General features: G+C 45.4%; 1 protein-coding gene across 1 annotated transcript; it reads right to left on the reverse strand.

The window, feature by feature from the left end:
• Positions 1 to 16,852: 16,852 nt before the first annotated feature.
• GGH (gamma-glutamyl hydrolase) lies at positions 16,853 to 59,604 on the reverse strand. The gene is made up of 10 exons (XM_068238377.1): positions 59,599 to 59,604; positions 58,423 to 58,434; positions 51,611 to 51,777; positions 44,024 to 44,074; positions 41,737 to 41,821; positions 37,226 to 37,367; positions 34,809 to 34,915; positions 24,183 to 24,273; positions 20,785 to 20,922; positions 16,853 to 17,325 (listed from the first exon to the last, which is right to left on the reverse strand). The coding sequence occupies exons 1-10, from the start codon at positions 59,602 to 59,604 to the stop codon at positions 17,207 to 17,209; spliced, it is 918 nt and encodes a 305-aa protein (XP_068094478.1). The 3' UTR covers positions 16,853 to 17,206.
• Between the last annotated feature and the right edge of the window lie 12,445 nt (positions 59,605 to 72,049).

A 72,049-nucleotide genomic window follows, 5' to 3' on the forward strand; every position in this document is an offset into this window, starting at 1 on the left:
TTTGGCATGCAAACGGACCGGATCGTATCAGGACCTGATCCGGATTGGAACCGTACGGTTCCGATCCGGATCCGGTCCGTTTGCATCAGGACTGCTTCAGGCTAGTGTTGGGCGAACAGTGTTCGCCACTGTTCGGGTTCTGCAGAACATCACCCTGTTCGGGTGATGTTCGCGTTCGGCCGAACACCTGATGGTGTTCGGCCTTTTAAGTTCGGGTTCGCCCCGAACTTCTAATGGCCGCCGAACAGGGCCGAACAGGGCCCCTGTTCGGCCGAACAGGGCCCTGTTCGGCCGAATACTGCCCCCCTATGGGGTCGCAGGCATAAGGGGGGAGCATGCCCCGATCGCGGGGGGGGTCGGAAATTCCCCCCACCCCCTCCGCTAGCGCTCCCCCCTCTGCCCGCTTCCCCATTCAAAAGTTTAAGCAAAGTACCTGTAGTGGATGGCCTGGCAGTGGGCGGCACTGTGGAGTGAGGAGGAGGAGTCCGGAGAGTGACGAGTTGAGGGAGGCCGGGCAGCGGGCGTGAGGTCAGAGAAAGGGCGGAAGTACCACAAGGGTACTTCCGCTGAACCGCCCGCTGCCCGGCCTCCCTCAACTCGTCACTCTCCGGACTCCTCCTCCTCACTCCACAGTGCCGCCCACTGCCAGGCCATCCACTACAGGTACTTTGCTTAAACTTTTGAATGGGGAAGCAGGCAGAGGGGGGAGCGCTAGCGGAGGGGGTGGGGGGAATTTCCGACCCCCCCCCCGCGATCGGGGCATGCTCCCCCCTTATGCCTGCGACCCCATATGGCCCCCAAAAGCTGGATGTTCGGAAAGTTCGGGGTTCGGCCCGAACATGCCGAACATCTCGGTCATGTTCGGCGAACTTTCCCGAACCCGAACATCCAGGTGTTCGCCCATCACTACTTCAGGCTGCCATCCGGATCCGTGGGGGAAAAAAACAAAACAAAAAAAAAATACCTTAAAATTTGTTGGGGTCTGCAGAAGGTGCACCCAATCAGGTCCTCCGCTGTAGGCCTCACCTCTACCTCCGACATACTGCCAAAACAGCTCCAGCACGTGTGTCACTGCTGCTCCACTCCAGATATGCTGGGCCCATTTGTCCCCATCCGAAATGGCCGCTATGATACGCATAGGAAGTGGGGTAGAACGTCCGGTGTTGTCTCCAGTGTGTTCTGTGCTTCCGTTTCCCATTGGTTTTCTATATCCGGATGGTGCAGTCAGGCTCCGGTCCGGGCGCGTGGGCCGGATGAGCCGGACCAAAAAATAGCGGATGTTGGAAAAGTGTCCGGAGTCCGGCTCCGTACTGTACGGAACGTACGTATGTGAATGTCCGCATAGCCTTTGCATTGCTATGCGGAACGTACGTTCCGTTTGTACAGTATATGGTCCGGATCCGATCAGGCGGATCCGGACAGGGAACGCTAATGTGAACTGGGCCTAACTGATATAGTTCAGTTCTGACAAAATTTTGTCAGAACTGGAAGGGATCATTGTCAGAAGAGAATGGTGAGCTTCTGAGAGGAACTGATTCCAAGGTAACTATGTAATGTTCATTTGAAGTTACCTCATGTGTTTATTTTAAATAATTTTACTCAGTTCAGGTTCCCTTTAAGGGCTCATTGCCATGGGTAGTTGAACTGTGTGCTCAGCAAGAAGTTACCAGGCAGCAGTGAGCAGTTACCAGGCAGCAGTGTGCAGTTGTGAGAGTTTGGAAGGCTTTTCACTGCCTTCAACTGTCCGTGGAAGAGAGGCCTACATAATTTCCAGCTTCAGCAACTCAATGAAGAGTTGCAGAGGCTGGAACTTATTTACTATCTACATAGTGCTGGTAGAGCATGGATACATCTAGGGACGGTTGATGTATGTAAGAAGGGCCTCCAGGGCTTGCTCCGGTGGTGGGGCCAAACACGATCAATTTACACTGGCGCTATTAGACCCTTCAAATGTAAAATCCTTCTGCATATTGGTGGCATCCAAAACAACAGAGAAACTTCCCTCGCAAGACACTGCAGAAAAATACACGGAAATGCTGAACACATACAAATTCTGGGGAATACAAAAAAAGGGACACAGGCTGCAGAAGGGGTAACTCAGACAAACCACTCCCGAGTGCTGCGGCAAAATGGATATACAGACTGGGTACGGGGAACCAGGAGGCCTAAATGAGGGCTTCACTTTTGCCCCATTTTTTATTAAAATAAGTGTCCCCATTTCTGTTTATTGTATTCCTTGCATAGTCTTCTCTTTCTCTTACATTTGTGTAATACATCTTGTCCTATTTTTACACACATATGGTAGAAAACGTATGTATGAAACCAGGTGCTTTATATAATCAGGGATCTCCTGCATGGTGTAGTTATAAATAACCACTATCCATCTACCTTGGTAGATACAGAGGCCTACTCTACTGAGGTAAGTAACTTTTTTGGGGGGGGATTGTGATGTAAGAACCCCGCCTCGGGTTCTCTTTAAGTGTATCCTGGGAATAACCAGCTTCATCTTGTTGGCAGAGCGGAGGGTGCGTGGATGGGCATAAAGTTCCAGCGAGACACTCCGCATCACGTGGTCCCGCCGGCCAAGCAGCTGCCGCCAGTGCAGTGAATATTAAGTAGCCATGTGCGCGGCTACTGTAGCTGGCTCTCCCCGCCTCCTCTCTGCCCCCCACTGAGCATGTGCAAACAGTCTAACACGGTTATAGCCGCTCTAACGCCGTAGCATGCTGCACTTTCGGGAGAACGTGCAGCGTTACATGTAACGCAACGTGGGCTGTGTGAACAGCCCACTTGTGTTACATTGCTGTGCGTTGGGGGAGCGTTACAGTAACGTCCCTGTGTGTAAGCAGCTTAAAAGGAAATAAATATGGTAGCCCCATATACCTCTAGCTAAAATTGTCCTTTAAGTGCACATTTCATTTGCCTGGGCATTAGGTAGAGGTGGAGTTTAAGTTTGGAATGACAATCCCGTGTAGTATTGGTCAGGGTGCTGGACCTACATCCACCCTCCTCTCCAGTTTAAAACCCCACTCCCCTTTCATGGCACTAACTAGAACCAGGACACTGCTATACCCATTCCAGAGTGAATGGACAAAGACAAGGTAACCATCCCCTCCGAGTACTACTAATATAGATATGCATAGGTGGATCCTGACGCTCCCCAGTGCAGTAACCCATGCTGTGCACACTATATTTAAAGCTAAGCCAAACATGGCAATTCAGCTCTGACTTTTTTTTGCTAGGGGGCATTTTGATGCGATTTGGTGGGGGATGTTGTTCATGTAAATATTGTAAATAGCACTGCACCTGTGTACAGCACTCCTGCCGAAGCCCTTCGGGGTGAAACATGTTGAACATTAGGGTGAATGTGACGCTATATATATATATATATATATATATATATATATATATATATATAGCCCCTCCTTAAGTTATTCAGATCACGTTGGCCACTCCAGCTCGATTGACACACATCTTGCTGACCGTGAGAGCACATATCAGCAGCACAAGTGCAGCCTATGACTGACTGTATTTCTGACACTACACTCCTGGGCTCTCATTACTTTGACTACCAGCTTGAGTGTGGCACAATAGTGTGTTGTGGTGCTTGGGCCTGGTGGGATAGTTACACCCCACACTGCACAGTGGTGCAGTAGTGGCGGGGGATGAACATGGACCACCTCTGGACCCCACCTACCTACAATAATCCACTCACACTATTGCTAACTTTTGCATAGAGCCACAGCCCACACCGCTTGCCTCTATCAAACTTGTATATTTTAATAATAAGTTACCATCTCTTTTATGTATGTATAGGGCTTTGTCCAGTAGTACCTTTTACATCCATTTTTTGTATCCCTAGTACACACATTTGGATAATTTGCAGTTTACTGCTAATATAACAAATAGAAGGTTAACCCTCTGGGCGATACAATTATATCGCCCAAGAGGTGGCGCAGCACTATTTTTTAATTTTTTTTATTTTTTAAATCATGTAGCGAGCCCAGGGCTCGCTACATGATAGCCGCAGCGCAGCGGCATCCCCCCACCCACTCCGATCGCCTTCGGCGATCAGAGTAAGCAGGAAATCCCGTTCAGAACGGGATTTCCTGCTGGGCTTCCCTGGTCGCCATGGCGACGGGGCGGGATGACGTCACCGACGTCATGGACGTCGTGACGTCATAGGGAGTTCCGATCCACCCCTCAGCGCTGCCTGGCACTGATTGGCCAGGCTGCGCAAGGGGTTGGGGAGGGGGGGGGCTGCGCGGAACGGCGGGTAGCGGCGGATCGGCGGCGAGCGGCGGTGATCGGAAGTTACACGCAGCTAGCAAAGTGCTAGCTGCGTGTAACAAAAAAAAAATTATGCAAATCGGCCCAGCGGGGCCTGAGAAATCCTCCTGCGCGACATACCCCGAGCTCAGCTCGGGATTATCGCTCAGGAGGTTAATATGCTGCAGATGGAATTGGCATATGAGGTAAGGGCAGCACGGTGGCGTAGTGGTTAGCTCTCTCGCCTTGCAGAGCTTGGTCCCCGGTTCGAATCCCAGCCAGGGCACTATCTGCAAAGAGTTTGTATGTTCTCCCCGTGTCTGCGTGGGTTTCCTCCAGGCACTCCGGTTTCCTCCCACATTCCAAAAACATACAGACAAGTTAATTGGCTCCCCCTAAAATTGGCCCTAGACTACAGTACTTACACTACATAATATAGACATATGGTAATGGTAGGGATTAGATTATGAGCTCCTTTGAGGGACAGTTAGTGACAAGATCAATCAAAGCAATGCAACCGCCAGAGCCCCGAATTACATCAACGACAACTCGAGGGGGGGGGGGAAATAGTACTAAACTCTGTATGAGTTTAGCGGCAGCAGGCAGAGCAGCCATTTGACTCTCCCCGAACTGAGTGGTGCCCACGCAATAAGTACTACCCTAAGGAAATTGTTTTAATAGTGAAAGTGTGTGCACAGCACTGTGGGGTACTGTTTAGTGGATTTCCACTGACCATCTAACTACACTATTTTGGGGTGGTCAATTCAATTTGCTGATTACGGTTATATGGCACCTGCGCGGTTGATGGGCCATGTCATTATAGCAGTCATGTTTTTCTGGAGATTTAAAATGAAGACTAAATGCGCGGCACCAACGTGATTAGATGCGTGTGTGCTGAGCTCCGCACCTGATCGGGGGAAAAACGGTGCCCATCGGCTAATTAAGCTACGCAAACGTACCTCTAAAGCCAGCTACTGCTCCTGGGACATGTCCACCCGCAGACGGACTAAAAAGAACAAAGATACAGCTAGCTTAAGCGGTTCCCTGCCGGACTTATTCTCACGGAGCCAAAAGAAGAAGGCCTCAAAGATGGCGGATGCGGCCTCCACCTCCTCCTCGCAACCACCGAGCCCCTCTCCGGGGAGCTCGCCACAGAGTGCCCAGGCTTCTCCGCCTCCACTAACTAAACAAGATCACTCTGCACTCCTGAACTCCATTCACAAGATCCTAAAAAAGGAACTGGACTCGGCTGTCACAAGCATCAATACACAGATCCGAGACATAGGAGACAGAGTACACGCGGTGGAGGCAAGGCTGGACAACTATGCTGACGCTCTAAAGGAGGATAAGAGACGGCTGGACGCTCATGACACGAGAATGGATCAAATGGAAGCAAGGCAGGAGGATCAGGAAAATAGAGCCCGCCGCTCAAACATCCGAATGAGAGGGCTACCGGAGTCATTCACAGACCTGAAGGCCGTCGCGACTAACCTGTTCGCGGCCCTGATCCCGCAAAATGACCATTCTCTACTACGTATGGACAGAATCCATCGAGCGCTTGGTAAGCCCCGCAACCCTGATTTACCGAGGGACGTGGTTCTCAAACTCCACTATCATGAAACCAAAGAGCAAATCATGACGGCAGCTCGCAACCTCTCCCCGCTACCCGGAGTCCCTTCCTCAGTTCAACTGTATGCGGACCTCTCTCCATTGACTCTGCAGAAGAGGCGACTCCTGAAACCGATAGCACAAGCCCTAACAACAAACGATATCAGGTATAAGTGGGGCTTTCCGTGTTCCTTACAATTCACCCTACAAGGCAACATATGCAAGGTCACCTCCTTGGAAGAAGGTAAAAGGACCCTGGAGGCGGCGGGCATACAAATCAACACTGCTGCACCACCATCAACGCTCACCCCTGAACCGCAACGGCCGGAGAGAGAGTGGCAACCAGTCGGTAGAAGATCAGCATCCACTCCTTCATCCTCCCCTAGATAAGTACTATCTTAAAATATTGCCAAACTGTCCTCTTTTTCTTCTTGCTCTATCGCCACATTAATAAGCTTGTGACGCCCTCGTGGACCTACGTTGCTCATGATGGAGATACCCTAACTTGTTACGCATAAGTTCTACCTCTGTGAAGCTGCCTGTTTCCATTGCTTAAATCCGTCTTTCTGTGGGGAGGCAGGGTATGCCACAAAAACAAGGCGAACTGAACTCTTCCTTAATTTCATGGCATACGCGCTCCCTTTCCGCACTCTGCATACGGAAAAACCTGGCTGCGCACTTATTACAGGCATTTTACTGCTTCATTCCTTTTCTACAGCACGACACAAGTATATGCTTTGGGCCTTAACCAATGATTCAAAAACGCTCTGGTTATGAACTCTAAGCATAACACGAAACTGTATAACATTGCATAAAGGGCTGCGCCCTGTGCAGTCAATCAACTTCGCTTGAATCAGAACCCACCATGTGCTGGAGGGCACCAATTTCAAGCTTCATTTGAAAACCTAAGATTAACTCTAGCATAGAAGGTGGCGCCTTATGCTCTCCACCGGCGCAATCCTAACTATAAATGAGTAATTACTACCAAGTTCTGTATTCCATGCTGTATTGTTGTACTTATGTGCTTTCTTAACAGGGTTGCGCACGCATGACCATATAACCACTCTGTCTGTTTAGTCAGCTCCGGGCAAGTCTTGTTTCTGAGTACCTAGTTGCCCTATACTGTACCTATAGAAATGTGAATCACGCTCCGGCTTCCAGCAGATCCTCCTTAACCTGCCTACCTCGCTTCCTGGACCCCCCCAGGAGGAAAGGTCCTGTAGTTGAATACAGTGGTAGACCCCTATCTCTACTCTTTAGACTAACGTAACAAAGCCCACGCTATAATACCCACAAGCTAAGATCTCATTCATGTGGCTACATGTCCTCTAGCTAGTTTGCTACAAACATGTAAACCGTTCCCCCGAGCGGGCCTGCAATGCTGTCCCCCGCAGATAGCAGTCTTGGAGGGAGGCATTTTAATCCCTTCCACCCACATTGCTATAGTCCTCAAGGACACGAATGGTTGTTACTTTTTAGTTGTTAAGTTACGGTTAATCTACTGTGAATATGTTTATTTTGTTTTCTACACCCGTGCCATGTATGAACCGATGAGTGTGTCCCTACAACGTTTAGTTAACCACTTTCTATGGAATCCTTAAAATTGATCTCACTTAACATAAGAGGCCTCAACTCACCTATTAAGAGGAGGAAAACCTTCGTAGCCCTGCTTCGACATCAGCCTGATATCATCTGTCTTCAGGAGACCCATTTTACTGCTAATTCATGCCCTAAATATTTTCATAAGCTATATAATACGATCTATCACGCTCATGCTTCCAAAAAACATAGAGGAGTCATGATCCTAATTAAAAATACCCTACCCCTGACGGTCAATCAGGTTGATGCCGACCCAGATGGCTGTTATCTTGTCCTGAAGGGTTTACTTGGGGACAAGACCCTGCACTTAATAAACTGCTATGCTCCTCCAGACAGAGCTTTTCAGACTTTTAGTGACATCCAAGAAACCCTCGATATCGGTCCAAATACTATGTTTGTGTGGTGTGGTGACTTCAACTTGACCTTAAATGATGCACTAGATAAATCTAAGCCCACTCCAGACAAACTCACTAAGTCACAGAGGGAATCTCTTCAGGTGATGTTAGAAAACAATTTTTTGATAGATGTTTGGAGAGAGCTTTATGGAAATAAGAAAGGATACACTCACTTTTCTGATGTACATCATACATATGCGAAAATAGATCATGTCCTGGTCACCTCCTCTGTGGTCCCTAGTGTCCAATATCTGAGACATATCCCTACTCCATTATCTGACCATGACATATTGCTGCTGACTCTAAGCCTTAACACTAGCAGGACCTCTCGATCATGGTGGCGTCTAAACGAATCTTTAGTTATTAACCAAACAACCAGAACTGCAATTGCTGAGCATTTAACAGAATACTTCAACATAAATGACGTAAACGAAATATCTCCTGTAACTTTATGGATGGCTCACAAGGCAGTAGTACGTGGTTTCTTAATCAAAACAGCCTCACAAAACAAAAAACGCTCACTGGAAAAATTAGATAGCTTGCAAACCAATCTTACCAGCCTGAGACGCATGCACCAGCAGGCCCCCTCCCTATATCTACTTAAACAAATACGCGACACACGTCAGCAACTAGACATTATACTAGCAAAATCAACCGAACGTATGCTTAGATTCACTAAAGCAAGCTATTCTAGGTTCGCCAACAAACCAGACTCCTGGCTGGCCGCAAGGCTTCGACAGCAACAAAAACTAAATTCTATCAGCCGAATCAGAACACCCAAAGGCCCTATCTCTGTTGACCCAGACGTGATCTATACCCAATTCCATGAATATTATACTAAACTCTACACTAGCCAAGAACACCAGAGACCAATGGACATCCCCGATTTCCTGGCCTCTCTCAATCTCCCGTCTCACTTCCACTGCGGTTAAGGAGATCAATCTACCTTTTACTGAAGAGGAAGTAGAGGATGTCATCAAAAAACTAAAATTGCATAAAGCACCCGGTCCGGATGGCCTAAGTTCCATCTACTATAAAAAATTTGCTCCGATTCTAACTCCATATTTAACCAGATGCTATAACTATATAAGATCTAAACCCCTTGTAAATTCAGGATTCCTGGATGCCCACATCACGGTCTGCCCAAAACCTGAAAGAGACCTTCTCAACACAAAGAACTACAGGCCCATTGCCCTTCTCAATCAGGACTATAAAATCTTAACTAGCATTTTGGCTAAGCGTATAAATAAAGTCCTCCCCTATCTAGTGGATAAGGACCAAGTAGGCTTTGTGCCCTTCCGGCAGGCACCGGACAATGTCCGCAAAACAATAGGGATACTCCAGCATGCAAGCCACTCGGGCCAACAGGTAGTGTCACTGGCCTTGGACATTGAAAAGGCCTTTGACACTATCTCCTGGGCATATATGACAAACGTCTTGAACCGAGTGGGCCTTCATGGACCCTTTATTCATATCATTAAACAATTATATTCAACCCCTAAAGCATACCTTAAACTGCCAAGCTCTAAGATGAACCCAATTTTGGTTCGAAGAGGGACTCGCCAGGGTTGCCCCCTCTCACCGGCAATCTTTGCGCTTGTAATGGAACTATTGGCAGCTGCAATCAGGGCAAACCCTAACATCCAAGGATATAAAATAGGTGAGAGGGATTATAAACTAAGTATGTTTGCGGATGATGTCCTCCTGACACTTACAAACCCTGTGATCTCTATTCCAAATCTCTTATTGGAGCTTAAAAAATTTGAAAAGCTGTCAGGCCTCAAACTAAACCTAGACAAATCGGAAGCCATGTTCACTAATTTTCCACAAGGGATGGGAGCATACATATCTAACATCTTTCAACTCAAACACCAGCCACATTATCTAAAATATCTGGGGATAAACATAACTAATGACCCCTCCCAACTCTATCATTGGAACTATAGGCCACTGTTTAAAACACTGCACTCTCTTATATTATCTTGGATGAACTATCCTATATCCTGGGCGGGTCGCATTACGGCTATAAAGATGACCCTCCTCCCTAAATTGCTATACTATTTCCGCACCCTTCCAGTGTTCGTGTCTAAAAAAGCATTGGAACCCCTTCAAAAATTGATTTTCGCCTTCATCTGGTCCCAAAAGAAACCCAGAATCCAGCGCAGAATTATGCTACTACATAAAGCTGAGGGTGGGCTATCAGTACCCAATCTGCACAAATACTATCTTGCTGCCCAACTGGCCTTCATTCCTATGCTCTACGCAGACATCCACACCCCTAGATGGGTAACTTTAGAGAATAGTTTACTTCATCCCTTAAACTGGAAAGGTATTTTATGGGCACAATCACAACACTGTGGTGCAATTAAATTTTCATCTCCACTCACTTACCATTCGCTCCTCCTATGGAGAAAAACACGCTACAAATATAAATTGCAGTCACAACCGTCAAAGCTAGTGGAGTTATTGGGTAATCCTGATTTCCGGGCAGGTCTGGACCTTAAGGCCTTCAAGTGGTGGTCCCTGAACAATTACACAGGCCTCAGGCACCTCCTCCATCAAGGAAAGCTATGCACAAAACAAACTATGATAGAACACCTTGACATACCAGTTCATGGAGCTTTAGGCTGCACCAAATACAGCACTATATACTGTCTATGGCCAAAATAGGCCAAGAACTTAGAAGCACCTCTCTCGAGACCCTCTGCCTAATTGATCCACTACGCAAAGGTACACTGTCCTTACTATACTCCGTGTTGAATGCTGGCCCATCAGACACGAAACTTCAATACCAGCTTAGCTGGGAAGATGACCTGAATACCAGCTTAGACAATAGCCAATGGTTGCAGTGCTTCGATACACTCTCTAGAGGAAGCTTATGTGTGGTGCACATGGAGACCTCGTTACGTGTTCTACACAGATCCTATTTGGTACCTGAACGGCTTCACCAGATATATCAAAATAAATCAAAGTTATGTTTTAGAGGCTGTTTGGTGTCAGGTTCAATGTGTCACACTTGGTGGTCCTGTCCAGTGGTGGCTGCACTATGGAATAAAGTTATACACAAAATTAACTCAACCCTCTCCACTCAGCTAGCATTAGACCCTGCTATTTGCCTCCTGGGAATGCATCCTGATGAAATTCCGTATGCTCAGCATAAGCTTATCCAACACATTATGAACACTGTTAAAACCTACATTGCATCCCAATGGCAGCAAAATACCTTGAACTTCAGCTGCGTTCTTAGTCGCATCCATACTACAATGATAAACGAAAAAATTAAAGCCAACTTGCTGGACAGGACCCACCAGTTTGATAAGGTCTGGACACCCTGGATTCAGGCTACTTCCTCTGCTGATGCCCTTGACTTATTAGATTCCTTTTAGAAGCGGGTGAAAAAGCGGGCCTCTTTCTTATGGTACCTACAATACTATACTATTCTCTAAAATTTAGCTATCTTTGGGGCACACTCCTCGGTTCGGCATGGGTGTTTTGTTTGTTTGTTTGTTTGTTTAATTTTTAGTTTTCTAGTTCATAATATGCGAAATATGTTCTAGCAATACCACAGCCTATTCCTAGCTTGATTTTGTTAAGAAATGGTTTGATAAATTGATAACTTACCACCCTGTAACCTTGTACCAGCGATTAATATGTAATCAAGAACCAGTTACAAATATCACTGTATGATACCTAATCCTGACTGCTGTATGGACTTGAATATGCTGTATTGAAATACTCACCTTCTTTATATTTTCTATGAACAAAAACCTCTTTAAATAAAAACTATTGAAACTAAAATGAAGACTAAGAGTTATGTTTTAGTTATGCCTGCGGGGGATCTGTGCTTTTACCATACTGGCAACTCTGTCAGCAGTTTTATGTGCTATGTGTGTACACACCCTAATCCTAAAGAGCCTTTTACCACTACACAGCTGAATGGCAATCGCTTTCTGGAGCGATTTTTAGAGTGATAATGCAATGCAAATGAAAAATCCCAATCGCATAACAGAATTAATGAAAAAAAAATCACAATCGCTGGCATTTGTGATTGCTAGTGGAAAAGGGCCCTTACACTGTAAGCTCTCAAGGGCAGGGTACTCTCCATTTTGTTAAATCACTATACAAATGTCACTGTAAAGGTAGCCATACATCAGGCAACTTCAGATATCGACCATCCAATTTGATTATTATAAGCGGATGAAAATCGGGCCGAAATTGGTCGCGTTAATCAGACAAGATGTAGGGCCGACTTGCTTGATCGGGTGTGCGGCGGTAACGGCAAGTGATGTTGAGACGATAGACGAACCCCGGCGCTGTCCACCCTAATGTTTAATGTCCCTACTGGTGCCCAGTGCAAGCTATACATTACCTGCCTGCGGCCTCCGCTTGCTCCAGGCTCCCACAGCTATCCATACACGCGCACCACATAGTTGCCTAGTAACATGCCCTTACCAGGGAATCACCTAGGGCGTGTGTGTATGAACCATGGAGAGAGCCCGGAGCAAGCAGAGGCCACTGACAGGTAATGTATAGCTTGCACTTGCCACCAGGGGGAGGGGACATTAAACATTAGGGCCGACAGCGTCAGGTTGGCGAGGCGGTCAGATGTGGCGTTACAAGGCCAATTCCTGATAAATTGCAGCATAAAATGGATTGGGAATCGGCCTGTGGTGTATAGGCAGCCGACAGACCTCTCTCTAATCAGATTCCATCAGAGAGAAATTTGTCTCTTGGTTGAATCTGCCCATCATTGCTAGGTGTATGGGTGACTTAACTTACGTACATCATTGTCTGTATTTGCATGTAACCATGGTTGTTTACACTCTGTACAGCGCCATGGAAGATGATGGCACTAAATAAACAATAATAATAATAATAATAATAATAATAATAAAGAAGAGATCCGGGCAATTTAGCCTGGTTTCCCAGAGCCCAGTGTGAATGAGCCTTGAAGGACAACTGTAACGAGAGTAATATGGAGGCTACCATATTTATTGTCTTTTAGACAATACCAGTTGCCTGGCTATCCTACTGATCCTCTGCCTCTAATACTTTTAGGCCCCATTCACACTAGAGGGTTTTGCCGCAATTGACAAAACGCTCAAACACTAGAGCTTTTTAAAGGGGAACTGAAGTAAGAGGTATACGGAGGCTGCCATATTTATTTCCTTTTAATCAATACCAGTTGCCTGGCAGCCCTGCTGGTCTATTTCTCTGCAGTATTATCTGAATAACACCAGAAACAAGCATGCAGCTAGTCTTGTCAGATCTGACTTTAAAGTCTGAACCACCTGATCTGCTGCATGCTTGTTCAGGGGCTATGGCTAATAGTATTAGAGGAAGAGGATCAGCAGGGCTGCCAGGCAACGGGTATTGCTTAAAAGGAAATAAACATGGCAGCCTCCATATCCCTCTCTCTTCAGTTCCCCTTTAAAAGCGCTAGCGTAATGAAACCCTATGGGCCCGTTCTTACTTGAGCGATTTGTGCTAATCGCTGCAAATCGCCCAAAAATGCCAAACGCAATTGCGTCGCCTACACCATTTTCAGGCGATTTCCCGGCGATCCTGTTTCAGTGCTATAGAAGCGCTTAACACGATCACAGTAAAAATCGCCGCAGTGTTCAGGGATTTTTCCACGTGAAATTGCAGAAAAATCACTCCTGCAAAATGCCGGCAAAAATCGCCGGCGTTTTGTAAGTGTGAATGGGGCCTCAGCCATAGACCCTGAACAAGCATGCAGCAGATTGGGTGTTTCTGACATTGTCAGATCTGACCAGATTAGCTGCATGCTTGTTTCTGGTGTTATTCAGACACTACTGCAGCCAAATAGATCAGAAAACTGCCGGGCAACTAGTATTGTTAAAACGGAAATACATATGGCAGCCTCCATATTCTTTTTACTTCAGTTGTCCTTTAAAGCAAACCTGAACTGTAAATAAAAGTCAAAAACAAACATACACGTTTTACCTCCCGCGTAGTCTGCTCATCAATCTATTTCTCTCCTGCATCTGGTTTCCGGGGTCAGCACTATATTATCGCCCACTTGAGCCATTGGGAAACATTAACATTACCTTGCACATCAGTTGTCCTTTCAGTTATAATTGAAAACTACTGATGTAGTGAAAAAAATGACCTAAGGCTTTCAGTTCTTAAGAGACAACTTCTTACAAGAACTGCCGGCGAGGTAAGTATGTAATATTCGTTAAGGGCTGGTTCACACTTGAGCACATTTCTGATTGCCAGCAAATCAGCAAAGTGCAGCTGCTAATGTATCCCTATAGGATCATTCTCACTGCAGCATTTGCGATTTGTATAAATCGCAAACGTGCTGCATGCAGCGCTTTGGGAGTGATTACTCTGCGATTCTTGTTCTGTTGAACAGGAGTAAAAACGCAGCAAAATCGTGACACAAAATGTGAACCGGCCCTCACCTTTAATAATTTTACTCGGTTCAGGTTCTCGTCAAAACTTCCGCATTTGAAAGAGGAAGAAGCATGTGAGCAACACGGAACATGAGTGAACTGCATCGGCTATAGGTGGCGACACAGGTAAGTTAAAGGATAACAGAAGTGAGAGGTATATGGAGGCTGCCATATTTATTTCCTTTTAAACAATACCAGTTGCCTGCCAGCTCTGCTGGTCTAGTCCTTCCTGTTAGTCCATGTGTGCATGGAATAGTCATTGAATACGCTTTCTCTACTGAGTGCAGATTGCGGCTGTATTTACCTTTCATCTACAGCTGATGTTTGTATGTTTTTGTGTTTGTTTGTATGTTTTTTGATGTTTGTGCCTCTGAGGAAGCGGCCTTTGGCCGTGAAACACGTGTCAGGCAGTCTTTTATGTGAATTGGAACTTTGAATGTGTATCCATATGTTTTGTCCACAACTTTGAAGGAACTCTGATTGAAAAATAAATAGAGAAACTGTTCATATAAAACCCCACTTTCTTCTGTTGGCATTTGTCTTGTGTAGCATTCAGTGCAATGTCAGGTTTTGGATAGGCACACCTTGCTGTGTTTCTGTAGTCGGGTGCTCAGCCTTGATGCAGAAGTGGCATCAGTCCAATACAAGCAATTCAAGGTCGGCTGGCACACCAGTTCAATGTTCCAAGCAGTTTTATTGTATGCACAACACAGGCATGTCTGCACTTTATCGGATGAAGGGGACCCTCCGTGGCCCCGAAACAATGGTCATGTTGTGCATACAATAAAACTGCTTGGAACTTTGAACTGGTGTGCCAGCCGACCTTGAATTGCTTGTGTAGCATTCAGGGGTGGAACAAAAGTAACTACTTTTATTGTGTCTTTAGAGAGCTCTGCTGGTCTATTTGGCAGCAGTGGTGTCTGAATAACACCAGAAACAAGCATGCAGCTATTCTTGTCAGATACGACAAAGTCAGAAACACCTGATCTGCTGCATGTTTGTTCAGGGACTATGGCTAAAAGTATTAGAGGCAAGACAGCCAGGCAACTTGTATTGTTTAAAAGGAAATATGGCAGTTTCCATATCCCTCTCGCTTCAGTTGTCCTTTAACCACCCCCTCCCCTCTGCCATGGCCAGCAAGTCCTACTTATTAAATCTACACAAAACAATTACAGCGCTAAGCCTTATGTATGATGATGCTTACACAGGGATTTTCTATGCAAAATCGCACACAGGAAACCCTGTGAAAAAAACCCACAAAAATCACCTATAAGGAAAAAATTAACATAATAGATACTATTATCAAAACACTTGTATATCAATATGATCAGATCGTCCAATCAATATGATCCAGTGTACACCGTTCACAACATAATCCCAGCGTCTTAAACAATACAGTCTATAACAGGTGCGCTTCTGTCAAAGAATGAGCAGTTTCTTCAAGATAAGATATGTTCAACATCAGATCAGCGCTCCTTGTAATTGCCTATCGATCCACTACACCTCCACCAGTGTCACCCTGTGAGATCCACACTCACCAACAGTAGAGGGCCTGGATTACATAGGCCTCAGACGCTTTGGGGGCATTAGTGGGCTCCCCTCGCCTGCGATGCTCCTTAGTCTCCTTCACAGCAACCACTCTTCAATAGTACCACTGGGTCAATGCTTCATACAGTTTTCCTCAATAAACAATAATAAAAGCTCATTGCGCAGCTTGCTAAAAACAAAGTAACTTTATTGGGCTATTGCACTCACGTTTAGGAGTAAAGGTGCCCATACACTCGTCAGATTGGCAGCAGATAGATAAGAAATGCATCTGATGATCTATCTGATGCGTTTTTAGAACATTTTTTTTACCAGGATAGAATTCCAATGGATTTCAGTTTGAAATCTATTGAAATTCGATCTGATGGCATTTTTTTGCCATCAGATTTCCATTAAGGCCAATGCAAACTGATAAGCAATCTCATCAGATCGACCTAAATTTTCCACCCTGCCAGTTCGATGGAAATCCATCAAAATCGATCGAAATCGGCCATCGATCGGGCCATTGGCCAACCGATTTGCGATCGATCGATAGGGAAAATCGGCTGAGTGTATGGGCCCCTTAAGGTAGAAAGCATGTGGAGTACATGAATGGGCTCCCCCCCGTGTGACCTCCCAGGCTGGCCGCCGCTTAGTTGTTGGTAAGGTCCCGAGCCGGCTCCTCCGCTACCCCTCACTCCTCACGCGTGCCCTCACTTCCGCATGTGGCTCCTCCCGATAGATTTCGTCACCACGTGACTCATTCAGGGGATGGAGCCACCATGCGGGTTGTGCCTACAAATACTATCCGAGCGCTCCTCCCAGTGCGTGGCTGAACCGACGTCATGCGCTCTACGTCAGTGCGCAGCCGCCCTACTCCTACTCATTATTTTGATTACGTGCAGCGGAGCTGCCCATAGCTAACCTCTGCTTAGAACTAGTGGCTTTGTCAAACATGTTTTGCTAATCTCTGTTCAGGAGTAAAAATGTCAACCTCCCGACAGGTTCCCTTTAAAAAGATGCTCAAATTACAACTGTTGTTTCAACATTTTATTTGAAGGAACAATTCTGTATAGGAGTGAAAAAGCAAGACACTGAAGTCTCTTCAAAGTGCATATATTAAATACAAGTTTACATTCAGTGTTACCATCATTTACATGGCAATTCTAGTAACACAAATAAATTAACCTTTTAACAGTTGGCATTTCGAACGGTTCAAATTTAAAATAAAATGGGCCTGACTAAATTGATGGCTTCAGATGGCAAAAAGTCAGGTCTGTAAGAAAGAGGACTCCTCTCCTCGCGACATTGCTCTGGCTGTATGAGAAACAAAGTGCAGAAATACGTTCTGGCCACAGGCTGCAGCAAATAAAAGCACTTTCTAAAACTTCAGAAGAAATACATTTGCTCAAAGACAGAAATATTTCCAGTGTAGGTTGGACAGTAAGTATAGATTAATGGCTGTGTTGCTGCGGTGTCTTCGGTGTACTCGTGCTGACTTTTTCTGGCTGTAGGATGGAAAATAATTCACAGATTAGCACATCTCTACCTATATACCGTATTCAATAAACATATCATTAAAGGGACACCACCTGTGCTTATAGCAGCATAGAGGGTGCTATTGTGGCCGGGAATGCGAAGAATCACTCCCGTTCCCAGCCTGTCGGCTCCTGTCGCCGAAACCAGAAGTGGCTGCCGACGGGGCCAGAAGCATCTGATGGAATCGGCGTGGGCACGGTACAGCTGCAGGGGGCTGCTGGAAGCCTCAGGTGAGTAAAACTCATTTTTTTTAAGAGACTTAAGTGACCCTTTAAAGCAAACCTGAACTGAAATTTAACTGAAAAGATAATTAATTGTAAATTCATTGTATGTGTAGGAGCATATGATGTGTCATATTCTTATAATCAGTTGAAGGAGCTACATTTTGAATGTGAAATGTCCATAGCAGCCATGTCAGTGTGACCTGATTCATTCAGCTCCTAACAAAAAAGAAAGAAACTCCCCCTTATCCGACACAGGCAGGGATTGCTTGATACTTGATAAGCATACTTGCTAGTTGCTTGAGAGTTTATTAATATGTATAGCTGCGGGCAGCAATCTTCCCCCTCCCCCCTTAGCAAAGAGTGCCAAGTCATCCCCCCACACCACCAGCACGTTTGACAGCCAGTTTGTCGCCTCTCCCTTTTCCCTACCTCCCTTATCAAACACGTGACACCCCTCCTTTTCAGAAAAAAACCCTCTCCAGCTATGCAGAGAATTGTGGGATTATTCTAAGCACCATCATCTCCTCTTCTCAAACTTACCACTGCAGGTCACTTGACACGTATCAGGAGCCCTACAAAGGATGCAGCAGCACAGGTGGTGGCTGTAAAGGTGGCCACACACCATACAATTTTTAAAATATCTTTTCAATTCAAGAATTTCAATAATTTTTCTGACTGATTGTAACATTTAAAAAATCTGACCAATGTACCACACACGATCAATTTTTACCTAATTATGAACAAAAATTATTGTAAACTCGATAGACTTTTCTAATAAAAACAGGAAATCTGATCAGATTTTTTTGCTCAAATAAAAGAAAAAAACTTGATTCTTTGGAAAATCCGACTTCTTTTTATCCAATTGCCGTAAAATCGGATCATTTTATTGTATCGTGTGTGGCCACCTTAAAAGGAGTTATCAGGCAATCTTATGAAAATAAGTGCTACTTACCTGGGGCTTCCTCCAGACCCAAGCTCCCAGCATGTCCCTTGCCGCAGCTCTCCCTTCAGCCGTTCGCCGCAGACAGAGCTGCAGCGAACGGCTGACGGCAGAGCTGCGGCGAGGGACATGCTGGGAGCTTGGGGCTGGAGGAAGCCCCGGGTAAGTAGAACTTATTTTCATAAGATTGCCTGATAACTCCTCTAAGAAGAGGAGAGAGGACAGTGACCAGTGCTGGCATCCAACCAGTTGACAGATTCAGTTGCTTGGGTTCTGAGATTCGCTGTAATTAGCTTTGAAGCTTTAGCACACTCTTATTATCTGGATTGCTTGGACACCTAGATAAGTGTTTTGCTTCTATGTTCTTTTCAGGAGAGCTGAAGTCAATGTGCAGCTGTCAGATTTGCATAGATAAAAGCACTTTTTGATGCTTGCAATGCACAAAAATAGAAAAGAACCTCTCAAATCAAAATGTCTTAGTAAGACTAGTACTATATGTACCCATGTTTATCTCATGTCACATGTTATTTCAGGTATGCTTTAAGACCTGATCACAGGCATGTAATAAAGTGGCACAGACAAGCAAGAGCGCCTGAGACATGGCCATACCGCTCCATCGGTGTGGGCATAAATAGAAGCATTCAGTTCTGTGTTTTTATGTTGTGGGGTAGGCCATGCACAGCCACTAGCAGAGCTTGTTAGGGATGAATGGACATTATTTTGTAACTTCTGAGTAAAGAAAGTCACTCAGAAGTTACAGCACCATAATACGTTCTGTTAGACACCCTCTCAACAGATGCACCTATTGTCTCCACCCCCACCCTTTAGATTGTAAGCCTCTGGCAGGGCCCTCCTCCCTAGTGTTTCCAGCTGGATTATGCAATCTTACTGTCAATCACCCCTCTTGTGGACTAGACCTATGACTGTATTATCAAATCATTTGCATAATCTTGTTTTGTTGTGAGTTTCCTGTATGTCCTACCTTGTATGTTCATCCATTTATCTATTGTGCAGGGCTGCGTAATATGTTGGCGCTTTATAAATACAATAAATATTATTATTATTATTAAGATGCTTTTCATTTTGAGGTGATGCAAATTAATGTTATGCAAATAGATGTATCTTGATTTTGAACCATTCAAAACTGCCAGCTATTGCATCTGATTAATCCAATTCCAAGCTGCATTAAAAAAATTAACATTTGCATCAACACATGCATGTTTTTTTTACTATGAGTGTTACTCTATGTACCCATGTTTATCTTACCATGTTATGTGTCAGTTCAGGACTGCTTCAAGGACACTGCAGCCAGTCATCAAGAAAATTGTTAGGGGAACAGACACCCAATGACCGTGTAATACAACCTCACTGGGAAAGCTGCCAATACTTATGGCCTTTAACCTCCCTGGCAGTAAGCCCGAGCTGAGCTCGGGCTATGCCGCGCAGGAGGATTTCTCAGGGTCTGTTGGGGCGATTCGCCCCATTCAAAGTGCTGTGCGCGCAGCCAGCACATTGCTAGCCGCGCGCACAGCTCGATCGCCGACGCTCTGCGGCGATCGCCCGCACGCAGCGGCGGAAGAGGCCCCCCCCCGCCAGAGCCCTACGCTGCCTGGACCAATGAGTTCCGGGCAGCGCTATGGGCTGGATCGAGTGCGCCTGACGTCAGGTCGTCGGCTGACGTCCATGACGATCGTCGGTATGGCGACAGGAGAAGCCAAACAGGGGAACGCGTTATATACGCGTTCCCCTGTTTGCTATTGATGCCGGCGACGATCGCACTAGAGGGCCACATGCGCCCTCTAGTGGTGTTTCATGTAGCTACCACTCTGGTAGCTTTACATGAAACAAAATTTTTTTTTTTTTTTTTAAAACAATTTTTGCCCATTTGTCAAAATAAATTAACCGCCAGGGAGGTTAACAACTAATTATTCCACATACAAGACAAACGTAATTCCTGCTCTATAAACCAGGGCTGTGGAGTCGGAGTCGAAGCAATTTTGGGTACCTGGAGTCAAAGATTTCATAAACTGAGGAGTCGGACTCAGGAGACGGACAATTTTGTACAAAATCCACAGCCCTGGTAAGTCGAGGAGGCGGAGCCATTTTGGGTACCCCGAGTCGGAGTTGGAGTCAGAGGTTTCATAAACTGAGGAGTCGGAAGATTTTTGTACCAACTCCACAGCCCTGCTACAAACTACACAATCCTGCATAATATGACTGATCTTCTACAGGCTCTGAGCTAGCATGACAACTTTTTAACTCACCTTCATTAACAAAGAAGTCAGCCATGTAAAAAGTCATGTATATGGCTTCAGCAGCGTGGGATATGTGTGTGGTCTTTCTCCACTCAAACGGGTTCTTTTCGGGGTGCCACTGGACTCCATAAATCGGATATTCATATGCTAAAAATATACAAACAACAGACAGTCAAAGCAAGAAAAAGAAAAGAAAGAAACAACGTAAAGCTGATACCCACAAACTGACCCACTGGGCTAATGGTAACTGTACATGAAAGGAGGAGGGAGTAGGTGGAACGCAACCAGCAAACAGGGGCAACAACAAGGGTGAGAATACCACCCCTGCCGCGGTCCACTTTAGTTGACATTCAGGCTCGGTACTGTATCTGTACCTGAATCATTCAGAACAGCATATCTGAACACTCATCCCTAAATACAGTACATGCAAGGAAAAAAAAAGGCACACAGATGGGAAGGCTTGGCACACACCAGGGGATGATGATGGATATTGGGGTAGCGCTTACCATGTGACAGTGCCAGAAGATGGCTCTGTACAGTTACAGCTAACAGGCCAAGTAAGCTGTCAGCAATGGCAATATCTGAAATCTCTGCTTGTGGATAAAGTGTCAGGGAGCACAGCATGGTCATCACTGGATTCACAGCCCCAATCAAGGAGAATGCGCAGGTAGAGATGCACATGAACATTACAAAGCACAGCTAAGCCCAAAATCAAAGTAGTTAAAGTGAACCTAAACTGAGAGGGATATAGAGAGCAGCAAATTAATAATTAGCCTGATTACCTGAGCTAATTTTCTGGGTGTTATAATATTAATGGAGAGCGAGGAACGCTTAATGTAGAAGGAGAAGCCATTCGCCAGTTTGAATATTTCATAGCTCTCGGCATTTATGGAACGTGGCAAATGTAAGGTAAAATCTTATCACTAATTCATTGGAAACAATCTCACAATATACTAAAAATAGTCTAGATTAGTTTACATTCTTAGGGCTAGTCCACACTAGGTCCGGAAACATTTCCGTGGCTGCGTTTTTCAGCCCAGAAGAAAAAACGGAGTCCCGGATACTAATGTTAAAAATAGCAGCCGTCCTCACCCAAGAAAAAAACGGATCCCTCTGCTTTTGCAGGGACCTGTTTTCAAAACCTGAACGGAAGGTCCGGAATTGCTGCATTTTTACGGACCACGGATGGGTAGTGAAAAGCAATGGGAAACCACAACTCCATCTCCACAGGCAAAGTAGCACCAAAAACTGATGAAAAAACGGATAGCCTGAACTTTATTATTGGCCCAAAAAATCCTCCCACTACCTTCCTAATGATAGAAACGTTTTCTGTCCGTTTTTTGGGGTAAAAAGCTGAACGGAAACTGATGCAAAACTGCACTTTTTATGAAAACTGATCATTTTGCGGTCTGGTGGTACTTCCCCTGATCCCGGACTGCAGCGTCTGTCCTGCAACCGTGCCTAGTGTGGACCTAGCCTTATTGTGCAATATAAAGGACAGCTGTAACAAGAGGGATATGGAGGCTGCCATATTTATTTCCTTTTAATCAATACCAGTTGCTTGGCAGTCCTGCTGATCTCTTTTGCTGCAGTAGTGGCTGAATCACACACCTGAAACAAGCATGTAGCTAATCCAGTCTGACTTCAGTCAGAGCACCTGATCCGCATGCTTGTTCAGGGGCATAGGATAAGCAGGAGAGTCAGACGACGGGTATTATTTTAAAGGGAAAAATCCATGTCCTTCTCAGTATAGGTTCCCTTGAAATTCACAAATTGCATAGAGTAAATTAGAAGTATTACTTTTGCCAATGCATTTTCAGATTTAAAAAAATCTAGCTGTTCTTGCCTGCTACTCTATATACAGATGCACGACTTAAGGCCCATTTCCACAGGGATAGTGATGCGATTGCAGCTAGCATCACTTCCGCTGGCACCCGCGTCACTTCCGCATCTCCCGAGGCGGAAGTCAATTGAAGAGATGGGACGCGGGTGTGGGCAGATGCGGCAGTGCGAGAATCTGCAGCATGCTGCAGATTCTCGGATCGCTCCGCACAACATGCATACAATGGAAACCGCTCCATTGCCATGCATGTGTTTCAGCACCCCCGCCGTGCGATGCGGCTATGTAGCCGCATCGCCCCGTTTCTAGTGGAAACGAGCCCTTATGGTTTGCTGGCTTCCTGTTCAGAATGTGTGGTCTTGACATACCACTTCCTGTCTTCAAGTCTTCAGCAGGCATGTGGCAGCACATTGGCTGAATATAGAGAAGGTGGGCTGCAAGATATTTCCATGCTCCACCCTTGTCACCATCTGTGCCTTCACACTTTACTAATACCTTCAGCCACATGCTTTCTATTGTAATGTCATTTCCTCTCTATTTTCCTTCATACTGTGGGAGCCACATGGTCACTCTTGATTAACCATGCTAGCAGCTAAATCTGCCTTTGAGGCCTGGTGCACACCAAAAACCGCTAGCAGATCCGCAAAATGCTAGCAGATTTTGAAACGCTTTTTCTTCTTTTTCTGAAGCGTTTCAGCTAGCGTTTTTCGGTTTTGTGTAGCGGTTTTGGTGTAGTAGATTTCATATATTGTTACAGTAATGCTGTTACTGAACAGCTTCTGTAACAAAAAGGCCGGCAAAACCGCTCTGAACAGGCGTTTTTCAGAGCGGTTTGCGTTTTTCCTATACTTAACATTGAGGCAGAAACGCATCCGAAATCCAAAAAATGCCTCACCCCGGGAGCATTCGTTTCTGCAAAACGCCTCCCGCTCTGGTGTGAACCACCCCATTGAGATACATTGACCAAGCGTATCCGCAGCCGCAAGCGGCTGCAGAAACGCTGAAAAAGCCGTTCGGTGTGCACCAGCCCTGACTCATGAAAAATTATTTCCTGCCCTACTTTGCTTCTGTACACTGTTTATGTTTAATTATCAACCTGACTGCTATTAGCATTTGCCTAACCCTTTCACCTCCAAGGGTTTTTATAAGGATTAACATGTATTTCATATTTCTATGGGAAAGTGTATAATAAGGTATTTGGATGTGGTTTTACTTTTTGGCCACAAGATGGAGATATAGAGTCAGTGTGTTCTAAAAATAGAAACAGAACCATCTGTTTATATTTGTTTGTATTTGTGTACATACAGGGACATAGATACTCGTGCTGGGGGAGGCGAAAAGGTTTGGATTTCACTGGGCTTTAAAAAAAATTTAAAAAAAAATTAATAATATAAAAAAAAAAAAATATAGTCAAAAGGACATAAAAGATAATTCCATATAACTCCAGCACAAAATTTTACAAGCAAATAAACACTATGCAAACTACTGCAGACAGAGAAACATCATGTACAAGCAAGCAACAAAAATATCCTTTTATGTAAAACAGCAAACAAAGTCTAAACCGCACCTTCCATAGTAGAGATGAATTCCAATTCACCATCAGAGTTTGTTGTCAAAACGTTATAAAACTTTCTCAGCTTCTCATTCTGTGTAAAATTCTGCAATACACAAAACATAGTGTGAACATACAAATCCATGCATTATAGCTGTCAGTTCTGATAGTGTTCCAAATAACTCAAGTAGGAAAGCTTGTTTTCACAACACTAATGAACAGAGATCCAAATCCATCCTCTGTCTTCCATTAACTACAGACCCTTCGTATAGTGTTCACCAGTTCTCACATCTCAGTCTGGTGCAGTGATCTGCAAACTTCGCTCTCCAGCTGTTAAGGAACTACAAGTCCCACAATGCATTGCAGGAGTCTGACAGCCAAAGTCATGATTCATAAAGGCAAATGCATTGTGGGACTTGTATTTCCTTAACAGCTGGAAGGCCAAGTTTGCAGATCACTGGTCTGGTGGAATAGTTTATTCCGATTACAGAATATGCCATGGCTCTTACCTCCTCTACTTTCGAAAACTGTACCAAGGAAATACAGGGCTGTTGTATATATAAAATTATAAAAGGTGTCGGCTATAATGCTCTAGCTTGCATTTTGCAAAAGTTTGCTGAAGGTAACAGCATTCCCAAAAAATGGATACTTAAGTGGCACTGCATATAAATCTACAGGGTGAAGTCAAGTGAAGGCAGCCTGATCCTGAAAAGGAACTTGCAGCCTTACTGAGCCCTAATACTTGCCGTAGTAATTCATCTTCATTATTTTCCCATTTTATTTAAAGGACAACTGAAGTGAGAGGGATATGGAAGCTGCCATATTTATTTCCTTTTAAGCAATACCAGTTGCTTGGCTATACTCATGATCCTCTGCCTCTAATACTTTTAGCCATATACCCTGAACAAGCATGCAGCAGATCAGGTGTTTCTGACATTATTATCAGATCTGACAAGATTAGCTGCATGCTTGTTTCTGGTGTTTTTCAGACACTACTGTAGCCTGTAGACCAGCAGGGCTGCTAGGCAACTGGTATTGTTCAAAGGGAATAAATATGTCAGCCTCCATATCTCTTTTGTTATAGTTGTCCTTTAAATATTTGACTGGCACATAAATTGGCATTTAAACATAAAAAAAAAACAAAAAAACCCCAGAAAATCTAAAAAAAACACTGTATTGTATTAAAGTACAGTATAAGAATCTGCCTTACGAACATTTTTTTTAATTCAGTGTAAAAAATCATTTAAACATTTTGAACTGGTCATTTCTTGCATTTGCTGGCAATAGAGTAAGAAGCTGTTTTCTTTTCTATTTTCTTTTTTTAAAATAATCTTTTTATTGTTTTAACCACTTGCCGACCGCCCACTGTAGATTGGCGGCGGCAAAGTGGCAGCCCCAGGACCACGTAACGCAGAATGGCGTCGGGTCCTGGGGGAGGGGATTGCGGGCGATCGCGCGTGCAGGTTGCGCGCGCATCGCCGGCATTAGGCTCCGCCCACATGTGACGTCAACCCGCCAGCCAATCAGCAGCGCCGGCGGGTTGCAACTTTTTAAAATAGCCAATTGAAAGTGTATAATACGCTTTGTAAACAAAGAGTATTATACACGCTGCCACCTCCCTGGTGGTCACAGTGCTCGATCGACCACCAGAGAGGAAGGCAGCACTGTGAGTCCAAACGCCAGCACACTGATCCTGCCCCCCCTGCACACTGATCGCCCACAGCACCCATCAGACCCCCCCCCCTGCACACTATCTGTCAACGCCATCTCTTAGATCAGGTCCTAAACTGCCCCCTGGGGGCGCCTGATCACCCCCCCACACCCTCAGATCCTCCCCAGACCCCCCCCCCCCCCCGTGTACTGTATGCAGCTATTCTCCCCTGTAATCACCTGTCAATCACCCGTCAATCACCCATCGATCACCCCCTGTCACTGCCACCCATCAGATTAGACCCTAACCTGCCCCTTGCGGGCATCTGATCACCCACCCACACGCTCCGATCGCCCACAGACCCACCCTCAGAACACCTCCCAAGTGCATTGTTTACATCTGTTCTCTCCTCTAAACACCTACTGATCACCCATCAATCACCCCCTGTCACTACTACCCATCAGATCAGTCCCTAATCTGCCCCTTTTGGGCACCCAATCACCCGCCCACCCCCTCAGATTGCCCTGAGCCCCCCTCTGATCAACTTGCCAGTGCATTGCTTGCATATATTCTACCCTGTAATTACCTTCTGATCACCTATCAATCACCCCGTCACCCCCTGTCACTGCTACCCATCAGATTAGACCCTAATCTGGCCCTTGCGGGCACCCAATCACCCACCCGAACCCTCAGATCGCCCACAGACCCCCCTCCCCCCCCCCCGCCAGTGCATTGCTTGCGTATATTCTCCCCTGTAATTACCTACTCATCACCTATCAATCACCCCGTCACCACCTGTCACTGCGGGCTCCTGATCACCCCCCCCCCCCTGCCCTTAGATCTCCCTCTGATCACTCCACCCTGCCCTAGATCACCCCCCTGCCATTGTGTACATCTAATCTCCTGTCTGTAACGCTTGATTGGCTCCAATTGTCTCAATTGCCCTGTGACTGACTTAGATTGTCCCTCGATTGTTTTTTTGATTGTCCTGTGATTGGCTTCGATTGTCCCGTGATTGGCTTCCATTGTCCCGTGATTGGCTTCGATTGTCCCGTGATTGGCTTCGATTGTCCCGTGATTGGCTTCGATTGTCCCGTGATTGGCTTCGAATGTCCCGTGATTGGCTTCGAATGTCCCGTGATTGGCTTCGAATGTCCCGTGATTGGCTTCGATTGCCCTGTGATTGGCTTCGATTGCCCTGTGATTGGCTTCGATTGCCCTGTGATTGGCTTCGATTGCCCTGTGATTGGCTTCGATTGTCCCGTGATCGGCTTCGATTGTCCCGTGATTGGCTTCGATTGTCCCGTGATTGGGCTTCGATTGTCCCGTGATTGGGCTTCGATTGTCCCGTGATTGGGCTTCGATTGTCCCGTGATTGGGCTTCGATTGTCCCGTGATTGGGCTTCGATTGTCCCGTGATTGGTTTTTGATTGTCCCGTGATTGGTTTTTGATTGTCCCGTGATTGGTTTTCGATTCTCCCGTGATTGGTTTTCGATTGTCCCGTGATTGGCTTTGATTGCGCTGATTGGCTGTGATTGCCCTCTAATCACTCTTATTGGCTCTAATTGTGTTGTAATTGCCTTGATTGCCCTCTGATTGTCTGTGATTGTTCCTGATCGCCCGCCAACCCCCCCCCCCCCCCCCCCGGGTCACTATTCTAGTGATCTAAAAGCAGTGTTTTTAGTATCACTAGTGTTAACAGTTAGGCCAGTTAGCTAGGCCCCTGTGTTAGTGCCAGTTAGCGCTCAGCCCACCGCACCACAGTCACTAATTAGTCGCTGATTAGCGTCATCACTGATCGCACACAGATCTATATTGGGGTCACTAGGATCCACTGAAAACGCAGTGTTTGCCGATCAGGCCTGATCGTTCGCCTGCACTTGCGTTTAGCCCGCCCCACCGCAGTGACTTTTTTTTTCTGATCACTGCAAAAAACACTGTACAATAGCTGTGGCACTGTAAAGATCAGTTTTGATTTTTTTATCAAAACTCAGTGACCACAGCTTTCTGCTCCGCAAGTACTCCCTTTTGCTAGGTAGGTGCTCTTTTTCCTGGGTAGTCTCAGAGGAATACCCCCTAAATTTAGCAGCCCATCATGGCAAGAAAGGGGTAATCCGATGAGGAGGTGTACAGGTACATGGCCCAGTTGGATGAGGACAATTGGGACTTCTCATTCGACGAATCTTCTGGGTCAGAGTACAAACCTGTGGACAGCAGTGGCTCGCTGACCGATAGCGATAACGAGGTTGAGGTCCCGGCTAGAGCCAGGCGTACCACACCCCATGTCACTGGACCGCAGGTGGCACAGGATCTGCCTCAAGGGCAGCAGAGTGGTGCTAGCGCTGGTCTGAGGTTTCATGGTGAGGCATACACCAGCAGCGCAGCATCTCTTGGACCTAGCACCAGTACTTCCGTAGACCCTGGTGAAGTGGTGAGCACCAGAATGGAAGTTGAAACTGGTTCAGTGGCACGTGCATTAAGACCCGAGTCGCAGCCACCAAGAAAACGGGCCCGTACTACCCATAGTCTTCCAGAGGTGCTGGCAAATCCCAATTGGCAATCCCCTGGTTCCGCCGCACCCGTACTGCCCCCTTTCACCGCCCAGTCTGGAGTCCAGGTGGAGACAGATAATCTAGGAACGGCCCTAGACTTTTTTCATCTGTTCTTCACCGAGGATCTCTACGACTTAATTGTGGCTGAGATCAACCGTTATGCCACACAATACATCACCGACAACCCGGATAAGTACTATGCCCAGGCTTACCGGTGGAAACCACTCCAAGTTTCCGAACTTAAAACTTTTTTGGGCCTTCTCCTTAACATGGGTCTAGTCAAATTGAATGTATTGCGGTCTTATTGGTCTACGCGCCCAATATATCACCTGCCCATGTTCTCTGCCGTCATGTCCAGGACACGATTTGAGATTATCCTGCGCTTCCTGCACTTCAATGACAACACAACCTGTCATCGAAGTGACCACCCTGCTTATGACCGGCTCCACAAAATTCGGCCCCTCATAGACCACATGTCATCAAAATTTGCAGATGCTTATACCCCTGAACAGCACATCTGTGTAGAGGAGTCCCTCATACATTTTACCGGGCGCCTTGGCATCAAACAGTACATCCCAAGCAAGCGCGCCCGGTATGGGGTGAAACTGTATAGGCTCTGTGAAAGGGCCACAGGCTATACTTATGGTTTTAGGGTCTATGAGGGAAAAGACTCAAAATTGGAGCCGGTCGGATGCCCTGACTACCTGGGGAGCAGTGGCAAGATTGTGTGGGACTTGGTGTCACCTTTGTTCCAGGAGGGGTACCATCTTTATGTGGACAACTTCTACACAAGTGTGGCCCTCTATCAGCATTTAAAGATAGAAGGGATCCGCTGCTGTGGCACCGTGCGGCCTAGTCGCCGGGGCTTCCCCCAACGGCTCGTTAGTACCCGGCTTGCACGGGGGGAGTGGGCTGCCTTGTGTACAGATGACCTGCTCGCGGTGAAATGGAAGAACAAGAGGGACGTTTACCTTCTGTCCACCATTCACACAGACACGACAGTCCAAATTTAACGGGCAACTGAGGTCACTGAAAAACACCTCGCCATCCACGACTATAATGCTTACATGGGAGGGGTGGGCTTCAATGACCAGATGTTAGGGCCCTATTTAGTTTCCCGCAAAACCAGACGCTGGTATAAAAAAGTGTCTGTTTATCTAATTCAATTGGGTATTTACAACAGCTTTGTTCTCTACAGTAAGGCTGGGAGAACTGGAGCGTTCCTTAAAGAGAGTCTGAAGCGAGAATAAATCCTGCTTCAGACCTCATAAATAGCAGGGGCACGTGTGCCCCTGCTAAAACGCCGCTATAGCGCGGCTTAACGGGGGTCCCTTCACCCCCAAATCCCCCTCGATACACCCGGGGAGCGCTTCCTGGTTGGGGCAGGGCTAACCGCCGCAGCCCTGCCCCACGCGCGTCTGTCAGCGCGTATCTCCGCCTCTCCCCCGCCCTCTCAGTCTTCCTTCACTGAGAGGGGCGGGGGAGAGGCGGCGATGCGCCGCTGACAGACGCGACTGGAGGCAGGGCTGCAGCCGTTAGCCCTGCCTCCAGGAAGCAATAAATCACGACCAAATCTGCGACCAAGTGTCGCAGTGGTCGTTTTGGGGGTGAAGGGACCCCCGTTAAGCCGCACTATAGCGGCGGTTTAGCAGGGGCACACGTGCCCCTGCTATTTATGAGCTCTGAAGCGAGATTTATTCTCGCTTCAGAGTCTCTTTAAATTCCAGGAAGACATCGTTATGGAACTCCTGTATCCAGGAGGTGCCGAGGCCCGACCCCAAAATACCAGTTAGCCGGCTGCATGAAAGGCACTACGCCTTTCCCATTCTGAGTGCCCCAAATCAACGCACCCCAAGAAAACGTTGTAGTGTCTGCAGCAGGGCTGGAACAAGGCGTGACACGTATGTTTACTGTCCCATGTGTCCTGACCAGCCTGGCCTATGCCTAGGGGAGTGTTTCCAGAGTTATCATGAGCAGATACACTTTTAGAGAGTAGGGAACTCCAGACATAGCAGTAGGCACACAAGGGTCTCTGTGCCATTTCACACTGGCGTGATGCGTTAGGGAAAATTGCCTAGCGAAAGTCACACTTTGTGTGTCTGTCAGATTACACACAAGTCGGTGCATGCAGCACTGCAGGATGAGATTTCTCCTCCGCAGTAAAATAGATACGTTTGCCGAGGCATATGAGCCGAGGGGCGATGTTGGAGCTCCTATGCTTTGGCAAGCACTTTGTATCAAAAAAGAACTCTGGCAATGATTTGTTCATCCACATCGATCGGTGTGAATGGATAAATCGGCTTTGCCAGGGCATACAAGCTGAGTAGGTGGATGTTTTTGGGTGGCAGCTTCTATGTCCTGGCAGACGCCTTCCCCTCTTTTTTTTCACATTTTTTTGGCAGATATTTTTTCATCCACATTGATTGATTGATTGTTTGACTGTCATTTTTCCTTTCAGCCCAGAGTGCATTACCCGTATGCCCAAAATAAGGAGTATAGCAGAAACTTCTAATACTGGCCATACATGTAATGATTGCAGAGACCCTAAAATGCCAGGACAGACCCCACGAATGATGCCATTTTGGAAAGAGGACACCCCAAAGTATTCCGTGAGGTGCATGGTGAGTTCATAGAAGATTTTATTTTTTGTCACAAGTTAGCAGAAATTGTTGTATGTTTTTTTCACAAAATGTCATTTTCCGCTCACTTATGACAAAAAATAAAATTTTCTATGAACTCACCATACACCTGACGGAATACCTTGGGGTGTCTTTCTAAAATGGGGTCACTTGTGGGGTTCCTATACTGCCCTGACATGTTAGGGGCCCTAAACCGTGTGGAGTAGTCTAGAAATCAAATGCCTCAAAATGACCTTTGAAATCCTAAAGGTACTCATAGGATTTTGGGCCCCTTTGCGCGCCTAGGTTGCAAAAAAGTGTCACATATGTGGTATCGTCGTACTCGGGAGAAGTAGTATAATGTGTTTTGGGGTGTATTTTTACACATACCCACAGAAATCTCTCTGTAAATGGACAATTGTGTGTAAAAAAAAAAATCTAAAAAATCTCATTTACAGAGATATTTCTCCCACCCAGCATGGGTATGTGTAAAAATACAACCCAAAACACATTATACTACTTCTCCTGAGTACGGCGATACCACATGACACTTTTTTGCAGCCTAGGTGCGCTAAGGGGCCCAAAGTCCTATGACCACCTTTAGGCTTTACAGGGGTGCTTACAATTTAGCACCCCCCAAAATGCCAAGACAGTAAACACACCCCACAAATGACACCATTTTGGAAAGTAGACATCGCAAAGTATTCAGAGAGGGGAATGGTAAGTCTATGGCAGATATCTTTTTTGTTTGTCACCAGTTAACAGAAATGGAAACTTTTTTCCATTTTTTTTTTTGTCACAAAGTGTCATTTTCCGCTAACTTGTGACAAAAAATAAAATCTTCTATGAACTCACCATGCATCTTGGTGAATACTTTGGGATGTCTTATTTCAAAATGGGGTCATTTGGGGGGTATTTATACTATCCTGGAATTTTAGCACCTCATGAAACCTGACAGGTGCTCAGAAAAGTCAGAGATGCTTCAAAATAGGAAAATTCACTTTTTGCACCATAGTTTGTAAACGCTATAACTTTTACCCAAACCAATAAATATAGGCTGAATGGTGTTTTTTTTTTATCAAAAACATGTTTGTCCACATTTTTCGTGCTGCATGTATACAGAAATTTTACTTTATTTGAAAAATGTCAGCACATAAAGTTAAAAAAAAATCATTTTTTTGACAAAATTCATGTCGTTTTTGATGAATATAATAAAAACTAAAAATCACAGCAGCAATCAAATAGCACCAAAAGAAAGCTGTATTAGGGACAAGAAAAGGAAGTAAAATTCATTTAGATGGTAGGTTGTATGACCGAGCAATAAACCGTTAAAACTGCAGTGGTCTGAATGGAAAAAAAGTGCCTGGTTCTTAAAGAGAACCTGAGGTGGGATTTTATTATGCTAGTGGGGCACAGAGGCTGGTTGTGCACACTAACACCAGCCTCTGTTGCCCCATGCTTTGCTTCCAAGACCCCCCTGCGCGCCGCTATACCCCCGCAGTGCTGGCGACACGCAGTGTGTCGCCAGCACAATGTTTACCTAAGCGCTGTCTGTCAGCGCCACTCCCCCGTCTCCTCCGCATCGGCGCTACCCGCCCGCGTCACTTCCCTCCAATCAGCGGGAGGGAAGGGACACAGGCGGGTAGCGCCGATGCGGAGGCGGCAGGGGAGCGGCGCTGACAGACAGCGCTTAGGTAAATATTGTGCTGGCGACGCGCTGCGTGTCGCCAGCACTGCGGGGGGTATAGCGGCGCGCAGGGGGGTCTTGGAGGCAAACCATGGGGCAACAGAGGCTGGTGTTAGTGTGCACAACCAGCCTCTGTACCCCACTAGCATAATAAAATCCCACCTCGGGTTCTCTTTAAGGGGTTTTATGACTGCAGTCCTTAAGTGGTTAAAGACAACATTAAAGTGAACCTCCGGACTAAAAATCTACTCAGCAGAACTGAAAAGGCTTGGTGTTTCTTTAACAGTTTCACAGCATCAGAACTTACCTTACTTACTTGTTTTTCTTACCAAAGCATCATTTTTAGCTGCATGTTTAGCTAAGCTCCACCCATCAAAGAAAACCACCCGGGCTTTTTTTCCCTGATGCTGTGCAAAGCATGATGGGATTTCCTATGTTGTTGTTCACGTTGCCTAGCAACTGGGAGGGGTGATTAGCACACAGGACTGTTGGAACTGTGTATCATGCTCCCTGTCACCTCCTTTCAACCAAAAAGATGGCTGCCCTCATGAAATAAAACATTTTCCTGTTCTTTTAAAACAGGGTGGGTAAGAGATTATATTACCTATCTATTTTAATTAACATAACTAATGTAACTTAATGACAGTATGTTTATTATGGCTGAAGTTCCTCTTTAAAGAGAACCAGAGACGTTGGAAAAAAGCTTTTATACATACCTGGGGCATCCTCCAGCCCCATAAGCCTGGATCGCTCCCACACCCACGTCCTCCGCCGCCTCTATCCGCCGCTACCGGGTCCCGTACTTTCGGCCAGTCGACGCAAGCGCAGTGCGTCACTGCCGGCGGACGCGACCAATTGTACGCAAGAGCAGGGACTTCCTCCATATCCTTACGCATGTGCCTCCATACTACGCAGGCGCATGCGTAAGGATATGGAGGTAGTCCCTGCTCTTGCATACAATTGGCCGCATCCGCCAGAAGTGACGGGACCCGATAGCGGCGACAGAGGCAGCGGAGAACGGCGGCGTGGGATCGATCCAGGCTTATGGGGCTGGAGGAAGCCCCAGGTATGTATAAAAGTTTTTTCATTTTTTCAATACTGTTCGTCTCTGGTTCCCTTTAAGAACAAAAACTCAGTTGACAATGTGGGTGAAGAGAAAACTCACAATACATTGATTACAGTAGCATATGCAGTCAGTTAAGGGTGAACAAAATTGCATAAAAACAATGAGCAAAATCAAGCAAGATATTTTTAATAGATTAAGCACATACGTAATATGAACAGATGTCAAAGCTGGGACAATGTCAAATTATACACTGAGATATAATAAGCAGGCTTCAAATTAGAAGGCACACCACATTCAAATACCAAAGCAAACAAACAAAAAATTAAACATTTCCCCAAGTACCAAGTTCTGCATGAATAATATAAAAACTAGCATCCAAGTCTTCCGTCTAGATCAGTGGTCCTCAAACTAAGGCCCGCGGTCCGAATGCGGCCCCCTGAGGCTTTTTCACTGGCCCCCACACACAAAATGTATTACTTATAGATGTTGCCCACTGCATCTTTAAATACTGGTGGCCCACATATAGCATAGCAGAGCTGGCACCACCCTTCCACATGGAAGCCAGAAAGCCGTGTTGGGGGGCATTCTATCTGCATATGCTGTGTTGGTGGCATAATATCGGCTCTGGATAAATGGGAGACGTGAGGACTGCCATGTTAAAAGGCGCTGTCTACAATACCTAGGTTCAATGTAAAGTTTTTCCACATCATTTTATGTATTCTCCGGCCCCCCAGCAGTCTGAAGTACGTTGATCCGGCCCTTGATCGAAAAAGTTTGGGGACCCCTGGTCTAGATGTTCGTCTCAGAAGTGTTTCAGAAGCACTCATGTCCACAAGCATTCAGACACACAAGCACTCTAGCCTTCGAGGACTCTTGAAGAGATGGACTCAGCGCATCAAGAGAGGACCCAGAAGGCTCTACAGGATCCAGAGCCTTCCCTCTCCGTAAGTATCTACTTTTGTCCAGAACACTCAATAATTACCTTAAAAACTAAAAGCTAATAGTAGTAGACGGTAGTATACTTAAACTGCCGAAAGAAGTTAGCTGAAGGACTTAGCCATCTTACCTGCATGGAGAGACTCCATTGGTGGTAGTTGGCAGTTATTGGCATGCTGGACATAACTTTATAGAGGGACGGTGGAATGTTTTTGAATAGTTTGCTGCGTAACGCACCTAGAATAGGCATAAAAAAGGAAATTAATAATGAATATTTACAGTCCAGTGAAGACTCTTAAAAAGAAAGAAGGGGGGAAAAAAATGTAAAAACGTACTATTTCCCCATATCTGCTGCCTAGAACATAAAGAGATGAGCCGATTGTAGAATGCTATAAAACATTCTCTAGAGGTTACCAAATGATACAGCCGTCTATGGCCACTTCAACTGAGAATCAAATGTGTACAGGTTTCCCCAGGGCTGTGGAGTCGGAGCAATTTTGGGTACCTGGAGTCGGAGGATTCATAAACTGAGGAGTTGGAGTCGGATGATTTTTGTACCGAATCTACAGGACTGGGAGTCCCCGGCCTTTTTTTTTTTTTTTTTTTTTAAGATGCAGAATGGTGGATATTTAAATGGCAGTGACTCCTGAGTGTATTGTACTCAACCTTACCCCTCCATCCAGAAGCCACTCTGTCATGCACTACACAACATTCCTCCTCCCTACTCCATAGCAACAGGTGCGTCACTCTGCCGTAGCCGGTCTCTACAGTGCTTGGCCCAGAAATGTGTCCCATGTCTGTGTGAAGTCTTATTACAGCATAATTCTCCACAGTAACTAATTAGAGGTTATAAAACTTTTTTTTGTGACTGTGAAAACATTCTTGACAAAAGGGAACTAATAGGGAGTTCAACAGGTCATCATTACTTTATACGGGTGCGGAATAAAAAAAATGGTGCAGCAGGCTGCATTTACTATAAGAAAGTTCCCTCTTCGCAAAACCAAAATAAGTGCACTGGACACTGGAAGTCCTATTTTGGAATATTTCTATAGATACAATTGTTTATCTCAGTAGTTTTTTTTCACTTCCACATAAGGGCAACTAATTACCATACATTTGCTTTAAATGAGTCATCAGGCAATTTTATGTCCCCCCAATCTACTTACCTGGGGCTTCCTCCAGCCCCTTGCAGCTGACATGTCCAACGCCACGGCTCCGCTCTCAGCCGCTGGCCCAGGCTCCCCGCATGGTGCAGAGGCTGAGTTTGAGGTCGTCCTTACTGCGCCTGCGTGAAGCGCCACTGTAAATTAAGCCCAAGTTGTCTGCGGCGTACTGCGCAGGCGCACTGCACTTGATTGACAGTGGCGCTCGCACAGGCGCAGAAAGGACGACCTCAAACTCGGGCTGTGCACCATGCGGTGCAGAGGACATAATATTGTCTGATGACTCCTTTAACTCATATATATGTACTGTGTCTGAATCGAACAGAAACGTGCGCAAAGGGTGATGAGAGCAATCACAATATTCACTGTTGCTAAAAGTAGGAAGTCAAAGAATTTCACTTAACCCCTTCCTTGCCAGTAGTCATTTTGGTTAAAAAACAGGGCTCACCGACAGACTCGTCGTCGCTGCAGCCCACTTGCTCTGCTATCGGTATGACAGCAGAGCGATGTGAGACGGTCAGGAGCGGATTTCATTGGCTCCTGACCCTGTAAGCACTGTGAGCCAATCACTGTGATCACAGGGTCAGGAGCCAATGAAATCCGCTCCTAACTGGCTCAAGGAGCTCTGCTGTCATACCGATAGCAGAGCAAGTGGGCTGCAGTGATGGGGTGATCGGTGGGAGTGTGCGGCAGAGTTATTGAAATCTACGCCCTGGCAGTGATAACAGGTCCCAAACACGGCATAGGTTTAAATTACCTAGGTCCGGAAGTGGTAAAAGAACTACTGAAATAAGGGACGTGACATATATTTATTTGATTTTAAACAATACCAGTTGCCTGGCTGTCACACTAATCCTCTACCACTAAAACTTTTAGCCATAGACCCTGAACAAGCATGCAGATCAGAGGTTTCTGAATGAAGCGCCTGACAAGATAGAAATATATATATATATATATATATATATATCAGCTTCCATATGCCTCTCACTTCAAGGGTCTTTTATCATTATAAACTGGCCTCCATTTTTGTTTCCTTATTCAAATCTCGAAATGTATGTTCTGTTTATTTATTATCCTGCTCTCCAATAATAAGCCGATCACAGTCTTAGAAATGTGGCTATGAAGACCAGTATTGTGTATTGTGAAGAAGTAAGTATTATTATTAAAAATAATAAAGTTAATACAGCAAATGCTAGAATGGGACAATTTTGACAAACCAAGTTCAGAGGATATTTGCATTTTATGTTCCTTTCAATCTAAAGTATCGTTTTACTAAACGTCTAATTACTCTAATAAAAATTATTACTGTGATGGCGTTTCTCACAGCCATTAGTTGCCAATCAATTCACAAAACAGCGGACACTACTATCAATATTTTACTTACTTTCACTGAAGTTTAAAGGCAATGAAACGTCCTCGGTTCTAGTAGTCAGTGTCAACAGAACTTCGTCACTTGTTAAAACTGTCAGTTCTTCAAATCCTAAGCACGTCCCCCAAATTGGAAAATAGTCGCCTTTATCATTAGCCTTTAAGAGAAAACATAAATATAGCATCAGTATCTTGCAAAATTGTCAGATCTGGCTGAGGGTTTGTACTATGCCATCTATGGATATTCTCTCTTGCTTGTCTCTGTTCTACATGCATCTTCCATTACATTTCCCACTTTCTCGACAAATATCACCAAGAGAAAGACGCCACAAAGTGCCATTTTGCAGAAATGATGTTTGTAATCTATCGAAGCAGGTAATTTTGGCGCGTAGGTCTATGGCTGCGCAATGGTGTAATGCGGGTGTGACTCAGAGGGGGAACAGTGTTTAACACAGCTGGGAATTTCAGTGGCAGCAGGGTAAGCCATCATTCGGCTAACCCTGCAACAAAAGTAACCAGGCGGCAAATGTTTTTAACATTTGGATTGATTGGCTTCATAATAAACAAAAAACTCTGCGTACACTTAGGCCCGGTTCACATTGCGTTTTTGAGCCAAACTGGATCCGGATGGCTCTGTGCACACTGCAAAATGGAAGTGAAAACGGATCTGATCAATGATTGATCGGATCAGTTTTCACTCAAGTTTCGCTGCAAATACATGCCTAATGTTCTGTAGCAGCCGGTGGTAGAGGCTTCCTCTTCTTCCACTGTGACTACACAGCGCGTCATGTGACTAGTCACATGACGCGGAAGAAGACGGAAGCCTCTACCGCCGGCTGCTACAAAACATTATGTATTTTACCCTCCCTCAACCACCTGCCCGGCTGCTGCACCCTCCCTCACCCTCCCATCACTCAGATTCGCGTCATCACATGCCCCCATCCCCCGTGGAACTGTCCGTTTCTTCACTAGTGTGAGAAACGTTCCGTTTTCCATTACCCAATGCCGCAGCATTTTTTGTCCGGATCCGTTCCGGTGGGGAGAACGGTCCGGAAAATTAGGGCCTGCAGCATTTTTTAGATCAAGGGACTAGAACGTACGGAACGTATCTGTATCAACGGATGCATGTGAATGGATCCATAGGTTAACATTGGATCCTTTCACATCCGTTCCGTTTGTACAGTATACGTTATGGTTACATTCCGCAAAAAAGCGCTTATGTGAACTGGACCTTAGAGGAACACATTATCCAGATCAGATCAGCCCTTGTCCTGTGACTATTATAGAAAAGCTCCAATTTACATTTATGTTAGGTACACACAATGCGTTTTTCAGTCGATTTTCCATACGATCGATTCTCTGCTCAATTTTCCACGTGATTCTCTTATCTTTTCTTATCAATTTCCATTCACTTCTATGAGAAATCAACCAGAAAAAGGATCGGAAATAATATCGGACATGATGGAATTTATCTATCGAACCATCTATCTGCCGAATAAACGTATGGTGTGTACCTGGCATTAAAGCGGTCCTAAATTCAGAGCTTCCTCTCTGCTCTAAAAGATAAGCATAATAGCCTTTAAAGAAAAAAACATTTCTTTGTTACAGCCGATACAAATCCCGCAATAAATCTGCAGTGTGTCTACTTCCTGCTTTCATGAAAGCAGGCATAGGGTTAACAGCCTGTGTTTACAAATCAGCTGCTCTGCTGAGGCAACCAACAGACACAGCTGAGGAATCAAATTACAACTAGTGATTAGACACAGATGAGGGGGAATAAGACAGGCTAAATTCTCTAAATACATACGGGGTATATTTCTCTCTGTTTTTCTTCTGTACTGTGCAAGAGTTCAGGTCCACTTTAAGCTGGCCATACGGGAATCGATTTTTGATTCCTATAAAGGGCCTATTCACACAAGGAATCACAGAACGCAAGCAAAATCACTGGCATACTGGGATTTTTCACTGTAAAGGAAAGAGATTTTAAAGCGATTGCGTTTTGTGATGCTTTAAAGAGAATCTGTATTGTTAAAATCGCACAAAAATAAACATACCAGTGCGTTAGGGGACATCTCCTATTACCCTCTGTCACAATTTCGCCGCTCCTCGCCTCATTAAAAGTGGTTAAAAACAATTTTAAAAAGTTTGTTTATAAACAAACAAAATGGCCACCAAAACAGGAAGTAGGTTGATGTACAGTATGTCCACACATAGAAAATACATTCATACACAAGCAGGCTGTATACACCCTTCCTTTTGAATCTCAAGAGATCATTTGTGTGTTTCTTTCCCCCTGCAGCTATCTTCCACTGAAGTGTCAGGCTGTTTCTTCCTGCAGAGTGCAGACAGCTCTGCCTGTATGTAATTCCTCAGTATGTGAAAGCCCAGCCAGCTCAGAGGAGGATTTATCCAGCTTGTAAAAGATAAGAGAGAAGAGATAAACTGCCCTAATCTAAATAATGCACAGGCAGTGTGCAGAGAGGGGCCTGGAGGGGGGAGATGCATCACAGAACCACAACACTGAAGAACTTGGCAGCCTTCCAGACACAGGCTGACAAGTCTGACAAGAGAGAGATAAGTTGATTTATTACAGAGATGGTGGTAGTAGAACGTGCTGCAGTAAGCCAGAACACATTAGAATAGCTTTTGGAACTTGTAGGATGATAAAAAACAGGATGCAATTTTTGTTACGGAGTCTCTTTAACATTCTAATGCAATTGCTCCAAAATCACTAACAATGCTGCATGCACCACATCTGCAACTTCAGCGAATCACTAATCAGTAGTGATCACGTCAGTGTGAACACTACTATTGATTTGCATTGCCATAGCGATAGCCTCCAATAGTCAGGATACTGCTTACACATTAATTTATATTAATAATTAATTTCATAATAGTATAAATGCCCAGCATTCCTGCAAATGTATTCCAGACCAATCAAATAGTCGCTGGAGGTGTGATGATGCAAGACACACTATGCTTCACATTTGCGAAATATACTGGACCTGGGCACATATGCAATTAAACTTTTTCTCCTGAGTTTTCTCCTTGGAGATAATTTTTAATCTTCTATTTAAAATCGCTTTTGAGCACTTTGCAATTGAAAAAGTACCAAAATGTAGTGTAAAAAATACAGTCATAATTATTTGTAATGTTTTCTTACTTGCTGGTGGCTTATAAGGCATTTTATGACAAGTTGTGAAAATATCGCCTAGGCGAAAATTTAGGAGAAACAGTTAATTGCATATGGGCAGCACGGTGGCGTAGTGGTTAGCTCTCTCGCCTTGCAGCGCTGGGTCCCTGGTTCGAATCCCAGCCAGGGCACTATCTGCAAAGAGTTTGTATGTTCTCTCCGTGTCTGCGTGGGTTTCCTCCAGGCACTCCGGTTTCCTCCCACATTCCCAAAACATACAGATAAGTTAATTGGCTCCCCCTAAAAAAATTGGCCCTAGACTACAATACTTACACTACATAATATAGACATATGGCAATGGTAGGGATTAGATTGTGCGCTCCTTTGAGGAACAGTTAGTGACAAGATATATATATATATACTGTACAGCGCTGCGTAATATGTCGGCGCTATATAAATACTAAATAATAATAATAATAATAATGGGCCCTGGTATCGGGCAGCTGTTATATTGTAACTTATTAATTGAAAAAAATTCCCATGCTACTGCCTATAGAGCGCACCCTAGTGGCTGCAGCTCTGGCGCTTTGAGTCCGCCAGGAGAAAAGCACAATATAAATGTTCTGTGTTTTGTTTTGCATCCCCTTTTACCTTGCCGCCTTTACTGTGACATTTTCAGCTCATCTAACATGTATATGCTACATTCCTGACTTCTAAGCTGCGCGATGTGTTCAAAATGATTGAACACATAAGACGAATAGAGGAGTTGATGCTTGAAGCTCAAGAGAAACCTCATCTGTACATTTTAAAGAGGAACCAAACAAACAAACAAAAACCCCTTATAGAGAATCCGAGGCGGGTTTTTTAAATCTTAATAGGACACAGGCATGTTCTGAGCACAATGACATGCCTCTGCGTCCTTCTATTGCTGCCCCCCCCCCCCCTTAAAGGAGTTATCAGGCAATAGTAAGTAAAATGAGGGCTACTTACCCAGGGCTTTATCCAGCCCCAAGCTCCCAGCATGTCCCTCGCCGCAGCTCTGCGGTGAGCCATTCACCGCCTGCCTCTCGGTCCCCGGCGATGACAGCAGTCCGACCTGGAGGTCGGCCTGTACTGTGCAGTCAATCACCGCCACGTGGACCGGAGCATACTGCGTACCTACCACAGGGTCCAAAACCGAAAAAAGGATTTTCCCTGGAGTTTAAATTGAACACTAGTTTATTTAATAAGAGAAAGGAGGAGAGTTGAACACACTATGATCTCTTTCAGAGGATAAGGAATAGACGAGAACACTTTGTCTAACCCATGTCTGCTGTTAGGAAAGCTTAAACAAAGTAAAGTTACTGCAGCGTCACATAGTTGTGCAACACATTGCTTCCAGGAAAATGATTTACCGCTATGGCTAGGTCGTAAAAGATCTTGGAAATTCTTGCATATCGTGAGCTTTTAAGGTCGACTGCACCTCCTGGCAGAAGAATCCTAAAACACAAAAAGCATAAGAAACTGCTCCATAAAAAGAGCTCAACACAGAAGAAAAAGTATAGTAAGTGAAACATTTTATTCACTAAAATATTTGTAATTTTGGACAGACAGTTCTATGATTCAAACAGCCCACCAACACAGAAAAGCAGCTCTGCGACTATACTCAGCTGCAGCTGAACTAGCTCCTCCCCCTCATCATCGGCTTACGGATGTGCTCAATAAACATATAATTAAAGGGAACCTGAAGTGAGAAGGATATGGAGGCTGCCATATTTAATTTTAAACAATTTCAGTTGCCTGGGAGTCCTGCTGATCCTGTGCATCTAATACTTTAAACCATAAACCCTGAACAGGCATGCAGATCACATGCTTCTGACAAACATCTGCAAGCTTGTTTCAGTGTGTGATTCAGTTATTGTAGAAAATCTAGGTAAAAATCACATGCCATAGCTGAAATCCCTTTTGAACTACTTGGTCAGAAACCCAGTCACGGGCTGCTTCCTTCATCACAGACTTTCACTGCTATATGCTGCAGTCTTCTCAGAGTCGGAAGTCGGAGTCTGTGTCAAGCCCATTGATGTCTGAAATTTATGATGATGCAAGTCAAGCAACAATCATACCAACAGGTCCCTTAACTAACACACACAACTGAGCTTCTGGTGCTGGGATCAAATTTTCAAAACAGGATCTGGAGCTGCATAAGCCATTTTTCACAAAGTGACTAGAGTACTTAAAATATTTACAGTAGATCTGATCCTGAAAGTGCAGTTATAATGCTATGACATAAATTACACTTCCTATGTCAAAATAAACAAAGATCTGCACTGCATATAATTATGACATTATCTAGATGTGATTCTTGAGGTATGTACAACTGTAAAACGTTTGACAGTTCAAAAAATGGTCCAGAGGCTTTTCCCATCATCCTCGACCCCATCGATACAGTGCTGTGATCTTTTAATCAAATCCAACAAGGCCTTGTCAGATTTTCTGTCGTGGCCAACTCCCCTGAGTGTTGGAGCACAGATACAATTCACCTGACTGTGCATGCGCAGTTGCTACTGCGCAGGTGTGGCCAGAACTCACACAGGAGCTCTGCAGCTGCACTTGTACCTAGCGGGGAGCATGGCCAAGAAGAAGAGAGCCCTGGCTAACAGCAGATGGGAGGAGGAGGACATGGGAACCCTCTTGGTCATTTCTTTTTATTTTAATGGAGTACTGTAGGGGGATAGGGGAAATAAAAAAAGTTGAACTTACTTGGGGCTTTTAATGGTCCCCCGCAGACGTCCTGTGCCCGCACAGCCACTCGCCGTTACTCTGGTCCACGCCGCTGGTTTACTTCCAGAATTTGTGACTTTAAAGTCGGAAAACCACTGCGCCTGCGGGACCCATCCTTACTCCCGCTGACGTCACCGGGAGCGTACTGCGCAGGCGCAGACAGTACCGGGCCTGTGCAGTACACTCCCGATTAGGTCAGCGGGAGTGAGGATGCGCAAGTGCAGTGGTCTTCCGACTTTAAAGTCACAAATTCCGGAAGTGAACCGGCGGCGGGGACCGGAGTAACGGTAAGTGGCTGCGCGGGTACAGGATGTCTTAGATGATTAGAAGCCCCAGGTAAGTTCAACTCTTTTCCCCCCTAGCCCCTACAGTACTCCTTAAATCATAGGTTTGGTATGAAACTCAGCATTTCTTCTTTGCTCTAAAAAATTCTTTAGAGCAAAAAAGGTACTACCAGAAAAAAAAAACCCACTGGTAGCAGAACACCATTCAAACTGTTAAACACAGCACTTTCTTATTCAGTGGGAAGCTTAGTGCAGTTACCAAACTCAAGGACATGATTACAATAAGAACCAATCAAGATACTATAAACAAAGCTAGCAGTGTCCAGGCTGAATACAAGCCAAGTGTACACAGCAGAAGACACATTCTCCTCGAAAACCTAGTAATATATAATTACAGCAGCTATGCAATATATTACAATGGCAGCTTTTAGTGCAGATAAACTGTACTTTGGGCACTTGTTATTTGTAAACGTACAATACTACTTGTGCACAAAAGCAAATATAACTGTGTGGGTAGTAAAAAGTAGGAAACATCTTTTTACTAACTGTTATGTCAGAGTTTAATCCCTCTTTTTAACTAGTCAGATCAGAAGATTATGTGCAAAACACAAGAAGGCAGTGGTGGTTTTAGACATACCCGTTTATTGCTTTGAAGAGCTTCACATAATCTTCGTCCGTTAGGTTGATCCTGAATAGGCAATGAACAGATTAATATCAACTCACTACAGAGAGGGTACTTTGTAGCATGAAAGTAAAAAGTTAAAAAAGAATCTGAAGTGAAAATAAACTTTCTGTATATACTCGTGTATAAGCCGAGTTTTTGGGTCCAAAATATTGGCCCAAAAGTGGGGGTCTCGGCTAATACACGAGTCATTTCCAAATGTTAAACCATCTCCCCCCCCCCCCCCCCCCCCCTGCACTACCAGGAACAGAGCGGCACGTGTAGCAACATAACTACTAAGAAGCGCACACTGATTATCATACAGCAGCTTGTCACCTGTTGGCTGCTGCTGCGCGGGCCTCCCCCTGTGTTCCGCTACTCAGTGGGGTCTCCCTCTCCAACAAGCGGCTTCTTCCAGGCTAGAATGCTATAGGGAAAGTTTCTCCCTTTCTCCTCTACCCGTTTGCGCTGCTCTCACCCGCCCTGTCAGCTGCCCGGAGATCGGGATACAGCCATGAATCCATTTGTTACAGTATCATTGCTATGACTCCTGTAGTGACGCCAATAGAGGGCGTCATAGCAATGATACTGCGACAGACGTGGACGCCTGGCGATGCGCTGTATCCCGATCTCCGGGGCAGCTGACAGGATGGGTGAGAGCAGTGCAAAGGGACGGAAGGGAGACAACGGAAGGGAGACATGTTCCCTATAGCATTCTAGCCCGAAGAAGCCGCTTGTTAAGGAGGAAGGGAGACACCACGGAGAAGGTGAACACAGGGGGAGGCCCGCACAGCAGCAGCCAACAGGTGACAAGCTGATGTCTGATAATCAGTGTGTGCTTGTTAGTGGTGAATCGCGATGCCGGCGAGTCCCACCTCCTCCTCTTTCTCAATCTAAGCACTCTTTGCCACCCATGCTGCTCCTTGCTTCCCCTGCACTTGAATCTATTTGAGGCTTGATTTGCACTTATAGTGCTATTGCTATATCTTCCATTTACAGCATCATGGTTTTCGTCTTCATATTTTTAGTTATTGGCACTGCTCCTTTTGTTGTGGTTTGAGATTTTGTCTCATTTTATGCACTCTTCACTATTGCTGCAATGCATTGCACTTTTAAGCAAGCGTCATTATAATATAACTGCATATTTTATTTGGTGCAATATTTGTAGAGGATCTAATTTCCTTTGTAGTTTTGTACTATCCATTATGATCCTTTCTGCTGGTTGATGTCTATTTAGTTGACCGATGGTGCTTGCCCATTTTCCCTGATATTTCTAGCTAACATTAGCTGCTGCATTTCTTATCCCCAGGCTTTTACTCGAGTCAAACATTTTCACAGGTTTTTGTTAGGAAAAATTTGGGGGGGGGGGGGGGGGGGGGGGGGGGTCGGCTTATACTTGGGTCGGCTTGTACTCGAGTATATACGAGATAATGATGCTAAAGATAGTGGTGTGTGCAGTACAGCTAAAAAATAGAACATTAGCAGCACTATTGAGTCTAATATTGTTTCCAGTACAGGAAGAGTTAAAGAGGAGCTGTTAGGTATAGGGTCTCAGAGAAAAAAACAACACATATATCAGTAGCTAAAGATTGGCTGTACTTACATTACACTGTCCACGTTTGGATTTCACAGAATTGTTATATAGTATTTGCAGAGAATGGTGCTCCTGACCGCTCATGGCAGGTTCCATGTTTGTCTGTCTCCTATGAAGCCAAATGTGTCGTCATGTCCTCCCTGCTTCCTGATGATTCCACTCAGAAAGAATACAACACTACTGTGCAGTGAATATTAATTAGCCATGTGGCTAGGAACAATAGAGGACTCATGCAGTATACTCTGCCCGGAGATTTTTCAGTGCTGGCTGTTGTAACATGAGACTGTAACTTCTCACTAGCAGCCGAGGGGAGGACCCAAGCAGCCCCAGAATGCTTTGCAGTATGCTATGCGGCCTGTCGTCCATTTAAGAGCTTGGGAATACAGAGCCTTGCTGTCAGCACACATCAAAGGTAAGAGAGATTTTTAACTTCAGTATTGCCTTTTTGGCTTCCTTCTAAACTGTTTAACACAGGAGAATAGAGGTTTAAATTAGCTTTTGCAGCCTGACAGTTACTCTTTAAGAAACTTCAGTTGTTATATATGTAAAAGACCCTCTCTGAGCTCTCAAACCCTGATTTCTGGAGCACTTAAACATCAAAGAAATGGAGAAAGGTTAAAGAGTACATGAGTTGAAGCTCGGATACAAAATTAGATACTTGCCTAAAGAAAGGGAAGGAAAACTCAGAAGATTAGCGACAAGGCATTGTCGCTAGTCCGATCGCGCAATAGCCGACTGAGCCCGCCCTCACATGCGCAGTGAGCCGGAGCCGCGGGCTGCGCATGATTGGCGAGCTCGCGTGGCTACGAAGTCGAGTCACGTGGCCCCGATGTGGAGGGAAGCCGCACTCTGTAATAGGGGGCTTTGGACAAGCAAGGGAAGCCTCAATCGGATCCTGAGGCTTCCCTCTCTGCAGGGTAACTTCTAATTTTGAACCCGAGCTCCGGCATGGCTTCACTGTAAAATAAGATTTTTAGCGCAGGGAAGTTAAAAGGGTTATTAGCTCTGCTTGTTTTATAGTGTAAAATACTATACAGAGTGTGGCTTGTAATTGTAAATATTACATAATTATGCAAAAATAAATAAATAAATAAAAGCTACGGTATATATCAAAAAATAAAAATATGAGACTATTTTCTTTGCTACTAATGTTCTATTAATTATCAGTACTATACATACAAATCATTACATCATAAGTTTTTTTCACTTCAATGTAGCCCACTGGAAGACTGTATGGCCAAAGGAAATGCACATTTACATTTAGAATAACCAAACACAAGTTCCAGATCTCACACTATAGATCATCAATGTACACTACTCATTAGTACACAGAATGAGAACAGCATTCATATAAATGCTTCTAATGGCCTAGTGCACACCAGAGCGGTTCGGCAGCGTTTTTCGATCCGCTGGCGGATGTGGAAACGCTAGGGTAATGTATTTCAATGGGCTGGTGCACACCAGAGCGGGAGGCGTTTTGCAGAAACGCATACTCCCGGGCTGCTGCAGATTTTGGATTGCGGAGGAGTTTCTGCCTCCAATGTAAAGTATAGGAAAAACGCAAACCGCTCTGAAAAACGGCAGTTCAGAGCGGTTTTGCAGGCGTTTTTGTTAAGAGGAACTGTAAGCTCAAAATAATTTATTGCCAGCAGGTAGCCTATACCCAATTTATAGATGAAAACCCAGTATTTTCTGCTAGAAATCCAGCATTTTGCTGGAATTACACCTTTAAGTAGGAAGCCACGCCCCCTCATGAGGCTGCTCCGCGGCTGTATATTCATTAAGCTTGTGCGCACTGCCTTCTGGGTAGTGACATCATGGGTTGCTAAGGGGGAAAAAAACAGCAGTCCTCACTGTCATCAAGGTGGGGACATGTGCACGAGGCAGAAGAAGTTTATCTTGCAGCCTCCGATGGGATGATTGATCATCCCTCTCTGCCCTGTGAAGCTGCCGCTGCCACTATCAGGTCAGCGACATGTGTTTAACTCTCCTCATCCCAGCTGGAATCCCTCTTGTCAGCTCTTCCTACAGCCTCCGATGATCTTATAGCTCTGCCTGCATTTCATGTGCATTCACCCGACATGCAGGCAGAGTTAGAAGATCATCGGAGGCTGTAGGAAGAGCTGACAAGAGGGATTCCAGCTGGGATGAGGAGAGTTAAACACATGTCGCTGACCTGATAGTGGCAGCGGCAGCTTCACAGGGCAGAGAGGGATGATCAATCATCCCATCGGAGGCTGCAAGATAAACTTCTTCTGCCTCGTGCACATGTCCCACCTTGATGACAGTGAGGACTGCTGTTTTTTTTCCCCCTTAGCAACCCATGATGTCACTACCCAGAAGGCAGTGCGCACAAGCTTAATGAATATACAGCCGCGGAGCAGCCTCATGAGGAGGCGTGGCTTCCTACTTAAAGGTGTAATTCCAGCAAAATGCTGGATTTCTAGCAGAAAATACTGGGTTTTCATCTATAAATTGGGTATAGGCTACCTGCCGGCAATAAATTATTTTGAGCTTACAGTTCCTCTTTACAGAAGCTGTTCAGTAACAGCTTTACTGTAACAATATATGAAATCTACTACACCAAAAACGCTTCCCAAAACCGCAAGATGCTAGCTGAAACGCTACAGAAAAATAAGAAAAAGCGTTTCAAAATCTGCTAGCATTTTGCGGATCTGCTAGCGGGTTTTGGTGTGCACCAGGCCAATAAGTTTCTTCAAAATATGCTGCCATTAGTGTTGATGAGCTACGTTGCAGATTGCTCAGAGTATCACTATATCAATTTTTTTTTCAAACTGAAGGTTATTAGCAAAAATTAACGAGATACAAATAATGCTGGCTTGAGGGCCTATTTCCACTACACGCGGAATCTAGATGCGAATTTCCGCATCCAAAATGCAACACGTTTGTGAATGGAGCGATTTCCATTCAATGCAAATTTTTGGATGCGTTAAAAAACTGGATGGTATGCTGCATTTTTTCACATTCCGCGGCAATCTGGATGCGAATCGCGGCTAATGTAAGTCAGTGGGGCCTCGTTACAAATGCGGAAATGTGTGTTTACGAACTCAAATTTAACCAGCATGCACAGCGTCATTTCCTTTTGCCTGTCTCCCTGTTGCCTAAGTGATATTTCTAGGCAGTTTTCAAATTGCAACACAAATTTTCGCGTAAAAAAACGTGTATAAAAATGCATGCATGTTTCTGGATCCCAATCGCAATGTGTGTTCGTGAAAATAGGCCTTGAATGGAAATTGTATGGAATTGGGCAAATCCGATTCACTCCCTGTTGAACCTGATTGGCCAATTCACTTCTTGCTGAACCTGATTGGCTGAATTCCAAGCTGCATATAATTTGCATGCAAACCAGAAATATCAGCTTACCACGGCTCAGTCATTGGGGCCAATCACTGCATTCGCTCAGTAGCAATGACCTATCAGACATCAATAGGCATTGTTCCTTCATTGTTTAACTAAGATTGCAGACACATTTCACAAGCAAACCAGCGGTATCACCTTCTTGCTGTCCATCTCTAGGCATTAGTAACCGCTAGAGATACTGTGGATTTGTAAGTGAAAGGTTGTCCTTATACTACAGGCTAGCAACAGATCCTCCCAACCAGCACCCAATATGCCTACTATACCTACCCATTATGCCTGCCTTCCTCTCTACAGGAGCTGCAGAACTTTGTCAGTCAGGTGCCCGGGGGAGAATTATCTATGTAACTGAAAAATAGATCTCCAGTCATAGAAATAGGGCAGTATAGCTCTCCATAGGGTCAAGCTGAAATCTAATAGCATATATTTATATTTTAATTATAATGCAGAAATTGCTGCACGAATGCCCTCTTCTCCGGCATGACCCAATTCTGGTTGCCAAGTTTTGGTGAGATCATGAAATGGTTATTTTTAGAAAATGGTATGTAGGTCAGTCCTTTGTACTTTTAAATGCAAATGTGTTCTATTTAAGTTTTGCATGACGAAGCAAAGTGGAAAGAAAACCTGTAGGGAGGCTTTCAGGTTTGTCTCTACCCCTTCTTGCCTGTCTGCACACTACAAAGCATCTCCAGCTACTCAAAAATCCCCTGAAAACCCCAGGAATGACATCACATTGGATTCCCTCTTCTTCTGGGGGAGAATGGCTGGGCCTCCCATTGCCAATCCAGGGAAGGAGTGTGGCACATGTACATCTGGACTTTGTGTCCATAGCCAGTACAAGGAGGATACAGACAGACCAGTGTTTCTCAACATTGTTATAGCATGTACTCCTTTATTATTTACTATGTTGGCCAAGCATCCTCCATTGCTGGTATCACATCTCTAGCACCCCTCAACGCATATATGTTTGGTGTGCTCCATAATGGTGAATAAATGTTGTTTTTTTCAACATTTCTTGATTTGAATAAGCTATTAATATTTATTCAGATTAAGTTATATACCACATTTTCTGCAACGGGTCGGTCAGCAGCAGTACAGAATCGTTAGGCAAAATCGTAGTCAAATACAAGCCGAGGTCGGCAACAGGTCAGATAAGCAAGGTACAGAATCAGGAGGTAAAATCAGAGTCAAGGTTCAGGCTGGAAATCGGCAACAGATCAGATTGGCAAAGTACAGAATCAGAAGGCAGAAGAATAGTCAGAAATTCAGGCAAGTTTCAAAGACAAATATACAATGGTATTGAATGCTACTGATTACAGCTATCAAAGGTCTGAGCGCTAACACGAAGTATTCGCAAAAACAAACAAAGTATGAATGCAGCTCTGCAGCTTAAATAAGAGCTGACAGCTCAGTGAGCCAGCCCAGCCAAATCAACCAATCAGCAGCAAGCAGGAAGTGCAGAGCATGTCAGCTGACCTGAGGTCAGCTGACATGACGTCTCAGCAAATAAAGGTCCTGCGGCTCCTTGCGCGAGCGTGCAGACCTTTGCTGTGATGCCAGAGATGGACGCGTCCGCCCACCACCAGCAAGAGAGGGACCGGGAGGTGTGGCGGGAGCCGCCGTGACGTCACACACGGAAGAGACCTCCGGGTCGCACGCGGTGGGCTGACTCTCCCTTACAGTATGTATGTATTATGAAAATGTATGTATTATGAAAATGATGGATTGTTTTTGAAATGCCCATTATGATGCTTTTTGACACTATTTTTTTCGTATAATTATATTTATTTTGTTGGTTGTGCCACTCCCCACAAAGGCAGTGGGAGGGTCACCTATGGAATCCCAGCCTGGAGGAATGACTGAGCTCCTCTACCAGCTACTACTGCTAGTGGTCACTAAGACGGGCTAATGCAAAATCAGCCTGAGCTATGGTAGTCCATTGAGCATCCGAACAAGAAGCAGCCATGTTATATTTACCTCTTGGTTCATCCCACCTGAGACAGATTAGAGCAAAAATGATGCTGTAATAAAGCTGTTTCCCAGTTAAATTTTGCAAATTAAAACAAGTAGAACAGAAGAGAACAGAAGACTCAGAATAGATTTAAGCTACTTGCACACCAAGGTCGCATAACGTGCACCTAACGCAAGGCCTGGTGCTCTTCGATGAGGACGTCAGAGTGAGACACGCGTTGTGCAGCTCACTCTGGCGTCCGTGATGCGTACTCTTGGACGCATGCGGCATCACGTGGTCCCGCCGTCACAACGTGCAGTGAATATTAATTAGCCATGTGCCTGGCCGCTCTCCGCTCCTCCCCAACATGACTGAGCATGTGCAAACAGTCTAACGCGGCTTAAGCCCCTGTAACGCTAGAGTATGCTGCACTTTCGGAAGAACGTGCAGCGTTACATGTAACGCAACGTGGGCAGTGTGAACAGCCCACTTGTGTTACATTGCTGTGCGTTGGGGGAGCGTTACAGGCTGCACTAACGTGCGCCTGTAACGTCCCTGTGTGTAAGCAGCCTAAATGCGCATACTGTGTGGCTTGGAATTTTTTACATATCACGACCCGTTTGTAGTCGAGAAACCTCACCTTATAGGAATGACCCTCGCTCCAGCTGCTTCCAGCGTCTTCACATAAGAGGCAGCAATGTATGATCCTCCAAACGACACCAGGTTTTCAAAGTGCGTCTCCTGTGCTAAAACTCCTGCAATGGAAGAAGAGGGGAAGTTATGTAAGCAAATTAAACTTTCAGGGACCTTTCACACTTCCATTGCAAAGGACAATATTATTGGATCTCAACAGGATGCAAATCATTGGTGCGTTCACATTGGGTGCAATGCCGCGGGTCCTGTCGGAGTAACACTCAGCATCAGAAAATGTGCACGTTTACAGAGAAGGTAAAGCATACTTTCAAAATTACTGTAAGCTTCACTGTATGGTCACATCACACCTCGGTGCAGCGTTTCAGCACTGCTGCAGTCTTATTGCAACGAAAGATTTGCAGTGTGAAAGGACCCACAATGGGTACAAGGTTTACTGATGGTTAAAGGACAACTGAAGCCTCCCCAGCATCGTTTCTTGGCTCTTCCCTAAATTAATTCCCTCTACACTTAGCCCCCCTCCCTCATGTTGCATAACCTTCAGGTCTGTGATTCAATTTGATACTCTGCAAACCTACAATCTCCCCATCTACCTTTACTGCCAATCATATATAATCCTATTTTCTCCCCGGGTTGGAAAAGCCCAGCGGCAATCTCTTGGTGGAAGGATAAGGGCCTCACCAGAATGACACATTTCATAACCTACAAAGGTACATGGGCCAGCCTTGCAAGAAAAATTTGAAGCCCCACAGCATGAATTATTTTGCTATCTACGAATAAAACATTGGATCACTACCCTGGCTAGAAACACACATGTCCCTTCTAATATCACCCCTTATGAGACCATCTGCCTCCGTCGCCTTAACATTCATGGGTTAATCTCCACCATTTACTCATTTCTTACGCGTCCTCCCCACATGCATACGCCTCTAAATAGGAAGCTGGTCTCCCAGGCTCTAAGGACAGAGAAGAATGGGTAGATATTTGGGCCAGTTTACTCCTGTTCTTATAACCTTCACACGGTGGAAGCTGCCTATAAACGTATGACTCGCTGGTACCTCGTCCTTGCGACGATAGCAAAGGTTTTCCCTTCTGCCAACCCCTTCTGCTTTAGAGGCTGTGGAGCAGTCATTCTCAACCAGGGTTCCTTAAGGATTTTGCAGGGGTTCCCTGGCATTTTTGCCCTTGGAGGAGAGCTGGCCCAGCTAGCAGGTTGAGAAAGTTTCAAAATGATGTCCCTAACTTCTCAATGTCCTCTTCACTCATTTTCTGCCCATCCTGTTCTGAATTCTAGCTTCCCTACTTGTTCATCACTGGTGCAAAGGCCTTGACACAATGACCCATTACATTGGTGATGAATAAGCATGTGGGATGTCAGAACTAAGGATGTGTGATGAAGAGAAAACCCAAACACCGGGCAACTATAATGGGGTGTGCAATAATGGAGGGCATGAAATGGGTGCATCATAAAGGAGAAACATGGAATGGGGAGTGTTACAATAGTAAAAAGTGTTCAGCCTCATCTACTTTTAATGATCAGTTCTACTAGAAATAAAATACCCTCTCCCTTTGTTATTGTGGGGGTTCCCTGAGATTCAAAAATTATTTGAAGGGTTCCTCCAAGGTATAGGTTGAGAAAGGTTGCTGTAGATTGATAGAGTGATAAATTGCTCTCATCTCTTTTTCATAAGCCAATTGCCAGAGACCCGTGGCACGCACTACTCCATGAGAAAATGGAAGCAGTAGCGGGCTCACAGAATAAACTGGCCTCAATAGAGTGGAGGCCAAAGAACTTGAAGGGCTGCAAAGATTATGGGGGCTGGAAGAAGCCTCGTGTATGGCTAAACAATGTTGAGATAATTTTTATTAATCAACTCAAAAAGGCAATTTAATATGTGATAACTGAAATGCTGTACAGTACAGAAGTGCTATATCCACATACAGGCCCAGTCTGTATTCTAGGAATATGAGTGAAGCTGAGTAGATAATTACTGTTTACCCATAAGATAGACAACACAACCACCAATCACAAAAATGGGACAGAGCAGTGTTGCATGTGGCTAGGTCGAAATCCATAAGCCTATACACAACACCTGAGTATTCTGTCTCAACCTTGCTACTCCTTCCATAGCTTAGAAATAAGCAGGTCAGAGGGCTGCAGTTTTACTTTTAGGTCATTGTGTGTACATAATCCTCTTTTGGAGAGCTGGAAGAGAAAGGGAATCACAATCTGTGGCCACCAATATGCAGCTACATTGAGAATACTTCCTTAGCATCTAGGTCACAGTTCAGATAAACAAATAACTTTGCAAGCCCACCAAGTGCAAAAATGTACAAGATGATTAAAAAAATGTAACCAGATCAGTGAACAGTTAACAGTATCCCAGATTTAAACCCAGTTATGGACACTAGCTGCACGGAGTCTGTATGTTCCTCCAAGGTGTCAGCTTTATAAAAATATATATCAGGTAGTCCCCGGTTAACGAACGAGATAGGGATTGTAGGTTCGTTCTTAAAGTGAACCTCCAGACTAAAAAAATCGACTCAGCAGCACTGAAAAGGCCTGGTGTTTTTTTAACAGTTTCACAGCATCAGAACTTTGTTTCGCTTATACAAGCCTCATTTTTAGATGCACAGAAGAAAACTGCCCGGGCATTTTTCCCCTGATGCTGTGCAAAGCATGATGGGATTTCTGATGTTGTTGCTCTCGTTCTGCTGTTTTGGTGCAAATTTTTTTTTATTACATTTTGAATTTGACATTTGAAGCCTAGCGTGCGCAGCTGGGAGGGGTGATCAGGACACAGGACAGTTGGAACTGTGTCTCCTGCTCCCTGTCACCTCCTTTCAACCAAAAAGATGGCTGCCCCCATGACAAAGATGGCAGCCCCCATGAATCACAAACATTTGCCTGTTCTTTTAAAACAGGGTGAGTAAGAGATTACCGTATATACTCGGATACAAGTCGACCCCTTGTATAAGTCGACCCCCAAAATTTGACATTCCGCTGGCTGTCCCCCATTAAAATTTGGAGTGATCGGATAGTTTTAATATCTTCAGCTAGCACTAGGCTAGCTAGCAATGGTGGTCGCATCCTTCGATTACGTCTGATCCCCCCCGATCGCCGCTAAATACATTACCCGCCTGGATCCAGCGATCGCTGCAGCCTCCCAGCACATCTCCGGTCCTCTCTATGAGGTGGATCGGGTCTGCGCATGTCGTCGGCGACGTCATGTTCGATCCTCCCCATAGATAAGAGCGGAGCTGTCCGGAGAGGCTGCAGCGATCGCTGGATCCAGGCGGGTAAACTATTTAGCGGCGACTGGGGGGGGGGGGGTGCGAATTCAGACGTCATCTAAGGATGAGACCACCACTGCTAGCTAGCCTAGTGCTAGCTGAAGATATTAGAACTATCCGATCACTCAAAATTTTAATGAGGGACTCCTGGCTGCAAACCGTCCAGCGTGCGTAACGCCCAGGAGGTTAATAGTCTTTCAAACAAATAGTCATTACTACACATGTACGGACCTAACTGTCGTGTGAACGACAGTTAGTCCACGGATCCGCCAGTCAAAACTGCCGCTATCAGTCTAAAGATCGTTCGTACACATGTCACACTGTTGTTCAAATGACCAGTTTGAACAACATTCGAAATATCAGATGTGTGTCCATACCTTTACAGACACTGGCTTCCTCCCCTCTCACTCTATTGGTAGCCAGGGTTCTTGGTAGAGCATAAGATGTACTGGTGGAGGATGGGGGAATGTGGGTGACTATGTTGGATCCATGCAGGTCAAGGCAGCATGATGGAAGCTGAATTGCTATGAGTTGTAGCTGAAGGCTACAGAGAAGGGGTGTGGTCACATGACTCTTGTAGTTGAGGACTTCCATAGGTGAATATGAAGGATATTTAAGAGGCTGTGGGGGTACATTGCTAGGCTACTTAGAAGGAGGGGTCAGAAGGATTGAAAAGACAGGTTTAGATAAATAAATTCTTGGAGTATTGCTTTAAAACGGACCTGAACGCAGAACTTTCTCTCTGTTCTAAAAGATAAGCAACAGCACAATAATATTTAAAGAAAAAAAATCTTTGTTACAGCTGATACAAAGCCTGCAATAAATCTGCAGTGCCCACTTCCTGCTTTCATGGAAGCAGACATAGGGTTAACATCCTGTGTTAACAAATAAGCTGCTCTGCCAAGGCAGCCAGCTGACACAGGTGAGAGTTTAAGTTACAGTGGTGATTAGACACAAATGAGGGGGAATTAGACAGGCTAAACTCTCTAAATACATACAGGGTGCATTTCTCTCGGTTTTCCTTCTGTCCTGTGCACTGACCTTTTTGACTCTTTTTCTTCTCCTCTTAATCGTGATTGCAACTGCACTGCGATGCAATTTCCCCATTTTATACCATGTTCATTTTGGCGTAATTTCACTGGAAATTCAGTTCTGTGTCGTGGAGAAGTTACATTTGCATTTTTCCAGATTTGTTAAGGGGGAAAAGAATAGCGATTTTCTTGCACTCACATTGACCTTAACCTGCCTGGATTCCCGCGGCCCTGTGGCCGCGGGAACGTTTTTTACACTTTTTTTTTATATTTCATGTAGCTAGCCTAGCGCTAGCTACATGATTCCCCCCTCCCTGCGGCGTCCCTCCCTGCCCTCCGATCGCCGCCGGCGCAATGACCCGTCGGGAAATCCCGTTCTGAACGGGATTTCCTTCAGGGCTTCCCCCGTCGCCATGGCGACGCACGTCATCGACGTCATGACGTCACAGGGAGACCCGATCCACCCCTCAGCGCTGCCTAGCACTGATTGGCCAGGCAGTGCACGGGGTCTCTGCTGGGGAAGCACTATACTGCGGCGGGTAGCGGCGGATCGGCGGCGATCAGGTAGGACACGCAGCAAGCAAAGTGCTTGCTGCGTATTTTAAAAAAAATTATTCAAATCGGCCCAGTGGGGCCTGAGCGGTGACCTCCGGCGTCTCTGGACGAGCCGAGCTCGTCCAGAACGCTAGGGAGGTTAAAGAGAACCTGAACTGAAAATAAAAAGTCAAAAAAACCAAAAACAGGTCATACTTACCTCCTGTGTAGTCTACTCCTCAATCTCTTTATCCTCTCCTGCGTCCCATTTTTCCACGGTGATCAATGGAATTCTCTGTCCTCCATTTTAAAAATGGCCAAATGTCCATTACCCCATAACAGCTGCCTGGTCAGCACACTGTTAAACTGTAATATCACCCACTTGAGCCATAGGGAAACATGGACATTACCTTGCACATTCAGTTGTAACTGGCAGCTGCTGATATATAGCTGACAGCAACTGGTATATTTCAGTTCTGACAAAATCTTGTCAGAACTGGAAGGGATCACTGTAAGGAGAAAATGGTGAGCTTCTGAAAGGAACTGTCAGTGAGGTTAGTATATTATATAAATGGTTCCCTTTAAAGGAGAACTGTAGTGAGAGGTATATGGAGGCTGCCATATTGATTTCCTTTTAAGCTATACCAGTTGCCTGGCAGCCCTGCTGATCTATTTGGCTGCAGTAGTGTGAATCACACCAGAAACAAGCATGCAGCTAATCTTGTCAGATCTTACAAAAATGTCAAACACCAGATCATACCATAGCTGGGAATCGAACCCAGATCTCACTGTGTGGTGGGCACGTCACCCTAAGCACTGTACCACTACAGAAGTAAGTGAAGCTAGCCTAAAATTTAACATTTATGCTCAATGCAATAGAACCATTAGGTTGCTTAAAGGAGAACTGTAGTGAAAGGTATATGGAGGCTACCATATTGATTTCCTTTTAAGCAATACCAGTTACCTGGCTATCCTGCAGATCCTCTGCCTCCAATACTTTTAGCCCTAGACCCTGAACAAGCATGCAGCAGATCTGGTGTTTGACATTTTTGTAAGATCTGACAAGATTAGCTGCATGCTTGTTTCTGGTGTGATTCACACTACAGTGGCTGGATAGTGTACTGGTTAAGGGCTCTGCCTTTGACATGGGAGACCAGGGTTTGAATCCTGGCTAGGTCAAGTACCTATTCAGTAAGGAGTTCAAGGCAAGACTACCTAACACTGCAGGGTGGCCTCTTGAGCGCGTCCCTGTGGCTTGCAGCTCTTGAGCGCTTTGAGTCTGACAGGAGAAAAGCACTGTACAAATGTTTGGATTATTATTATTACTGCAGCCAAATAGATCAGCAGGGCTGCCAGGCAACTGGTATAGCTTAAAAGGAAATCAATATGGCAGCCTCCATATACCTCTCACTACAGTTCTCCTTTAACCCTAACATAGGAAAAATGCAGCATAAACTATATTTGCGTAAAGGAGAAAAAAAACAAAAATATCAAATCACATTAGTGAAAAAGGGATTGAATCGCAGTCAGTTAAAAAAAAGGCCCTAAAAACCGATGACCCAGCCATTTATATCCGTAGGCACCTTAGAACAAAAAAGACATACTGCAATTCACAGCAGCCAATTAGTTCTCACCATTTATGACCTTCACTGTATATACAACAGTATTAGCAGGGAACATCTCTAAGGTAAACATCTACTGCATAAAACAGCAGAAACTGGATTTACTTGTTCTGCTGGCAGTGGGTTACCGGGTTTAATTTCCATTGCCTTCCCTTGTTGCTAAGCGTTGTGTGCACAACATGCAGCTGATAAGGTGTTATCATCAAGATGAATATAACAGGAAGGCAAGAAAGGATTCAGGAAAACATCTATAGAATTGACCAGCAGCCTAAACATTTTCCGTCCCTTATTCTCATGGGAAACAAAAGCTGGGCACTAACCTTCATAACAAACTGCGGAGGAAAACATACTGTACATTAAGAATACAAGCACAAATATATATCAAGCAAGGCCAAGAGGTAGACCTTCCTTGAGAGAGAGAGAGAGATAGAGAGATATATATATATATATATATATATATATATATATATATATATATATATATATATATATATATATATATATATATATATATATATATATATATATATATATATATAGTGAACTGCCATGTTAAAACTTCACTTTAAAGATGGCAAAAAGAATAGCTGAACTGTACTCATCTCCAGAACCAACCGATGCTTCTTCAACCACGAACCAATGAACAGATGCCAATGAATAGAGCGTATCCACTCCACTGCATCATCTATGCACTACTACTCCTCAATATAAAGCCTGCTAAACATCTTCAATTTTGATTGGCCAATTTTAAAACTTCCCTGTAGTGCAGGGGTGTCAAACTGAAGTACAAAGTGAGCCGAAATGTAACACTGGGACCAAGTTGCGGGACATCCTCAATGTCTAGTGGCCACCTCTCTCCCTTATAAAGTTCCCTGGTGTCTAATGCCCCTACCCCATACAGTTCCCTGATGTCTAGTGGCTCTCCTCCCTCCCCCATAAAGTTCCCTGGTGTCTAATGCTCCCCCCATACAGTTTCTTGGTGCCTAGTGGCCTTCCTACCTCACCTATACAGTTCCCTGGTGTCTAGTGGCCCTCTTCTCTCCCCTATACAGTTTCCTGCTGTCTAATGCCTCCTCCCTCCTTCCCTAGTGTCTATGGCTTCACAACGCAGCAGGCTCCCAGTGTTCACTCAGCCACTACAGATGAAGTATCGTAAAGGAAGCCGTCTCTCCTATCAAGTAATACGTTTTCTGTTTACATCTGGTGTTTATCATAAGAGATGAATTCTTCTAGTGATTGTTAAGCGTCTTACTAATGCTGGGAATACACAGGTCAATTCTGGTGCTCGATTCTGCGCCCGATCGTTTTGCCCGCTCGATTCTGTTATCTTCCGCTCATTTTTTCTTATCTTTTTTCAATTCACTTCAATGATAAATCGAGAGGCAAAACGATCGAACGGTGATCGGACATGTCGGAAATTATCTATCTAACCATCTTATTAGCTCAGAATCGAGCCGCGTATTCCCAGCATAAGAAATAAAAATCTGACAGCTTACCTCCATGGCTAGCAGGAGTAATATATAATAAAGATACGCAGTGATTCAGTGGCAGCTGCTGCATACATTCGAAGAGAAGAAAATACAGCAAGTATATGTATGTATATATTTTTATTTTTGTTTAAGATGTCAACATATGCATAACTAAGATGCAGAATTCTCAATCAGGTTTGTCATATTTACAGTGTGGAGTAAACAGGGACTTATTTTGCATATAGTTTACACCTCTGCTGAGAAAGCTTGGGGGAAATAACGTGTCAGAACAAAACTGGGCCTGTGCTGTACGCTCCTGGTGACATCAGGGGAAGTGAGGACACGGCAACACAGGCGCAGTGGTTTTCAGACTTTAAAGTCTGAAATTCCAGAAGTGAACTGGAGGCGGGGTCGGAGCATCGGTGAGTGGCTGCACGGGCACAGGATGTCTGCGGGGGACCATTAGAAGCACCGGGTCAGTTCAACTCATTTTCCCCTGACCCCCCTACAGTATCCCTTTAAGGCCCATACACACGGGGCACAACTGTCGCCACAAACACGTGGCACGAACTGTCGCCGGATAGTGAAGTTGCCGTGCGATTGAAAAGTTCAATCGCCGGCAACTTCTGTCTCCACAACTGTCGCTAGTCCGCCACGCGTACTGCGTGTGAATGCGGACTAGCGACAGGAGACGAATGCAAGTGAATGGAGCATCCGGCCGGGGGATGCTCCCTTCACAAAGGAAGAAAAATTCAAACCAGCTGCTCTAGGGTTTCCCATTTCAATTATATGCCTTTATTAAGTACACTCTCCAAAAATGCAAAAGGTCCCTGAACACATTAAAATCACTTCACAGACAGCTTCCGCCGCGCCTCTGCCTTTCTGGCAAGATGTGTGGATAGCTGTCCCCGCCAGGAAGCTCTCGCTCCCTGGTCTCTCGGCTGCATACAACAGGGGACAGTTGTGCCCCGTGTGTATGTAGCTTTAAGGCTGAAACACACGAGGCACTGTTGTCGCTGTTGCTAGCACACAGGAGACGTGTGCTCAACAGCTCGGCGACAGCTCTGCCTGAGCGACAGCTGTCTACACGTCTCTGCCCAACAGACAAGTTGAAAGTTTCGTCCCCCCGCCGGAAGCTCCCTTCTGGCTGTGGGTAGCTGTCGGTAGTCCGCACATATACATGCAGTATGCGTGGCGGACTAGCGACGGTTGCTGCAACAGCTGTTGGCCAAGTCAATCGCCTGGCGACAGCTCTGACTAGCGACAGTTCGTGGCGAAGGACCTGTCGTCGCAAAGTGCGCGTGCCACGTGTTTGTGGCGACAGTTGTAGCCCGTGTGTATGGGCCTTTATTATGGTCTCTAAATAACAGCTGAAACTGCGATCTGTATAAAAATAGGGTGAACATACAGAAAAAAAAATATTTCCAAGGTAACATCCTACCTAATCAGCCTTCCATATAGAATAAAAGACCACAAACATACAGGCAGTCCCTGACTAACGAACAATTCGAATATGTGAGATTTGTTTCTGTGGGAACGGGTAAAAAAAGAAAATTCAAAAAGACCTTCTAGTTCTTGAGAAAGTCAACTTTAAAAAAATGCAAAGAAAAGAAGCGTCTTTAAACCGGTAAAATTAAATTTTGTTGCGGCACACTGAGGGCACAGGGGGACAGAGGTGACACGGGGAATGTACAGAGGACACTGAAGGCGTGGTGGAAAAGAGGTGACACAGAGGGGAACACTGGAGGCACAGGGGGGCAGAGAGGGGGACACTGAAGGTACAGTGGAACAGCGGTGACACAGGGGGAACATTGGAGGCACAGAGGAGGTTTAGGGGTCAGAGGTGACACGGGGAATGTACAGAGGACACTGAAGGCGTGGTGGAAGAGAGGTGACACAGAGGGGAACACTGGAGGCACAGGGGGGCAGAGAGGGGGACACTGAAGGTACAGTGGAACAGAGGTGACACAGGGGGAACATTGGAGGCACAGAGGAGGTTTAGGGGTCAGAGGTGACAAAGTGAAGGGGGGGGGAGGGGGACACAGAGGCGGGATAGAGGGAGACACTGAAGGCGCGTATGAGAGATATCGGCACGGGAGACTTAGGCGCAGGATACAGCCGGTATATGGCTGATCCTGCTGCTGCACAAATTCCCGGCCGTAGTAAATACTATTCCCCCTCGAGGCCGCCACGGATGGTGGGGAATGAAATAATTTGGCTATTGCTGGAAGGCGAATTATTGTGTTTTAAAAGTAGCTTCAGTTCCATCTTCTGACGACGCCGAAGTTACTCCCTGTGCGCTGCTATAGCCATAATTCCTATTACGGCCTATGGTGGCGCCGGCTGCGCCCAAGTTTCCTGCGCTGGATCAACCGTGTTCGCTGAAGGCACAGAGGAACAGAGGTGATACAGAGAACACTGGAGGCACAGAGGAGGTACAGGAGAACAGAGGTGACACAGTGTGGGGAGTAGAGGTGGGACAGAGGAGGGCACTGACGGCACGGAGGAACAGAGGTGACACAGAGGGGAACACTGGAGGCACAGAGGAGGTACAGGGGAAAAGAGGTGACAGAGTGAAAGGGGGGGGGGGCAGAGGTGGGATAGAGGGAGACAGTAAAGGCACAGGGGGAATAGAGGTGACACAGAGGAGAACACTGGAGGCACAGGGGAACAGAGGTGGGACAGAGAAGGGCACTGAAGGCACGGGGGAACAGAGGTGGAACAGAGAAGAGCACAGAAGGCACAGGGGAACAGAGGTGACACAGAGGAGAACACTGGAGGCACAGGGGAACCGAGGTGACACAGAGGAGAACACTGGAGGCACAGGGGAACAGAGGTGGAACAGAGAAGAGCACTGAAGGCACGGGAGAACAGAGGTGACACAGAGGAGAACACTGGAAGCACAGGTCAGGATTGCATTTGCAGTGAAAGTGGTCAAAACCGTTTAACACTGCGATTCTCAAATTTTCTACTACAGCGATTGCGCCGCGATCCAAAAGGTGTATGGGCACAATTGCAGTGTGTTTGCGACAGGAGATAAAAATATCGTAAATTGACGAATCAGGGAAAAATTGCAAAGCAGAGCAATTGCAATGAGATTTTCTTGCGCTCATGCTTTGTATAGGAGGCCAGACAGAGAAACTTGTGTTGCAAACAGAGCGCACTAATGAGAACATCCCTGCGCAGTCACCATTAGTTCAAAGTGTATCTAGCGTTTTGCGGTTCAAACGCACTTAGTGGAAAAAAGTTTTAAGTGAGTTTTTCCATAACCAAACTGTCAGCATGTGGTGACAATTCATACTTTGCAGCCTCTTCACCAGAAAACAATCATCCAACTCCAGAAGCACATGAGTTCTAGACAGTGCGTAAAGGGGCTAGAACCACTTTTGGTCTTTTACCACTGTGTTTCTCCATCTGATAGAATTTCCATCTGATAGTCAAAAAACTATTATAAAGAAAGGTAAATCTCCATTTTTATTGCTGTATTTTCCAGTCCCCAAGCTAAACAAACTACACTGAAGATCAGCGAATTGCACAATTTTACACTTCATGCAGAAATATCCTTTGGAAAAGTTAGTCACGTGACCCAGAATACTGTGAGAAAACTATAGAGCTGCCAGCAGAATGGGTGTTCCTTCCCCAGCACAAAGCGATCATATGAACTTTCCCAGCTCCATCTTCTGCTCCCTCATGTGGGCATGGTTAGCTCTATGTTCAAAGGAAAAGACTGTTTGGTGACTATCAGCTCCACTGTGACTACCAGGTGGATTGACACAAAATTGCATGCCCACGATCAGGAGCGCTCTGCACAGGCACACTAAATCACCACTACGTAGTGCGCCTGCGCAGAACGCTTCCAGCCACGCAATCAAGGACACGCATAGCTGGGCAGCACCTCTGCATTCCGCCGCCTCCATCCCGACCAGGAAGTAAGTTCGGGGGACCAGTACGCGGTAATGGAGGGGGACGTAGGAAAACGGGGGGGGGGGGGGGGGAGCGTTGGGCATGAGGACAGCATACTACACATGCTTGCTCCTCTATTTTTCTTTTTGCGCTAAGGTATCCTTTAAAGTGGACCAGAACTCTTGCACAGGATAAAAGGAAAACATAGAAATGCACTCTGTTTAATTCCCTACATCTGTGACTTTTATGCTGTTGCTTATCTTTTAAATCAGAAAGGAAGTTCTGCGTTCAGGTCCACTTTAAAGGACCACCATCGCAAAAAAAATATAAAATTCAAAATACATGTATTAACATACAAATAAAAAGTACATTTCTCGGGCTAGTCCATCTCTTCATAAGGGATTCTCAGTATGGCCTTTATTCTTTATAAAGATTCTACCTGAAAAGGATTTATACAAAGATGCTGCCCAGTCACCCTGCTCACTTCACACTTTTATGGCAATTGGGCAGAGCAACTGCTATTCACTAAGTGCTTTTGAAAATAAACAAACCCCTGAGAATCCCCCATGAGGAGACGGGCTACTCCAAAACCTATTGGTTCTGTCCAATTTCTACTACCTACTGTAAGTGGCAGCAACATAAGAGAAAAGTAATTTATGGCTCATTTTACTCTGGAAGAAACGTACTTCTTATTTTAACGGGTTTGCATGCATTTTACGATTTTTGCGATATTGGTCCTGTAAAAGCCGTTTCAGTTTAGCTTCACTGGTAAGGCATCAAAGCCCATCCCTGAGAATACAATGCTATCCATTACACCTGCACTATTAGTCAGAAAAGCATGTTTGTTAAGCAAACAGTATGGTGTGATCCACATACTAAAAATAAAGGTTTGAGGGAGGGAACACACTTGTTTGTTTTTGTACGAGTTTTCTGCACAGAAAAACTGAGAACTCTGCATCAGGATTCTGCCCATTTTGTCAAGTTTTATGTATCAATTACATTAGTTGCTGTGAAAAAAAAATGCACGTTTTTTTCTGAATAGAAACACACTTGGTGTGCAGAAAACGTACGTAGAAAAACACGTGCAGAAAACTGAAAGACAAGTGTGTTCCCTGCCTTTAATCAAGGGAGATAACTGTTCAATTACACTGCGATTCCTGCATTAGCTGGCACTCTTTGCTGAAAAAAGTTGGTGTAGACTGACACTGTCACAGGAGCTACCACAATGCTAGGACCAAGGAAACGCTATTGTACTCAACAGAGGCCAGCTCCCACAACAAGCTAAAACGTCCCAACAAACTAGTAGACGTTTTGAAGGAACAGACGCTCTACTGGATAACAACAGCCTTGTACACATGCAAGGTGGTTCTTGGCTGAGGGTACCAGTCAGTGCTGGCTTGCCCAAGGGCCTAGTGGGTGTATGGTGGCCCCAATATGTCGCTGTGAGATTCGGACTCCAAGATCATTCCAGGATGACCAGCGTTCTGGAGTCGGTGCAAAATTCATCCAACTCCGACTCCTCAGATTATGAAACAAAACCCAAAGGTCGGACAATCACCATCAATAGGCTAATGAATAGATCAGCCAATGGATGTGTGCAGAAAAGCCAAACAAATTGGAAAACACAACCAGAAAAACAAGCGTATGGCCCTGCATAGACCGCACCACAAAATGTAGAGAATACAAAATAGCCTTTATTGAACCATACAAATAACAATAAAACCATAAAAACAAGCACCATATAAATAATGCCCTCAAAATTGCACTGTATGTGCTGATATCAAACATATGGATACATATGTAGTATGTAACCTAAACCCAGCTGCACACACCGGGAACAAGGAGGGAGGGGATGTGAATAGAGCAAGCCTGAACGTGCATATGGGCAGCCTATGCTGATGAGGTGTGAGAGTCTAGTAAGAAAAGAATATGGAAGGTAATTCCATATACTGAGGCCAGTGAGTGAAAAGTGATGGCCAAAAGACGAAAGGGGCAGTGGAGGCCCTGGTAAAAGAACAATCAAGGTGACTGTAAGCGTGCCTGCGTTAAACGGTTTTTAGACGTTTCTACCCTAATATTAAATGTCCCCCCGGTGCCCAGTGCAAGTGATACATTACCTGTCCGCAGCCTCCGCAATTCCTCCGTTCTCCATGCACGCGCGCCACATGGTTGCCTTACTAGGCAACCACGTGCTGCTCGTGTGTGTGCAGAATGGAGGAACTCCGGAGGTAGCAGAGGCCGTGGACAAGTAATGTATCAATTGCACTGGGGACCGGGGGGACATTTAACATTATGGGGGCAGCGCTGGAGGTTTCATTGCGTTCGTCCCGAAACTGCATAACATTACCGCCGCGCACCCGATTGAGCAAGTCAGCCCAACATCTTGCAGCATGTGCAATCGACTTATGTGACCAATTTCGTCCCGGAATTGGTCATATTGTCAGTCAGGCATGCACTTGGCGGCACTGATTTTCATCGATTATAATAATCTAATCGGATGGTTGATCGGCCGCCAAGTCACCTGATGTATGGCTATGTTTAGACTGCCTTTACAATTATCCCTGCAATTTTCGGACACGGTTTTCTGTTTGCGATTCTGCTTCTTGTGATTTTTTGGATGCAATGGTTTTGTTTTTTTATGCGATTTTCCATGCATATAAATCAAGTTTATTTACATGACACAGTATCTAATTTTAAAATCAAATGCTATTTCCCGCAACATTTTTTCATCGTTTCCAGTGAATTACGTTATACACTAATCGCATCTACGGTCTGAGAAAGAGCGTACATGTAGCTCGCATCTGAAAAATTGCATAAGAACCACCATGCAAATGCCACACCATTGACTTGCATTAGGTGTGCGATCAGTGCGAATACGCAAAATCGGAAGCTGCACACAAATTCTGTTATGTGTGAAAGGTGTCATACTGCTCTTTCTTCACAAGTTGTCTGGCTTTAGTGACTTGTGGTCTTCCCATAATCTAAAAACCTGCTGACAGAACACAAACCTACAGACTGCTGACAGAGAATGTGGTATAAACGCTAAAAAGGAACTATAGCTTTCATAGCTTCTTCACAAGCAGTCAATCCTTCATTACAGCGGTTAGTTAAAAACATCAAAAAAAAAAAAAAAAAAAAAAAAAAGGTTAAGAAGTGTTGTTTACTGCATACTGGGCGTCTCGCTCAGTTGCTTTTCTGCAAATGTGCATTAAAGGATTTGGCGGCTTCCGGGATTTTTCACCCCCCACAGAGGGACATGGAAAAGTGGACGGCAGACTATGGTACCGGCTCTGCCTATTCACTTGATTGAATGGGAAGCGCTAAACGGCAGCGACTAACGTATACAGCCCAGGATATGTCCATTGTCCCGTGCTCCATTTTGGTAGTCACTCCACCCTCCACTGCACATGCGCTGCCTGGCTGTGCGCAAGCCCGTCACGCTCCCATGGCCGGGCCACACATGTGCAGTGGAACCCAACTGGCCAATTTATCAGTGTGGAGCATGGGACAACGAAGCGGCCAGGGAGGATTGCAAGGGAGCCCACGACCCACATTCGGCTGAATGAAGAAGCAGGTAAGGAGAAATACTGCAGTTATGAATGTCTCAGATACACTTTATTGAAGTTTCCACTGCGGCCATATTAGTGTGACATAAAACTTGGTTCATTCAGCTTCTAAGAAAAATAATTATCTTGAGAGCGCCAGAGTACGTTCAATTGCAGAGTGCTGAAAAGTTATTTTAAACAGAAGATAAAACATGGTTTCCTAGGAAAATATTTAGGAGGCTGTGGAGTTGGGAGGTTTCATAAACTCATGAGTCAGATGATTGTTGTACCGACTCCACAGCCCTGATCTAATAAGACACCTGTGCTAAATTTCCGCTGTCGGGCACCCAAGCGGTGATTTGGGCACACGACGCGGATTAGGTGGGGGAGTAAGGCTAGACACCTACGGTGTCACTCATTGGGTGCGAGGTCCAGGTTAGGCACCAACAATGGAGGGTTAAGGGTTAGGATTTAGTACTATATAGTAAAATAATAGCAACTTCAATTACTGATATTTTACTATTTTCGCATTGTCTTGGTGCCAAGCGTGATACGTACGCATCTGCTGGCCCCTGGGCGCCTATTGGTTCAGTTTAGGCCTCTTTTCCATGGAGGGCTTAACTGCTCTTTTGTTGAGCAGTTCAGCCTCCTGGCTGCAGGCCACAAGCACCACTTGACTGAATTTCATGTAGTTGAATGGAAGCGTTTGTTAACACCATATGTGTCAATCTTGAAACATGGTGGCATTACCCGGTAGTAAAGAGTCTCACGTTGCATCTGAGGATGCAAACCGCCGACTTCACATACACAGGCGTCACTAGCTGAGGTGAACCCACCATCATTCCTATACACAGGCGTCACTGGCAGAGGTGAACCCACCATCATTCCTATACACAGGCGTCACTGGCAGAGGAGAAACCCACCATCATTCCTATACACAGGCGTCACTGGCAGAGGTGAACCCACCATCATTCCTATACACAGGCGTCACTAGCTGAGGTGAACCCACCATCATTCCTATACACAGGCGTCACTGGCAGAGGTGAACCCACCATCATTCCTATACACAGGCGTCACTGGCAGAGGAGAAACCCACCATCATTCCTATACACAGGAGTCACTGGCAGAGGTGAACCCACCATCATTCCTATACACAGGAGTCACTGGCAGAGGTGAACCCACCATCATTCCTATACACAGGCGTCACTGGCAGAGGTGAACCCACCATCATTCCTATACACAGGCGTCACTGGCAGAGGTGAACCCACCATCATTCCTATACACAGGCGTCACTGGCAGAGGTGAACCCACCATCATTCCTATACACAGGCGTCACTGGCAGAGGTGAACCCACCATCATTCCTATACACAGGCGTCACTGGCAGAGGTGAACCCACCATCATTCCTATACACAGGAGTCACTGGCAGAGGAGAAACCCACCATCATTCCTATACACAGGCGCCACTGGCAGAGGAGAACCCACCATCATTCCTATACACAGGCGTCACTGGCAGAGGTGAACCCACCATCATTCCTATACACAGGCGTCACTGGCAGAGGTGAACCCACCATCATTCCTATACACAGGCGTCACTGGCAGAGGTGAACCCACCATCATTCCTATACACAGGCGTCACTGGCAGAGGTGAACCCACCATCATTCCTATACACAGGAGTCACTGGCAGAGGAGAAACCCACCATCATTCCTATACACAGGCGTCACTGGCTGAGGTGAACCCACCATCATTCCTATACACAGGCGTCACTGGCAGAGGTGAACCCACCATCATTCCTATACACAGGCGTCACTGGCAGAGGTGAACCCACCATCATTCCTATACACAGGAGTCACTGGCAGAGGAGAAACCCACCATCATTCCTATACACAGGCGCCACTGGCAGAGGAGAACCCACCATCATTCCTATACACAGGCGTCACTGGCAGAGGTGAACCCACCATCATTCCTATACACAGGCGTCACTGGCAGAGGTGAACCCACCATCATTCCTATACACAGGCGTCACTGGCAGAGGTGAACCCACCATCATTCCTATACACAGGCGTCACTGGCAGAGGTGAACCCACCATCATTCCTATACACAGGAGTCACTGGCAGAGGAGAAACCCACCATCATTCCTATACACAGGCGTCACTGGCTGAGGTGAACCCACCATCATTCCTATACACAGGCGTCACTGGCAGAGGAGAAACCCACCATCATTCCTATACACAGGCGTCACTGGCTGAGGTGAACCCACCATCATTCCTATACACAGGCGTCACTGGCAGAGGTGAACCCACCATCATTCCTATACACAGGAGTCACTGGCAGAGGTGAACCCACCATCATTCCTATACACATGAGTCACTGGCAGAGGTGAACCCACCATCATTCCTATACACAGGAGTCACTGGTAGAGGTGAACCCACCATCATTCCTATACACAGGAGTCACTGGTAGAGGTGAACCCACCATCATTCCTATACACAGGCATCATTGGCTGAGGAGAACCCACCATCATTCCTGAACACAGGCATCATTGGCAGAGGAGACCCCACCATTATTCCCATACACAGGCCCCAATGGCAGAGAAAAACCCTCCATTTGCACCATTCACAGCCCACACTGACAGAAGAGCACATGGCATCGCCCCCCCATACATAATAAGAATTATCCCCAAACATTGGCCATATTGCCTCCATACATAGCCCCTGAAGGCAGAGGAGAACATAACATTATCCCCATACATATTCTCTGTCAGCATTGGATCACCTGACAGTTCCCCCCATACATAATCCCTGTTGGCATAGGAGGGCCTGATATTTCCAGGGCTGTGGAGTCGGAGTCGTGCAATTTTGGGTGAAAAAATGCACCGACTCCGACTCCTAATGAATTTGTAACTGTAATTAAAATAGAAAATATGATAAAATGTTCTATTTCTCAGATAATAGTCATTAAAAATAATGTATATATACAGTAATGGCTGTGCTTAGTCCACAAAAATGAAATAAACCAATCAAAATTAGTTACTTGTGCTGCTTCAATAAAGCAGTCCCCGTATTTTTAAGGTCAGATATACATATCTGATTGTGACTGTATATATGATGTGTACACAGGAATCTCTTATATATACTAAATAACATCTATGCTGTAAGAATAAAGCCTGATGTGTAGCTGTGTCACTAATAGAGATGGTCAATGAGATGGAAATATTCTGCACTGATGCTGATTTATGCAAATGTATGCACTCCCTTTGCTGATGAAATCAAATAATTTGATATGTTGTTAAAATTTGGTTTGGTGACTACAAATTAAAGGGTAACTGAGACGGATGAAAAGTAAAGTTTTATACATACCTGGGGCTTCCTCCAGCCCCCTTCAGGCTAATCAGTCCCTCGCTGTCCTCCACCACCCGGATCTTCTGCTATGAGTCCTGGTATATCAGCCAGTCAGCGCTGTCCGGCCGCATGCCGCTCCCACAGCCAGGAACATTCTGCACCTGCGCAATAGTGCTGCACAGGTGTAGTATGCTCCTGGCGGCGGAGTATGTGCATGCGCACTACGCCCGACTGGCTCAAGTACCTGGACTCATAGCAGAAGATCCAGGTGGTGGAGGAGGACAACGAGGGACTGATTATCCTGAAGGCAGCTGGAGGAAGCCCCAGGTATGTATAAAACTTTAATTTCATCTGTCTCAGGTTTACTTTGTTACACAGTAGTACTATACTCTACATATGCACTCCCCACAGAGCTGCAGGGAATCCACTGAGAATGCTGTGCACATTGAACACAGAGGTGTTGTCTGTTTACAATCTCCTCATTCCCCTGCAGAGTACCTGCACATCATTCTTACATGTACCCAAACTTACATTGCCTAGGGCCTGATAGATGTTCTTTGTTCCGGTTTGTACCTTTTACAAGTACTCTTACCAAGGACTAGTTTTAGTCTAAAGGGAATAAATATAGTAGTCTACATATCCTTCTCACTTCAGTTGTCTTGTAAAATTCCTAAGCGTTGGCAGTTAAGAGACGAATTTCATGTTGCATACTTTTAATCAACAAAATTGTAATATGCAAATTAGAGGAGTCGGAGTCGAGGAGTCGGAAGAATCCTAAACGGAGGAGTCGGAGTCGGTGGATTTTTGGACCGACTCCACAGCCCTGGATATTTCCCCCATACATAATCCCTGTTGGCATAGGAGGACCTGATATTCCCCCCATACATAATCCCTGTTATACTAGAACCTAACATTACCCTCAGACATAATCCCTGTTGGTATAGGAGCACCTGGAATTTCCCCCCATACATAATCCCTGTTGGCATAGGAGCACCTGACATTACCCTCAGACATAATCCCTGTTGGTATAGGAGCACCTGGAATTTCCCCCCATACATAATCCCTGTTGGCATAGGAGCACCTGACATTACCCTCAGACATAATCCCTGTTGGCATAGGAGCACCTGACATTACCCTCAGACATAATCCCTGTTGGTATAGGAGCACCTGGAATTTCCCCCCATACATAATCCCTGTTGGCATAGGAGCACCTGACATTTCCATCAGACATAATCCCTGTTGGCATAGGAGCACCTGACATTACCCTCAGACATAATCCCTGTTGGTATAGTAGGAGCACCTGGCATTTCCCCCCATACATAATCCCTGTTGGCATAGGAGCACCTGACATTTCCCTAAGACATAATCCCTGTTGACATCGGAGCACCTGACATTTTACCCATACATCATCCCTGATGGCATAGGAACACCTAACACTTTCCCGATACATAATCTTTGTTGGCATAGGAGCACCTGACATTTTCCACATACATTATCCCTGTTGGCAAAGGGGCACCTGACATTTACCATACAGCACGGGTGACCATTGGGTAGATCGCAAAGGACTTCATGGTAGATCCCAATCGCCCTACATTTTACATTCTGTATATACAATTGTGCTCCTAAAATTGTACATAGGTAGATAATTTTGACTTGCTAATTTTTAAAGCAGCTCACTAGCCGAAAA

This window comes from Hyperolius riggenbachi, chromosome 5, assembly GCF_040937935.1.
Source record: "Hyperolius riggenbachi isolate aHypRig1 chromosome 5, aHypRig1.pri, whole genome shotgun sequence".
Taxonomy (NCBI): Eukaryota; Metazoa; Chordata; class Amphibia; order Anura; family Hyperoliidae; genus Hyperolius; species Hyperolius riggenbachi.

Coding starts and splice junctions, on each gene's coding strand:
- GGH (XM_068238377.1), bottom strand. Junction 24,274..34,808: donor AATGGAGTCTCTCCATGCAG/GTAAGATGGCTA, acceptor TGTGTATTGCAG/AATTTTACACAGAATGAGAA. Junction 20,923..24,182: donor ATTCATCTCTACTATGGAAG/GTGCGGTTTAGA, acceptor GTATATTTTTAG/CATATGAATATCCGATTTAT.